The sequence below is a fragment of the Oenanthe melanoleuca genome, chromosome 5 (genome assembly GCF_029582105.1).
Source record: "Oenanthe melanoleuca isolate GR-GAL-2019-014 chromosome 5, OMel1.0, whole genome shotgun sequence".
NCBI classification, from domain to species: Eukaryota; Metazoa; Chordata; class Aves; order Passeriformes; family Muscicapidae; genus Oenanthe; species Oenanthe melanoleuca.
The window spans coordinates 46,347,399-46,419,487 of record NC_079339.1 but is presented as its reverse complement, the minus strand read 5'-3'; the positions used below and the strand labels follow the sequence as shown (position 1 = coordinate 46,419,487).

Below are 72,089 nucleotides of genomic sequence, written 5' to 3'. Positions count from 1 at the left end.
ATCACTAGAAAGGAGCAGAATTCCATCTCTTTGAAAATATGGGATTTTTGCCACTGCCTCAAATGGGGGAGGCTGACTTATAAAAAACTGGTTTTCACCATGGGCTGTGCCATCCATGGGATGAATGCTGTAGCTCCTAGTGAGCTGCATGTGCTGCTGCCTTCATTTGGCCCCTTTATTCAGAAATATTTATGTACATATAGTCTCACCAGCCAGTATCCTTTCCCATGGATCTCTCTCTGACCTGCCTGTTGCTGTGTTCAGCACTTGCAGGGCTGGGACAGATGAGGTGAGGTATGGATGAGAGCTGACATAATTTGCTTCTCTTTCCCCTTGGTCTGCTGGACTCTCCTGAGGACTGATCAAAGCAGCACTGAAGGAGCCTCCTGTCTCTCAAAGTTCCTCAACCTCCAAAAGCTAATTTTCTGGATAGTTTTGCTCACAGAATGGCATCAGGTTTAAATGTTGAAGAGGAAAACGTGATGTTTTCATGCTTTCAGACACAGCTGGTTAATTCAGTGATAGGGAAGTAATATTATCCCCTGTAATAGAAGAAACAGCAAAGGCAGAGACATTTCAAGAGAACTGTTCAGGGAGAATCAGAGCCCCAGTTGATTCTGGGACTCCAGCCTGTCCTTGGGTTTGATGCTCTGCTCAGGCAGCCAAGCCAGGCTTCCAGTCCCAGGGGAAGAAAATCCCAGGGAAAATCAGGGATTTTCCCACAGTGGAATCAGGGGGTTTCACAGGGTGGATAACACAATAACATGCTTGCCATGCCTGCTTGTATGTGGGTGCTGAAAGTAATAACAGGCAGAGAATCACCGTCCTGTCTGTTTCTGCTCACCTTGTTGAGTTGTTGTAAAACAGATAAACAAAAAAGGCTCTCTACCATCCTCTTCCCTCAATGTATGTTTTGAGATGAAGTTTTTATGGTCACCTGCCTAGAGTGTCAATTGAAAAACATGCAGACAGTGAGTGGTAGAACTGGGGAAGCAAGGGAGAGCAACTCCCTTGATGGGAAGAGTAGCCCCCTACCCCCTGTTGCCAAAAGCATGGGCAGAAATTGCCTGAGAAGTGGTTTGGCAGCCTCTAGCCAGAACCTGAATGTTAGAAATCTGTGCTAGAACCACCTTGGCTGCTAAAAGCACTCAAAGGATCTCCAAAAATTGCCAGAGGTAAGTCAAGAAGAACAGAGAATTATGAAAATTTCCTGGGACAGAAAAGATGAAACTTCAGTGCACCCAAGGCATCTTTCCATGGGGAGCCTCCCATCTGCTTCAGGGGAAGACAGAGATAACACCAACCAGATCTGCACTCCCTCTCAGGATAGAGGCTCCTGCCCATGCCCACCTTCCCACCAGGATGATACACCCAAGGTGTGGTGGCCAGTGTGTCCCAGCTCTCTTGCTCTCAGGAGCCCTGTTACACTCACCTAAATACTGTATTCAAAAGCTTCCCCCAGATTAAGTAAAAAACAAATAATGAAAAAATTGGTCTTCTCACTGTGAATTGCCTTTCTGCTTTAAATAGATCTTGTGCTAAAAGACAGAAAGGCTTGTGTATTTATTTCCAAGATTATTAAATTACATATAGAATATGCTTCCTGAGTATTAGCAGAGTTTATAACTGAATTCATCCTATCCATGCTCTGGTTACATCTAATGAGGATAATTATTACATGGCTTAACTATAATTCAGTATTGACTCTTTCACGCATGAAAAGCTTTTGTTGGCAAGCACCAGTGGAGCGCTTCAACAAAAGAATCTTTAGCTTGTGTAAACATTGTTATTTCAAGGTCTCACCCTAACGTGCTTTAGGCTAAGTACTTTCTCCTCAATTGAGTTAATATAGCCAAAATGATATAAGGATGGGATTAGATACTGGCTTGCACTACAAGGAAAAAAATGAAAGTTTTACAGGGAAAAATGCGGTTAATTCCATCCTGTCAGCAGTGGATATTAAAGATTATTAGTTGGCACACTCAATTATGTGTGAATCACAATAGTGGTACTGTTACTTTTTCATTCAATTTTACAGGGGTAGGTAAAAGCTGTAGGTTTAGTATCATCTTCAGGGATTATCTGTTCCCTGCAGTGATTTGAGGTTATATTAAAATGTTCAACAGGTTCAGAGGAAACATCTCTGTCTAATGAAATGTTCCACTTTTACATGATCTTAGAGACTGGATATAAATGAACAAATCTGCCTGATGGGACTTCAGCTCTAGCTACAATTTATGAATATATTTCTTTAGGCAGTAACTAGTTATTCTATTATGTGACTGTTAAAATGATAAACCAACTAATATAGCTCTCTTTTTGCTGCTTCCCTCTGCTGGATAGAGCCAGTAGTGCTTAGCTGTATGTCAGGCTCATTAACACCAACAACCTGGAAAGCCTTCTCTACCTCCTTGAGATACTGGCTTTTCACAATAAATCTGAATCTTGTTCTGACTCTCATGATAAATTTATCAGCCTGCAGGTTAAACAACAGTCACAGAATCCAGGATAATATAAAATTTTTGGCTCAGTTAAATGGCCCCAGTCTGAGGCTTTGGTGCTGGAAGCTCTTCCATCAAGATGGGAAGGTGAGCTGGGCTGGAATGGGATGCTGGGCATGCCAGAGTCCCTGACCCTGGCCCTAGGGCAGCTGACAGCAGGACAAGGAGGTGTACCGTGCAAGAAATAAAATTAATCATGGGATATAATATTGAAATTGTTGGGTTTTAAACAAAAGAAGCCTCTGGCAAGTTGTTTGTGCTTTGCTTGTCTTCAGAGATTCTGTAGCCAGGGGCAGCTGCTGTGATATGCACTGTGACTGCCTGGCCTCCCTCCCAAGACCAGCAACAATGCCAGCTGAGCTACAGCATATAGTTTAGGAAAAAAGATCCAAACCCAACCTTCTAATCTTGGTTTTCAGTTTCCAGTGTTAGAAGGCCTCCCACAGCACAGTGACATTCCCGTATCCGTTTTCCCTCGCAGAGTTTGCATCCCCTCACAAGGTGAATGTGACTCATTTTGAGATTTAAATGTCAGGATTCATCTTATACAGTTTTCCTCTCCAAAACTGACAAAGCCTGTCATCATGTGTGTGTGGCCTGTGTGGGTAGTTGACAGAAGTAGCTCAGACAGCTTTGTGCTGTCTGGGTGCCCAGGCACAGGATTTTACAACCTCTCATTCAGTTGCCCCACCACTATCCATTCCAGAGGAGGACTAGCCCTTCAGAGCCAGTGGTGGAGATGATGTTTGCCTGAATATCCACAAAGTTCCCCAAATCCCTCCAGAGTTTCCATTTCCCAGGCTCACAAATGAGACCTATGCACTTTGAGTTTGGATGTCTGACTTTTCAAGCTGACTGTACTGAAACATGTCATTTAGCTATATTTACCCAGAAATTGAAACTATTGCTATAGATTTTTTTTTTCCAGAAATGTTGCTGCTAGGGTTCACAGTCTGTGCAAAAAATTCCAAACCAACCTTATTGTACATTTCTGTCACATGTCTTCCTTTAACCAATAGTTTATTAGTGCTGGAGTCATCTTCAGCAGCTGCTTCTACTACTAGTACTCATGCCCAAGTGGGAGTCTAGATCCTCTGGAAAAGAGAGTATTTCTCTAATTCTATTAAATGCATTAAGTTCACTCAATTTCATCTCAATAACCTCTTAGTAACTGGACATCCATAGAGTCCTGTTCTAAGTTTAATTCTCTGTTTTCAAGGATTGTCTGGCTCTATCTCTTGGTGGGGTAATCACGCTTCTTAAAAATTTTAATGTAGCATTTCCTCGATAGCTTGTTTGGAAAACTAATATCAAGACTGAAGTCTGAAGATGGTTAGAAAGGAGGGAGCTTTTTCTTTTTGGTTTAACATCCTCAAAGTGTTTTTGCCTTGCTATCTCCCCAGACACTGGCAGATCTCCATCTTGTTGTCAATCCTCTGTTCAGGGCACTATTTTGGATACAGGGACATCACCACTGACATCCTGCAGAGGGGACACAGACCACAGCAGGGCAGCTTGTCCCCAGGCTGTGAAAGGAGCAAGTGAAGGGTTTTGGGCAAATGGACCTCCATTCTTTGTGTCATGTTCACACTGTGAATCAGGGTAAACATGGATCAGGTTCATGATGCTGTTGCATAGACTAAATGGATAAGAGCATATACCTGAAATTTTAATTTAAAATTTTAAAAAGTGGCCAAAAGCCCCCACCCCCACCATCTCCTGGGTAGCTCTAAGCATGAATTTAACTGTCTGGTTAACTGTCCCAGCACTGAGCATAGTGTTTCAGTTTTCAGAAAGGCTGTGCTTGCTTATCAGGCAGGATAATCAAGGGCTTCCATGTCCCAACAAGGGCTTTTGCAAAAATAAGGCTCTGAGAAGGGAGGTTTTCTCAGCAGGTGTGGGATATTGCTTTCTGTTGGCACAACAGTTTTGACTTGGCTAAAATGTATATTTACTTTATGTAACTCTGAGTGTAGTAAGAATGCTAGCAAAAATCACTTGGAAAAGGAAAAAAGGAAACATTAAACCTTAACTCTGCATTCTCAATTAAATGATTACTCCTTCAGGATGAAATTGTTCTTGATTCTTACTGTAAACTTTTGAATTTCTTACATAAATAGCATGATTATATTTACATAAATAGTTGCACCCTGGAGTACTACAATCCTATTGTACACAAAAATCCCATTAAAATTTCCTGAGAGAAGAATACAGCTTGAGCAATAGTGTGTTGTGCATAAAACTAGTTGTCCTCACTTTTTTCTTTATTCAGAACCAAGCTGTGTCTTTTAGATGCAGGCACCCAAGGGCAGAATTTGCTGAAGGATATAAATAAGTCCTTTAGGTAAAATTTCGGAAATAATGTACAACTGATTGATTCAGCTTGATTGCTGAAGTAAAATAATGAAAACAAAACAAAGAAAAAAAAGGAAAATCATAGAATCATAGAATCATAGAATTTGCTGAGTTAGAAAGAACCATCAGGATCATGGAGTCCAGCTCCTGGTCCTGCACAGGGGCCTGGAGTCAAGAGTCACACCTTGTGTCTGAAAGCATTGCCCAAAAGCTTCTTGGACTCATACAGGCTTGGGTAATGAGGATTTGACTCAAAAAACTCAACCCTTTCTAATTCCCTTTGTATGAACATGTGTCTGACTGCACATATCCCACTACTTTTTCTTCAAAGCAAGAGAAAAAAGAGTTTTAATAGGAAGCAAATGTATTCTTTGCTTTCAATTTTTTCTTTTAAAAACTCTACTGAGCCTAATACCCATGAAAATATTGTTTTGAAAAAAGAAATCAGAATGTTTAGTAAGTACAAAAATTAGCTGTGTCTACTACATAATCCATTTTCACATTAAAAAACCTCAAATCAAAAGACCCTAAGCAAACCAAAATAGGAAGACCACCCTGAAATCTTGTTCCAGTTTTACCTGAACCTCTGATAATTTTTGTTTTGCTAAAATTACAAATTAGACAATCAGTATCCAACTGAGAAACATAATCTAAACATGCAGGAAATTACCTTCCTGGTACTGTCAGGTGGGTACTCAGGAAAGATGCCTCTGGGTAGGTTCAGTGGTGATGGAGAGTGCTCAAAAGACACCTGAATAATTCTGCAATATTTTGAAACCAAGCAATGGTGTGCACAAGAAGAAAAAATAAATGAAGCAAGGATGGTAAGAAATATTTGTGATCTGAAATGCAGGGAACAAAATGTGCTGTATCAATAACAAAAGCAGGTGAGTGGAGCTGGTGTCCCATGCTACTGCAGCCTGGACACACCATCCAAATCATTTTGTTGGGAGATGACAAATCTTTGATTTTGAGAGCAATGGCTAGTGACATTATATTTTGTATTTCCTGACACAGCATGAATCTGAGAATGTTTCTTACTTCATATGGGAATGATTTCAGGATGCTAGCGACATAACATTCAGGGAATGAACAGTCTAAAATTTCTATAAACACCAGAATCAAGGCATTTATGAGTTTTAGTAAAAATTTTATTGAAGTCTGGTCATGTTGGCATATTGTGCATTTTAAATGTAAATTAGATTACTGGCAGTAGATTCAATTTAGTGGTAAAATGTAAAGAAAACAGTTGGGCTACAGATGAAACAATAATGTAGCTGTTCTTTAGTTAAGAGAACAGTGAAATCCAGAAACAAATGGTGTTTGGGAATATTTATGGTAGAGGAAATATGCTGCATACAATTAACTTTGCCAATTATAGGCAGCACAGTAGTTTTTGTTCAGCTTTGAAGAGCAGTTTCTGATAGTGAACATATGATGGGGTGAGTGGATGGCTCAGAGGGCTCCCAGTGGGAGCAGAAAGCCTTTCACCCTTAGCTCACTTGCTGAAATGCAGTCCAGGCTGTGAGTGAGCAATGCTGACTTTGTGGGTACAGCCTGTTAGACATGACAGCAGTCTCCTCTCCTCCTCCTTCTCAGTTACTCCATTTCAGGTGCAAAGCCTGTGTGACCCAAAAGGGCCATAGGAATTGGCACTGTGGTGGCAGCTCTAGGGAAAACCCACTGCTGGAATGTTGGCATTTGGCTCCTTCTTACCAAGGTGTTCCCTGGTGGTGGAGGCACTCAAACTCTGCCTTGCCCTGTAGTCACAATGTGCTGGCTCTTGTCAGGCTTACCATCAGGCATCTCTAAAATGTTGTTGGATGCTGCTGGGACCAGGGAAAAAGCAGCCTTGAAGCCTTGAGTTTCTCAGGCTTTACAAAGAAAATAAAATTATAACAATGATTATGCACCTGCAGGGTGTGTGAGAGCTGTGTGAGTGTCTCATGATGTTTTGCAGAAAGCATGTTTTCAAAGAGGTGTTGCCTTCTTGGACCAATGAGTATTTTCTATTCTGCTTTTCATGTACTACCCTATATATATGTGTAGTGTTTCTTTGGATAAAGCTCTCTCTCTTTTGCTTCTCCTTTGCACAAAGAACTATGTTGCATTATCCTTTTTGCTGCTTTCCTATAGCATAAAATGCAGCATTCAAAAGCTTTCAAATTTCCTGAAAAACCCACAGCATTTAAATCAAAAATTCAGAAAAATATTTACTTACTTGTATGAGTACATAAAAGAAAAAAAGAAATTTAGATCTGGGGACCCAGAAAGCTGTTTCATTAAGCCACCAGTAAGCTCCAGAATATGCTGGAAAGAAAATTTCACCTCAATGGAGCAATGGTTCTGAGGAGTGATGGATTTTCATGTACAGAAATCACTGCAGCTCACAACTGGCTAGACTGGTGCAGAGCTGTGAAAGTTACAATACTGTTATTTAATTAAGCCAAATCTGTTCTGGATATATAGTAATTAAAATAGATAAATTATTTACACACACTTAGGACATGCCCTATTGCCTCAGAATAACTTCTGTTGTTAATTATGAAAAGGCAGATTAACAAGGGAGTGAAATAGGTGAGAATTCACCCTCCCATAACATCCAGTTTGCTCAGGTTAAAGGCTCCAAGGCATTGTCCTGCTGGTGACAGACATGGAGGCTAAAATCCTGTTCTGTGGTGAGCTTTGCTTCGGGTGCTACTGCCGCAGTGGCATAAGTTAAGGGTTTCTCAGAAACAAACATGGGTCAAGAAACAGCACTTGGGGCTGGCCTAGGGTGCTGCTGGCAGCTGGTGTGTGGGAAGGAGAAGCAGGGAAAATAACCTAGGAAAAGAGTCAAAAATATTCAGAGCTTTGGCAGCCAAAACGAGTGTCAGGGTCAGGTCTGTGAGAAGCAGGAAAATGGACAAGGTTTTCAGCAAAGTGCTAGCTGGGTCTGGGAGCTGGCTCCTGAACTGCTGGCCTCCCAAAACATGGTGCTCTACAGATTCCTCAGGCTGGCCAAGGAAACACCTGACAGCTGCCACCTCCTTCTTATGGAAAAACCCACAAGTCCATAACATTTGTTTGGCTATTTGGGTCTGAAAGTGAGATGCTATTTTGTCTACTTGACAGCTTTTTGTCTAATTTTTCATAAACCCTCTGGGGTACTGCCCATTTTTCATGTGTTGACAGCAGCTAGAACAAACTCTGCTGAAGCTTTTGTGTAGCAAACTATTCTGCAGAAAGTTAAAAAGATGAGTAAATTTTCCAGCTGTTTGCAAGTTGGACTGGAGGGTTTGCAGTTGCACCTTGAAGAGGCATTGATCAGGTACTGCCTGATAGAACATTGAATTGTGATTGGAATAAGAGTAATTGCACATCACACTGAGCCTATGAAATCCAGTGTGACCATCATAAAAGCTCAGAAGACCACATAAATAAATATGGTTCAGAAGACCATAATAAATTTATTGGCAAAGTCATCTAGCTGCTGCCAGCCCCCAGCCTTGAAGGACGTGTCTGCAGTCTGTCCCTGTGCTCTGCTGGGATGTCACAAGCTGGAGTAAAGGCTGGCCAGACTGACACCAACCAGGACTTTGCCAGTGGCTTTATCATGAAGGCAAAAGTTTGTGTCTGTTGTAGATGCTTAACTGCTTTTTATTCCCAAATGTCATTTAAAAGGCATGAGGGGGGAAGAGCCTGAGGAGTGCTACAACAAAAATCTACAGCACAAAGAGAGCAAGAAACAGTGCATAATTAAGAGACTCTCTGAAAGGCTTCCCTTTCACTTCATAGCCACTAGGAGCAGATTACATCTTTCAACTGTTGAAGCAATTACTTTTTATATCATCTGATTTTATAATGGGAAGTTGTGCTATTGTTTTTTTAATTATTATTTAACTGGAAGGCAGTGTAAGAAATCTTTCAAGAAAGAGCATCTCCTCTTAAGTTTATTTGTTATAAGGTTCAGAGTTCATTAGTGGGAGAACAGTTTCTTCATCAGAATGAGTAGCAAATAGTTGAAAGAAGAAAAGATGAAAACTTCAAATGAAGCAGAAAGTTTTAAAACAAATACTATTTGTCTGCACTGCTTTTAAGAGCTATTCTTTCATGTCCCTCACTGTAATTTAGCACTGTGTTGCAAAACTTCAGATTATCTTCAGCTTTCACTAGGATTTTGAATTATTGCCAGTTACTCTTCCTTATTATTAATAGTTATATATTTAAGAGAAAAATGTGTGCTTTTTGACCTTGATCAGGGTAGTGAAACAGATATGTCATGAGAAAAGTAGCACAGCTGATTGGCTGAAACTGGTTTTGCTTTTGGATTCCTTTTGGTCCCCTTCCCAGGCAGTCCTGCTGCTCTGCACTTCCCTGGGTGGCTGCAGCCTCTGCATATCTGTGGTGCCACAGCTTGTGAATGGTTAATTTGTGGGGAAAGCCTTTCAGCTTGGCCATGACCCTTTTGTTCCCTCCAGCTCCCAGCTCTGTACTTATTGGTCAGCACAACTTTCCTTGCTTTCCATCATGCACCAATTGGATTTGTTTTGCCAAGAGTCTCCAGTATCTCCTTCAAGAGGGAGGTTCAGTTTGGTGATTAAACCCTAGAGGTTTGGGAGGCTGAATTCAATGTTTTGCTCTCCCATTTTTTCCTGTGTGCCTTTGGCTAAATCAGAGGAGGAGGAGAAGGATGAGGAGGAGGAGGAAGAGGAGGAAGAATTAATCTCTTCTGGCTTCAGCTGTTATGAATTAGGTGTCTAATCTGAGTTTGTGCTCCCTCTGTAGTCAAGGGAGAGAGACAGGCACCTCCAGGGCTAGACTCATCCCCTTCCAATGTGTCTGCTCTCTCAATAGGTAGATCAGCAACTAACTGAGACTCTCACCCTTCTTTTTCAGATGCCTAAAATAAATCAAATTAGTCCCACACATAGTCTCTGTTTTCTGGCTGTTACACAAAAGTGGAATCCATTAAGTCCATTTAAAACAATGCAATGCTATGGCAATGGAAATTGCTCAAAAAACCAAAGCCAATTTGGAAAGCACTGACTGATTTTTAGACCAGATCCTTTATAAATACTTGAAAACTAAAGGCATAGAGAGGTGCCTCTTGATCTTTTAACATCTCCTAACTCCTATAAAACTCATAGGAATTTTTGAAAATCTCACTAAATGCCCATCTGTGCTTTTAGGTGTATAAACCCTTATAAACCCCTGTCCCAGTCTCATTAGGAAGAGCACTATCCTAAAATGCATCCAGGCCTCCAAGCAGCATTTTCCCTGGCTTCTGCCCCTCATTCCTCCAGACACCCCTGCTTCCATGCTCTGTGGGTCTTGTCCCTGGCAGCAGAGGCAGTCTGGGATGAGGACTCTATGTGACACAGAACACTCCAGTTCTCCCCTGCTGGTGGATAATTCACGAGGATGAGAGCTGGGCTGGGGAGAGAATCAGTGAATCATAACTGCCTCTCCACTTCTGCTGAACTCTGTGGAAACTTGGCATGGTGGGGAATCTCAGACATAGACCATATTTTATCACTTGGAGTTGACAGTTCAGCTGTGACCATGGACCTGGCAAGTTATAGACACAATATACAAGATGTAAACATAATTTCTCCTTTCTTTTGGGTTGCCTGGCATCTCTCATTCCCTTTTGAGCATTTCCATCAAGACCAGCATGATAAGAGTTAATGCATGGTCTGGAAATTAATGTGCATAAGTGTGGTGGGACCCTTCCTCCTTTTTGGTTGTCCCTTTCCTTTCCTTTATGTGAACAGACTCGTTTGCCATCCCCAAGAGTGTAAGAGGCAAAGGTGAGCAGAGAGGTGACAAAAAGGGAAAATAATCCCTTTGCCCACCCCTAGTGGAAATTCTGTTAGCTACAACATGGCAGCTGAGACAGAGCAACTTAACCCAACCAAATCTCTTTTATTATGTTCCTGTGTTTATTTTTCCTCTGCATTTATGACTTAGCATGTTGGTTTTGGTGTGGAAAGGACTCTAAAGCTGTAGATATGTGTTGTAATTATACAAATTCCTCTGCATGGAGTCTGTTAAAAAGGTTGATCTATTTTTATGAGGACACACACAAATACTCATTTTGATGGACCTCATTGGCATTTATTGCAGGCCTGCCACTACTAAAATTTAAAGCCAACCTCGTAAATTTTATGGAAACTACATACTGCAATTATTAGCCCGAAGACCTCCTGTCTGGCAGGAATGAGTCAGAATTTGCTTTCCACGTACACTGTGGTTTACACCTGAAAGAGATTAGTTGGGACCACCAGTAGCTTGAAAACCTAATCTCCAGTATTTTGTTTCCAGTTTAACTCTGAAAGATACTCCAGGTGTTCTCATTAATTAGTCATTGTAAGTCACTGTGTCACTATTGTGCATGGAATAGCTATTTTCCTTGGGCACTTTTTCTGCAGGAGTGTTTTAAATTAAAAGTTAGTTTATACACTTTTTAATGTTTAGAAACAATTCTTGTGACTGGTGAAAATGAACAAAAACAAACTCTAACAAATCAGTTTAGAAGGCCAAACTCTTGAACTTGAGTGTTTCCTGTAATGGTGGAACTTTACAGAGCTTATCTGAGCACATTGTTAGCATAGTGGAGGATCCAGCTGAATATCATAAGCAGATCCTGCCATTTTTTCCTGCAGAAAAATTCCCACTTTCAGGAATTTTCCATAAATCTTAAAGACCACGCAGTAGGTAATATTGTTGTCCTTGTGTCATTGCCTTATTTTATAGTCACAGACATTGAGGGACAGAGATTAAGTGGATTAAATTTACTAGTACAACAAATCAGTAGGAAAAAGTGAGAATAAATATAGAAGGATGATAAGGTTTAACATATGCAAAGTATAAATATTAGCTTGTGTGTCGTGTGGCTCTATATGGTCCTGCAGATAAACTTTGCTAAAACTTTATTCACTGCTTGGGGCTGATAAGAGAGAAGTTTTGTTGCAAAGGACAAGTCAGCTGACAACAGGCAAAAAACATTGTTAGAGAGAACTTGTGAGGGATCTAAAACCATGAGTTATGTTAATTAGGTAGCCTATTATGATGAGATTTTAGAACAAAAAAAATATTAATGTGAAGTGTTCTCATCCGTCATTTTCAAAAATGTCTTTGCTCTTGGTCAGATTATTTGAATCCAAGCCAAAAGAAAGAGCTCAAAAGAAAAGGGTTTGAGTTGCCCAGAGAAGTGAAGGGGAAGTTGCTCTGTTGGGAGGGTAACCACTGAGTATTGGTTGAATTACTGTAGGAAAGGAAAATAGCAATATCTTACCACTGTGAAGGGGAAGAGTAACTCAGCAAAGCACTAGCTCTTGTAGCCTTCTAGAAAACAGAATTGCTAAGGAGCTCATCTATGGAGCACAGGAATTCCAGGATGACTGGCTGCAGTCATGATGTTGTAATTTCACAGGAGGAGATGCAGACATCCAGAGCTGGTCTTTAGAGTAAGTGAGATAATAAAAAAAAAGCTTTGAAAATACATCTTCAGAGTCCCAGGCAAAGGGCAGGTCTATGAATCACAGAGAAAGCATCTCAGATTAACTGAAATCATTGCTAAGGGAAAAGGGCTTAAAGTAAAAAGCTAAACTGAAGATGAGCCTTTGAGAAAACATTATTTACTGGTGTCAACAGATGCATAACTATAGAATTGTTAAGATTGAAAAAGACCTCTAAGACCATCTAGGACAGCCATTAACCCAGCACTGCCAGGTCCACCACTAAACCCTGTTCCTAAGCACCACATCCACACATTTTTGGAACACTTTCAGAGCTGGCCAATCCAACACTTCATAGCCCATTTGCCCTATTGCATAAAATGATATAATTTCTCTTTTCTTCTCCTGCAGGAGTGAGACTTGCTTGTTTTTGCTCTGTGGTCTCTTGCAGATGGGGTGGAACTAAAGGAATCTGGTGTCCCCTAGCCACAAAGCACATTAACTCATCCATGCTGGTTGACCCTGTGGCCCAGCCCATCACTTCATGATGTTATTCTGCCCTGTTAGGTCAGTGGGTGCAGGCAGCAAGGAGTTTTATCCCTCTTTAAGCTCTATCTATTTTTATATGTCACTGCACCAAATACTTGAGACACACACTTGAGATTTTCCTCACTGCCATAAGAGCTATGAACATTCTATTGCATACTGCTGAGTTTTTCACTTAGCAAATGACAATTCAGACATGGCACCAGACTCATTAAACTTCCTGAAACAGATAAGCAGAGGTGTTGCCCTTTACAATTGAAATGCAAGAAGACTTTGCAAGAAAAGCCTTTCTCATATTTAAATAGCAAAGCATATTGCTGATTCCATATACTGTTGCTTGAAAGAGGGGGATGCTTTCTACTGATCTATGGAGAGATATTGTGATGACTTATAATGTCCAGTGAGTGATATTTGCTTATTCTCCTGATGTTAGGATGAATATTTAAAAGTGTCTTTGACACATAGGCAGGACTTTTCTTTGTATGAATTCTTCTAAGTGGTTTCAGAGTTTCTGTTTCACCTTGAAGAGTTTCAGTTTGAGACCTCATAAACATTTCTTCAACAAAGAAAGGGACAAGAAATCTGTAATCAGCTTTCTTCCAATGTAACAAATTTAACAGGCATCCTGGCTCTAGCTGAATATGCCACTGCTGCTTGTGACAAGAAGCAAGTGCATTGTGCTTTTTCTCAGATATCAGAAGTAGCTGTATCTAAACGGAATGTTGTCTCTTTAGCTTGTAAATAGTCAAGGTATTAAAATGTGCAAAATGCAAATGGATTTGCACTGTAATATGCCTTAATTTGATTTGACATTAGATTTCAGCTCCTCATCTTTTCATGATAGCTATTGAAAAGGTGTAATTTTATTTTGAAGTCTTAAATTTTACCTTTGCTGTATTCCAATACAGGGAAATTGTGGTGGGAAAAGTTATAGTGCAGAGTTGTGGACACATGCAAATTAAGTTTTGACTTTGATTATATTTTTTGCACTTACTATTTGAGATGTGCACTCATTCTATTTTTCTTTTCAGTGAATATTTATCCTGATGGCTATCACTAAATAATTGCTTGGTGTCTAAAGCTCTTTTCACATGACGGGCAATTCAGAACCTTGATCAAGGTCAATTGTTAAGGTGTCGAAATCTGAAAATTTAATCATCACCAAGAGTAAAATGATATTCAGAATTATGGCTCTAAGAAAAGCCACGATTTACCAAGAAAAGAGTTTTTTATATCCAGTGATCATAGTAATTTCTAAAGTGGAGCATCTTAGAATCTGCTTTGCTTATTCACTTGAGAAAATGGCTGGCTGTTCATTCACTCAGAAAATTCTGGACAGCTAGTCAGAAAAAAAGAGAAAATCCAGTCTGATCAACAGTAACTCAGGTTTTGTCTACAACTCTCAGAAACTTGATGCCTTGACCAGAGTTCAGTGTGGCTCATACAATCGCAATGTACTGCAAGTCCTTGCCCTAAAATTGACCCCAACTAAATGAAGAATTCACAGTCACTTTTGGTAAGGTTGGTGTGAAATGATGCTGGCCAATCTGTGGTCTTCCACAGAGCCAGATTTTCCTCCTAGATCCAGCAGTTGCTCACCTGGGACTTCAACAGCCTCTCATGATGCCAATAACTCCTGTCCACCAGATAATTTCAGTTCACCAGATAATCTCACAGTTTCTGAACCCAACTGTGCCATGGCTCAAGATTTTTAGTGGCTTCTTGCTCAGACTAAATCGGTGTGGGAGAATCCTGTTACCTACAGCAATGAATTCAGTTCTGGGGCCACAGGGACTTGTCAGCTGCTTGACAGGGCTCTGGCTCTGGGTGGGAGCTGCAGATCATCTGGTGCCACTGTGCTGCTCTGGGAGCAGGGCTGCCTCTCTTGGGACGTGGGGCTCCCTCAAGAGCAGTCACTGCAAGAGGCACAGGTCAGTGTCCCACTACAAAATGATGCATTTGATGGTTTACCTAGGAGCTCAAAAGCATCTCAGACCTCACACACTGCAGTTGTAAAGATGCAAATCCAGTGCTCCATCCAGTGGAAACCAAAGGACTGGCATATCTAGAGGTTATATATAATTTCAGCAATAAAAACAACAATTTGGTAGGCTGGGTAGTCCAGAGCAATCCCCACCATGTTCCTGACACAATCTCTGCTTCTTAGTGAGTGCATCACAAGCTCTTCAGATGTAATTTTCTTTGTTAATTTTTCTCAAATTTTAATGGACCTTATTCCTGAAGGACATATCAGGAGCTTACTTGGGGAATGTCAGATCCTTTGTTACTCAGTGGACACTGAGTCTTCCCTCACAGCTTTCCAAGTCTCCTGAGAAGATGCCTCTGATGCTTTTGATATCTCAGAGAAGGCAGAACAGCAGTGTCATGATGGCAACTGCACTGCTGATTAAGTTCCCAGCATGTGCTGCCTCTGGAATTAGCAAGCAAATCCAAAGACTCCACACACACCAAGGTGCAGCAGTGCCAGACCATTATCTATTTGTTCCTGGTGCCTAAGGACCTGCTTCTGCACACATTTTCTGGGCACTCTTCATGGGAGATCTTTATTGAAGGTAATGCCAGAACAATTTTGCTAACACCTGTCAGTCAAAGGTGATTACAAACCAGATATCTCAGATAATATGCATAGTCTTGGTAACATACAAAACAATCCATTTGCAAAACCTAGCATTGTGAATTACTACAAAGGTTTGAAGAATAAAGTTAGTAGGTTTCTGCTGATGGAACTAATCAATTAGTAGATCTGAGCACAGTTTTGCATATATATATCTGTTAATCACACCTTGGACTGCACTGAAGGTTGCACAATAAACTCAGTAGTAACACTTAAAGCAAATACCATCATGATGTTTCCAAAGGAGAAAAAAATATGGAAATTTATTTGTTCTAATGGTATAGAATTAAAAACAAAAACCTCAACAAATGTCTATCTTGAGGATGAAAAAGAGATTTTCTGAATTATAATCACTTCTGATCTATATCCCCACTCAAAGTAGGGCTAATTTTTTGCTCAGGTTTTTATTGAGCTCTCCAGGTATGCGGATTCCTCAATCTCTCTGGCAAACAGTTTTGTAAGGAATTATTTTCTTGTAGCCAACTCAAATTTCTCTTTTTGCAACATCTTTACTGTCTTTTGGCCTCTTCTGTGCACCTCAGAGAAGGATCTTTCTCCATCTCCTTTACAACCATTAAGCTAAAGAAAACAATTGTATTTCCTATAAGCCTTCTTTTCTCTGGTTAAATAAATCCATTTCTTTAATATCTCCTTGTACATCATGTCTTTCATCTCCCTAATAAGTTTGCTGGCCCTCCACTGGACCAGTCCAATTGTTTCTCATAGTGAGGGGCATCAAGCTGGACACAGCACCCTCTGTTTGATCACACTCGTGCCTTAGGGACAAGAATAATCACACCCACTGAGCTGCACACTGCCCTCACAAACACAGCCCAGCAGGTGCTCATCATTCCTTGCCCAAAGAGTGCCCCTTGCCACAAATGCACCACTTGGGATCTTTTCCTTCCTGCAAAATCCCATTAAATATGTGTCAATGGGAGAGGGGAGAAAAGGGAAGGACAGGAAAGTACAATTTTTCAAAGTACAGCTTCCTTTAAGGACACAAAGGCAATGTTAGTAAGGAAGGCTGGATGCCCTTCTGAAGGCTTCAGATTTCTTGTCTATGCAGAAGTATTTTATCTCTGATTGCAAATTTGGGCTTAAAAATATAGTAAATACTAAATCACTTGACTTGCCCAAAATCACAAAGTAAATTTATCCAGCTGAGAGCCCAAATTGCCTTGTTCAGCTTTCAGTTCAGACTTACTGCCAGTCTTAATCTAAAAATAATTCAGATCAGACTATTCAAAATGTTTCTGTGACTGTTTTTTCTTATTGTCCTACTACTGAAATGCTGGTATGAATACTTTTACTTGGAACATAGAAACACACCAACAGCCATGAAAGACTTCCTTCTGAAAAAAAGTGTTTCATTTTCTTTTAGGTTATTTGTTTTTTCCCTTTGGTAGGCATTCAGCCATTTTTACTAGGTCTCTTCTTGTCATGTTAAATTAAATTCATAAAAATGTCAGAACATGAGTGACCAAAATAATTTTCTCATCTGCACTGTGGTTCTACTGGGAACTTTCCCCTAGATGATGCTATTTGAACCTGACTATTGACAATAAATTTATTGCCTGTAGAGCTCCAAATGTGTGATGTCTTTTCCTTCCTTCCTGGCTTAATGCTTGCAACTTTTTCCCTTTCTGGGAAAATATTGCCACCCACAAAGCACTTTTCTTCTTTTAAAAGTAATGCTGTCCTTCTACCATAGAAGGGTCACATAAGGTAGGACCTCAGGGTGAAAAGTCAGATCAAAGCCATAGCAAGATGGAGCAAGAATCTTATTTCAGAAAAAGAGTCTATTTCTCTTTCTCAATATTGGATATATAATTATATATATAATTAGTTTTTAGCAACTGAAGTTTGCTGTCATGGCTATGTAAATTGCTCTGGCATGAAGAAAACAGCCAGGTAACTCTCAGCCTACCAGTGTAAGTATCAAATGTAGAGGTATTAATATGAAAAAATTCATTTAGCATGGACTATGTTGTGTTTTACAAGAATTGTATTCTGAAAGCAAGATTACAGCAGACTTCCAACATTCATCATTTTATTACAAGTCTCATGGAGTTTGGTGTTTTCCATAAAGTGCCAGCTCCTGGAGACATCTCATTACCTGTGATTCTCAGCTTTCATTGCAAAGCAATGCCTGTAGATCTTGTAGTTCCAGAGAAAATGTTGCAAGTTGGAACCCTAAAGACTTAAAGCCAAGGTAAAGGCCAAATATTTTTAAATTCAGTTTTTAAGTTAAAATTAATTGTCTTAGGTTCTGACCAAGAACTTCTGAGTATTGAGGTTGACAGTAGACCTGCCATGAAGTTTCTGGATAAAAAATGTTTAATAAATTTAAATATATTTAATAGTTATGGGTATTTTTATATATGTGCACACTTATAACTACAAAACACAAATGTTTAGATCTTTCTGTTTGCTGCTCCATATTTAAGTCATATACTACTGACTTCACAGGTAGAAGTATCCACAAAACCAGAAGGGAACATGGTATTTTTATGGTCAATATAGATTTAAGCCTTGTATATTTTTATGTCTAGCAATATAAAATATAGAAATACTAGCAGAATTTTGCATAAAATCATTTTGGTAATTGACTCCTAATCTGTGCTTGCTGTTTTTTATTTTTAAAATAGAAAAAATCATTTGCCATGCACCATGATGGGAAAATCTTTCAATTTTGGCTGTGTGTGCAGAGTGTGTAGGAATGGCTAAGGAATAGGTCAGGAGGGGTGATGGATATAATAGATTCACTTGAAGGATTCTTTGAAATGTGTTAATTCCTATTCAGTAAAATGTGATCACAATCATTTGATTTATGAAAAGGTTTACCAAAAAAAAAAAAAAATTAAAACTCTTGTTATTGGTTTCTGCAGGACTTGTTTTCTGTTCTCCAATATGAAAATAAATCAATACTGTGTATCCAAGATGGTTTGTCATCCAGGAGGAATAACAACCAGCAAGAGGCACACAAAAGCACATGCTTGCAAATGATAAACATGCAGGAATGTGTTTGTCTTCAAATACTAAAACAGTTCAGAAATAACTTTTGATTGAAAAATCCATAAATTGCTACAGTGTGTTATTTCAACATTTATTCAACTGTGTATGTTTATATTATACCAATCAATATTTAACTCAGCTCATGATCCTGCCACATTCTATTTATACTCACGTATCTATATCAGATAAAGGTTTTACAACTATGTGGTGAATTCCAGTCATGCAGTTCTGATTTTTTTTATTTGCTTGAAGAACTAAGCAAGTGAACGGGATGCACTGTAATAATACTAATACTAATACTAATACTAATACTAATACTAATACTAATACTAATAATAATAATAATAATAATAATAATAATAATAATAATAAACTTAAGAATAATTTCTTGCTAGAAATAGGAAAATTCAAATATCTGAGTAGAATTTGTTTCAAACAAAGCTTATCTCTTTTTTTTCTACTGTTTTTTCATACCAATATAATTATAGCTTGCTTTTAAAATTGGAATTGTAGTATAGGCAATGCCAAACCAAACAGAGCTGGCTACAGGGTTTTGATCATTTTGGCTGGTACACACAAAGGTCTCCCTACTGTATTTATTACAATAGCTCCTGAGAGGAAGTCAGAAATGCCATGTTCTTTTTACTCATCAAGTTTCACAAACATCAATTAAGAAGGCTTTTGATTCCCATCACCCTTCTTCCTCCTTCCCCCATAAGTTTTGTATCCTAAATAAAATGGTCAAAGGGAATATTGTAGGAGAATACTTCCTCATATGTATATCTCTATATACACACACATATACACAAATTCATAGGCATGTACATAAAAACTCACAGATACACACACACACATGTTTTCCATTTCCCCTTATTTTGTTTTGCACTCTTAATTTATTAATATACTGGATTTTGCTCCATTGAACTAAAATTTCCAACTAAATTTCCAAGAAGTTAATCCCATTAAGTTTTTTATTGTATTTGAAATGGATTTGCCAAGGAAACAGTATTGCTGCAATTTATAAATGCACTGCAGCACCTCTAGGAGACAACTGTCTCCATGCTTGGACAGGATATATTATATGGAAATTGAGAGAGAATTTGTAAGATTTATTTTCCACTATTGAAAGCTTTCAAGAACTTAATCTGAAAAAGTGATTATTTCTTTTCTGCCTGTGTCCAGTAGACAGTGTTATAATTTTTTAATAAAGATCATATAGCCTTGGAAAAGCATTTAACAAGCTTCATTGGGATATTACATTGCAAGCAAAGTCCTGCTATGAAAATTTCTTAAATGTGGAAAATAATTTGAAATTTTGGACAAGGCATGGCTTACTTATTTGATTTTTTTATGAAGTTACAAAATAGATGTTGTCCCCAAATACCCTGATCTGCAATGATTAAACTTAGTCTTGTGTGGAGGCCTGGCACAAATCCTCTGCATCATAGCTTAATGATTTATTTTGCTTCACCCTGAATTTGTTCCTGTTGAAGTCCAAATGTCTTCCAGGGGAGTTGGTTTGGACCATGTCATCTGTGTGTGATAAAAAATAAATAAGTCTGCTTTGAATAAATGGGGCTGGGTCCAGGCTATGACAGGGCATGGCAGTGTGAGTACGATGTTAAATACATTTTTGTTGTTGGACAGGGTAGCTAGAAGACACCCTGAGTTAGGACTCAGCCTCACTGCCTGCCACCAGAGCACTGGAAAACGAGGCAGAAGGCAGCCTGGCCACTCCAGGGGAAATGCTTCTCATTTCCACCCATTTGGGTAGAAAGTGTGGGGTGGCTGCAGGGGGGGGCAGGAGGGAGGGGAAGAGGAGGCAGATGAAACCCCAGAGTTGCTGTGGCTGCAGGGCAGAGCAGATCCCACCTGGGTGAGCACATGGGTCATTGGGAGAGCTGTGTGGCCCCTCCAGGAGAGCCAGGGGCTGTTTAAGGGACCCTCAGGGTGGATCCAAACTGAGGTTTCCAGATCCCCTCCCTGGGCTCCAACTGGGCTGTGTGCAATGCACTGATTTGCCATCAGGAATAGGTTTCTTCATTCCCTGTCCCTTGAGCTGGATTATGTCATCATGCCAGGGCATTAACCTAGGGCTTGTACGTCTAAATATATTTGATTTTGGGTTTTCTTCTCTTCTAATATTACAGCTTTGCCTGTAGTTTATAAATACTCCATTTAAGGAGCTATTTAGCAGTAACAACATTCCTGAGCTCAATCCAAGAATTGAGCTAATTATGGCTCCCCTTCAAAAATCTATTTCCACTCCCCTCCCAAGGCCTTCTCTCCCCTGTGGTCAAACAGCCTGAAGATAATAAAGTGCAAAAAACTCCTACCTAAATAAACAGAGGAATTAATTGGATACACTGTCGCTGACAGATTAGTAAATCCCAGCCTTGCATTACTTATTTATGTGAGTCATCCTGCTGTGTGGAAATATTTGTGTAATACCCTGATTTAGAAGAATTATATCCAAAACCCACAAAACAGGAGGTTTTTTTTCAACATCTTCCCTAAATGGGATAAGGAAGAGTAACAAGTAATCTGTTTTAACTGCTCATTAACTGACTAATGCAACTGGTGACAAATACAAAAGAGAAAGTTTCTGCTCTTGCAGCTTCATAACCATTGCATTAATTTTTCATTTTTTTTCCTTCAAGAAAAATCATGTCTTACAGTATCCTTGGAAAAAAAGCCTTCTGTTTATAGGCAGTGCAATCCACATTCTTGGTATATGGAACACCAAATGTCCGGGGATAGCCAGCATCCTGGCAGAGTGCCATGCATCTTATTATGTGGTAGGAGAGCCAAATTTCCTCCTGCACAGTATGTCTATAAATAAATTGCTTCTTCCCAAGCAATTGAATAGAAGCATTTTTCCAACCAGCATGCAAATACAGGATTTTCTTACTGCAGTAGCCAATTTATATTAGTTTAAGGTCAGAATTATTTTAACAATTATATTAAAAATGCCTTCTCCTGAGCTTGCACAGAGATGTAAAAAAAATGCAATGAAAATTTTTCTTTAAATGACATTTCTTCACTTTAAGGATCTAGCATGAAGAAGTCATCCTTCAACTGTCTGCAATTAATGTGTTATATATACATTTCAGCAGGGCTGTTAAAAGTTGACACTGCAGCCTTGAAACTGCATTTGCATTCAGCCTGTAGCTTCTTTGGGGTTTATTTACACAGTGCCTAGAAAAAATAATCTCTTTATTTATATTGGTGGCTCTAAGTAGATATTAGAAAATAAATTGATATTTTGTGATTTTTGATCTAAAATCTGGATGTCAGCAAGCTGTCATTCAGCTCCTCATCTCTCACTCTTATTCAGAACATATGGTTGTATTTTTGTGGGCTTGACTAATAAGGTTATTGAAGCAATGCAGGGAGGAGGTTAGGAAATTTTCATCTGGCTGCTTTGGTGACTTAAATTTATTGTAACAATCAGTCTTAGGAGGTGTCTCTGCTTTTCAATCAGATTGGCTTTGTGCCACATCACCTCTTTCAGAAGTGAGAACCAAAAGGAACTACAGGGTACCACCCTGTTGAGCTTCAAATATTGACAGAATTAGAGCACTCCAATATGCAAAGTGTATCTTATTGTGTGACTTCCTTTTATTACACATGGAATGTCTTAGGAACCACGGGGAGACAAGGACTTTCTTTTGTTCCTTCCAAATTTCAACTCATCACCTAGAGTAATTAGGTAGTGTATTCACAACTTTTCAGCTTTTTAAATGTTCTTTTGAGAATGAATGATTTCAAGCTACCTTTTGCCTTCCTCTCTTGTAACCAAATTTACATGGTTTTTCCCTTTAACTTCCTTCCTCTTCCATTATGAAAACTTTTTATACACTTAAATAGTATCTCCCATTCAGAACTACTTCCAGAAGGAAATGTTTGCTGCAGTGGCAAAGAATGATGAAGAGGTTTTTTATCAGAACTAGAAAGTAGATTCCTTTAGAGTCAGTATTAAAAACAAGAGCTGGGAAAAATGCTGACTATATTATTAAGCAGTGTAAGGAGTTAATATATTTCTTATGAGTACTTCCTCATGAAAACCAGTATTCTTTCATGAATTTTGATCTAGTGTGTGCAGCATCATTTCTCTGTAGCTTCACTGTGCCTCCCACTTTGAATGGGAGCCAGAAAGGTGTCATAGATAGAATTAGTGGGCCATCCTTTCTTGAGACAAAGTATGTTCTTAAATAATAAATGATCCTGGCAAGTTGTTTATTACCAGCAGTTAATGATCTGTTTATTAGTTAAAGTCTGTGGCTGTTAACACTCTAACAAATCAGTTCACTCTGTTAAACATCAATTTTGAGTACATTATTGGTATTAACCATACAACGAACTAAAACTGTTGCAGACAGTTGATTTTATTGCTGTGGCAGAATTGTATAATAGGAGGCAAAGGTGTTCAGTAGGGTACTGCTGTAGATAGATTGGGTTACATTTGTTTGTATTGGTTAGCAACTTGTTCTTATTCACACTGAATGTGTATTCTCTTTTCCCAAATGTCTCTCCAGCAGCTTAAATTCTTACACGCTCTAATTTCCATGTTTTTAAGGATTACTTTTGTGTCTGTGCATATAGTTTGGAAAAAAAAAAAAATTGGTGGCTTAAAAATTAACTTCTGGAAGGTGTGTGGCATGAATGTGGCTTTAAAAAAGTAAAAAGAAGCTCAGAAATCAAATAGTGCTAACACTGCTTGTTTGCCTGAGCAATTGGCACTGGATCAACTGGTTTTCCAGACTGGTTGCAGCTACTGGGGGGAACAGACAGAGACAGAGTTTGAAGATTCTGGTGTTGGCTCTGCATTAAGCTCTGTTTCATTGACATCATGTTAAAATCCCACAAGCATCTTCAAAAAAATAAGAAGACCTGGGATATTAGGTGATCTTGATGAGAATACTTGGTCTTGAGTGGAATTGTGCTCTACAAGGTTTTGGCTCTGCCTAGTCCCAAACCATAAAATACATGGACTGCAATTTTGCATCTGATCAGGAAACAAAGCTGTAAAAGTAGGTTCACTCCTAGGGCTCAAGTAGTGGTAATGAGTCTGGCAAGGCTGGATAAATAGGTGTGAGAATTACATTCCAACCCACAAATTCAAGAGTTCAGATCTGTTCTTTCAATCTTGGCCCACTTCTCATCAAAGGTAGCTCTGAATACTTTCAGCATTTAGAAGTAATCCACTGATACATTGGCAGAGAGTAACCCCCAAAAGCTTTTCTCTAAAATGCATAAAAAATACTTTTCCCCAATTTGCTTCATGACTAAACTATTTTTAGTGTTGTTTCTATGCTAGGTTAATCAAACTGATCCAAAACCTTTTATGGGCTCAGTATTCTTTCTCTCCTTTCTGGAGGGATTGGTTCAAATTTGATATGAATCTTGCTTAATTCAGTTGAATTTAGCTAAAATCAACATAGTTAAACCAGCAATCAGGGTTTCACAGTGCTTAGCCGGTGCAAAGGCTATCTCAAAATAGCATTTAAAATTAAATCACACTAACATTATATTGATAATCTACAACTTGCTTGGGGTAGAAAAATTTACTGGGGAACGTGTTGTACCACCACAACTGTAGCTGTGGTCTAAAAGGTCAGTACAGAACAAGAATTCAGTAACAAAAGTGACACTTTGGACCCTGAACAGGAGGATGTCTAGCATAGCTTTCTGTAATGGTATTAAAGTATTCAGCTCTTTCCATGTTTGCCAACCAATTTTAATGCCCTGTTGAAGGAGGAATAGGAGGACCTGTGGTTTACACCCAGTGTCAACAGCAAGGCAATTTCCCTAAGAGTAAGTACGGCTTTCCTGAGAGTTTTAATTACCCTCGAGGTCCTGTGGTTTTCATCCAGACTTGCAATTAGCCAGTTATCCCACAGGAAGGTATTTGCAATGTAATCTGAATTAAAACCTAATCCAGCTCCTGTTAAAACCAAAGGTAATGTAGGTTTGCTGAAATTCTCTCTCTCAGTTTGTTGCCAGTGTAGCTTGTTCAGGGGCTTGAGCTGCTGCAGCTTCCCTGTCACTCAGGGGTCACCTACCCTGAGCAGTCCTAGAAAACAAAGCAAGGGGAGAAGGGGACAGCTCAGCTCTCCCCTTGGCTAGGAAGTGGCAGAAACTTTCCCATTTGCCTCTGGGAACACCAAATCACATTTTAATCTTGCAAAAAAAAGAGCAGATTTTAGAGACCAGTGCTATAGAAATGATCGTATCTGAAGCAGTAGCCCTTGAGGATTACTGCCTGCATGTGCAAGTTTCTGCAGTTGGCTTTCTGAGTTTGTGTGCTTTATAAGCACAGCATGGTTACACAAAGTGAGACATATCCAAGGAAATCTGTGGTGGTTGCTGTTTGAGTGGATTGTTAGTGCTGTAAGTCTGACTGCACTGATGCTTTTTGCCTGAAACGTAGTGATCGCTATAAGTGTTTGTGTGTGTTTATATATTCAAGTCCTGTGTAGGATGGCATGAATACTAAATTGTTTTCCTTTCCTGAGCACCTTTTACTTTCCCTTACTCTGCCCTGTTTATACAGTGCCACAGAGCAATGGGTGGTTTTAACAGAAAAATCTCTGAGTTGTTTCTGGTAGCATATATTTTTTCTTATCACTCTGCAAAATGCAGCCAAGTGCCAAAACAATAGACCCTTCCTGTACTTTTACTTTCCTTCAATCTGTAAGAGCAAGGCTCCATTTAAAACCTTCTAAATGAATGTTGTGAGTGACACATCAGAGAAAAGCGTGTGTTTTACCAGTCAGGATTGAGGGTGTTTGAAATCAGCCCTCAGTTTCAAGTGACAGATAGACAGCAGCCAGACTAACAGAGCAGAGGCAGGCTGAGAGGGAAGTTGTATAGGCTGGGCAGGTCAATGGGACTCAAGCAATCCACAAGAAAGAAAATACAAAAATTATGCAATTTTGTGTCCAATGGTTATTTTTCAATATAAACAGTATCCATATTATTGCAGTCACTCTCAGCACAGAATTTATCTACATGCAGTAAGCAGGCAGAAAATTCAAATGCATTTTCAGAATTAAAGGGGTTACATTTGCAATTGTTAGATTTTCTCATCTGGATTTCAATGGAGAGACAGGACCAGCTCAATGATTTCAGAATAAGTGTGTTGGTGGAATTGCTGTGCACAGTCTAACTCCTGGATTGCTTAAGAGTGAAAGTCTCAATTTTCCTCCTTGAACCTTGTTTGAGACTGCACAACATGCAACATAACCAAGTGTGGAACACAGTCCAGAAAATTTAAGATTCAGTCTGAGATTGTTTGTGTATCACTCCCTCTTTGAGGACAGGGCAAGCAAATGGCATGTCAAATAAATGCTTTTGTTAACCACAGCCAGTTCTGAAGTCAAGGCACTCTGTGCACCAGAAAGTCAGATTTCTTTCAACATAGCTCTTTCCAGAACTTGATGTTCATGTTTGAATCATTTTAGAATTAGGAATCCAGTTTTTTGGGCCAGAGTATAGACTAGGGAATATTTGTACAAAATGTTTAAAGCTATTCTCTGGTTTCCCTGGATCCTGCTAATGTTTCAACATGGGCCAGTCTCCTTTTGCTGAAATAGGGCAGGCTGAGGTTAGGAAAACCTAAAATTAGTGGGATTTAAACTCTAATGGCTAGACTAAAGCATTAGTCATCTGGTGACTGATGCCTTAAGATCTTTCTTTGTAAAGAAAATATTTTTCAATCAAAAGAAACCAAAACAGTGCACTACCTGCCTGGGCAGACTGAGACTATGTCTCTCTATTGGAAAATTGGTTGGGATACAAAGGTTCTGACAGTTACTCCAAACTTTTAAAAGTTTTGTCATACATATGTTACAAAATGAATATACAGAGGAACTTCATGTGACACTTGTCATGGGTTTTGCAATATTTAAAGATATACAAGTAGATTGCCTTTCAGATAGAGCACCAAATTAGTGATGAAAATGGGTAGATGTTGCTGTCACTAGCTGCTGTTTCAAATCCCTTTATGCCCTATTTAAAACAGCAAATTTTGTAACCAACATGAAATTCAAAGGTTTGGAAAGGAAAACTTTTGTATTGATAGTTATTGTGAGAACGGTTGCTGGGCTAAAATTTGGTGTTCTGGAGTCTCAGTAAGACTTTTGCTCCCAAGTGAGATGCCTTTTCATATTTTTGGGTCACTGCTGATCACAAAGTGTCAAAGGCCCACAGCTTACTTTAAAGGAAGCCTGCTCTGTGATCTGTGGAGTCTCCCTAGGAGCATGCAGAAAGGTGGGGAAAACATCTGCAACTCACTGTCCTCTTCAAGCTGTGCAGAAGCTCACAGTACACATGGTGAGACAGCTGAAAGGCTCAAAATACCCTCAGTAAAAAACCTTTTCCATGAGAAAATTCAGAGAAAATCAGAGTGCTCTATAAATTCACATTCATTATGCACTGACTCCTTGGTTAGATCTTTTCTAAAATATGTTACATCCACTGGGTTTTCTCAACATGGTAGCAAATGCATGTTTATTACCCTGAGGCTAAAGCACAGTGAATAATTCCTCCAAGAAATACAGATATCCATCCATCCATCCATCCATCCATCCATCCATCCATCCATCCATCCATCCAAGTTTTGAGCACATTTAATCCTCAAGCCAGTTGCTAATGTATGTTGATATATCCACTGCAAGAGGCAGAATGGGATAAGAGCCATTATTCCCTCTCCCTGAAGATCTTTACCAATGGCAAAAGTCATGTAAGGATTCATCCTCACTCCCAAAATCATGTTGTGCCACATCAGCACATAATTAGAGAGGATGTCATCGATAAAACTTCTGAAAAAGGAAATATCCCTGACTTTTGGCTCCTCTGTCATGTTCTCTGCTCAGTTTCTAGTCCAGAATTTTATCTAACTACACAGCATGCTGACCTCTTAAAACAGGCATCAAGCCCAGACTATGATCCTGCATATCTTACTAAAACTTTGGAACAAATCCACCAAAAAACCTCTGAATTTACATTTTCACAAAAGAACAGTGCTCTCTACAAAAACAAAAGTTTGAAGACTGGGCTGTGAGAAAGCAATGCATTGGAATTAGAAAGAAAATAGAAACCCAAAGGTAAAGTGTCAGGAGACAGCTGCAAATGGATAAATACTGACATAATAGTCCTGGTTCATAAGAACAGAACACATACTTGTTTCTCCAAAATACTATATAATCCCAAATTATTTTTAAAACCCTGTCTCATTAGATAAGATTCAAAATATAAAAAGTACAATGGTGTAAATTTTCAACTAGAGGCAAACATGTATCACTGGGCTTCAAAAATCTAGTCCTGGTTAGTTTGGAATTACATGGTCAGTTAGGAAGAAAATAACCATAAATTAATCTAGACTTCAAGTTAATTGTATGGAAATTTAGCTTTTTCTGGAGGCTTTAAGAAAGGTATCAAAACACTTAAATATACCGATATTGTAAATTAAATTCTCTTTAGAAATACTAAAAAGAAACAAATCCAGACTTTATAATATCATATAAACACAACTTTTTCAACTTTTTAGTTCTGTCATTTAGTGGTTTGTATCTTCTGTTCAATTCTACAAATGATCTTTGCTGGAAATTGGTTTTGGCCTAAATTAGAGAACAAATGAGGATGTGGTTTACTGACAGTGTGGTAGAGACATAGATTAAAGTTAAGAACATTAATAGTTAAATATAATAACTGTTCCACTTCAGTTGCTGCACTTGATGTTTGTTTTTTTTAGCCTAATGAAAGTACTGGTCACTGAAACAGATTATAGTGATATTTATTTCAATGATATTATCAAAACATCATCTAAACAAGATAGTATTTCTGTAATTCCTTCTGGCATATTTGCCTTGCCTACTTCAAATCTATTACCCTTCATTATATATTTCTTCACTATAGATTTGTTGGTTTTATTTTTGTGCTTTTGACCTTCATTACTAGTATTACTTCCTGGATTTATAAAAAGGAAAGCTATATGTATTCATTATATGTATCTGGCACACTTCCCTAAAAAAAAGTCTACTAGGTTTCAGTCATATAGTGTTTGGAAATGATAATGTGACTTTTAGCTGGAAGATACTCTCTATTTCACTTCTGATTCAAAATCACTGGCAAGTACCAAGCAGACTTCCATAGGTGTGGGATTGGGCTCCAGTTCTAGTTCCACCATGGTAAACACTGTTAGATTAGACTACAGTAATATTCACAAATCCTAAATCTCAAAAAACCATGGGAGTCTGAAAACATTTCATGTGCATGGTACAAAAAAAAAAAAAAAATGCACTAGCTGTCTATTGTACAGCTGATTTATTTATTTTTAAAGCTGACTTTATTGCTCTAACACCCTTGCAAAGACTTTTGAGGTTCTTTGCACTACAAAAAAAGAGCTACTTTGGGTGTAACCTCCAGGGCCTTTTCAGAGAGAGGAGAGGTTGTGGTGGCATTATGTGTGTACAGTTTACATTATAGAGAAGATCTTTAGCCAATGTAATAATACTTGGGTGGAATGATAAATGCTGACCACACACAAATTATGTTGATTTGTAGCTGTGTGTGCTCAGGATCTGTTGTGGTTTAAAACCCAGTTTGTACATGATGATCCAAAATTTTAGTTCAGATATTGGAAAAAAGTAAATGAGCAGCAGAAGTCTTAGTTTGGTTTATGTTTATCAACCAGGAAAATGGTCCTTTGGATTGTTTGGTTTGGGGTTTTTTTTCAAATTACTCCACTTACAATAGTACAAACCCAGGCACAGAAAGTGATCTAATAACATAATGAGAACAGCTTGTGCACAGTGTTTGTAGGGAACAGTACCCACATCTCCCTCTCCTCCATTATGTGTGGCTGTATGTATAATATGGGGAATTAGAGTTAGCTCATCCTTACAGAGAAAAATTAAAGTACTAATAGGTCAGACTAAAGCCATCTTGTCTTGAAGCTGGTAAGCACACTGCTCCAGTATGTTCCATTTCCAGAAGAAATTTTGGTTGCTCACTGTTCTGTGATTGAGAAGCATTTTGTAAACCTGGGTCAGTCATGTGTGTGCAATAGACCTGCTATACCAGCCTCTCCAGCACATCCCTTAGAATGATTTTTTTCTTAATGTAGATGCCCAGATCAACCCACTTTGCTGATCTTAAATGGGCTTGATCACAGTATCTTAAACTATCTCACTCAAACTGCTTTTGATGGAAAACAGAACTCCCAAGTAGCAGGGCATCCTCATGTTGACTCCTGCAATTGCAGCCAAGCACCCACAGTGTTTTCCCACTGACCCCTTGCAAAGATGCACTATTTCAAAAGATTCTTCTTTGCAGCAATCTGCTCAGTTTAGATGCAGGTTTCTCTGTTAAGAGGAAAAGTCTTTTTCTTGCTGAGTCATTAATGTCATATGTCCTCATTTGCCAAGTATGCTGTTAGTTGGAATACATTGGAATACATATGAAACCTTCAAAAAAATCTCTTTGGCCTTTGTTCAAATTCATGGAAACCTGCAAGAGTTCTACTTTCTTCACTAGCTTATATCAAATCAGACTGAATCCATACCAGCTTTGAAATTGCTATAGTGTTTGAATTGTCTATAACAGAATTTGTCTATGTTGACTCATTACAATTCTGAAAAAAATCACCCTTGACCACTAACAAAGGGGGTAGTGTATCTTGAGAACTCTGTGTATGACTAACTGACATATACAATAAATACAAATGTTACTAAAGCAACAGATTGAAATTATATCATTCATTTAAACCTTTTTCCAACTTCAGCTTAGTCCCTGCTAAAGCACACAGGAAATAAACATATTGAGCTGTCTGGCACCAGGCAACTATCCAGGTCCTGTTCTGTCTAGCACTGTGCTAGGCTTATCCATCTAATCAACATTAGAAGGTTTATTTATGTGAGACAGCTATATTAGTAGTAATAAATGAATTTATTCAGTAGCTTGGTGGATTTATACATGTACAAAATCATATTCGTTTAAGGAGACTTAAAACTGAGTGACTCCACTACTTTTATGGACTGTATCTGAAGCCCTTGGCACATTCTAGTCTCCTCTTCACAAAAAAAAAAAAAAAAAACCAAAAAAAAAAAACAAAAAAAAAAAACAAAAAAACAAAAAAAAAACAAAAAAACACCAAAAAAAAAACCAAAAAAACAAAAAAAAAACAAAAAAACAACCTCCCCCCCTCCCCGCCCCCCAAAAAAACCCCCAAACCCAAAATAAAAACCAAAACACACCACCAAAGCAAAACACTAATTGAAATCAATGGAATGTTTACTGGAGCAAAATCTGCAAAAGACTTAAGAACTGGTGAAATTCAACTGAACATGAAGCTAAGTGGCATTTGAAAGGGTTGTGGTATATTTATATACATTGTATGCAATATTCCATGTATAAATGTCTGTTTCAATTTTTACAGCCCAAGATAGTCTGTAGAAGAGAAACACCTGACAGAATTCAGAAGGGATATCTGGGTTTTCTTCATCACACCTATTTGTACTTTAGACAGACTTGGTTTCAAGGCATTAATTTGACATGCGAGTCAGGTCTGTGCTACGTTGAAGACTGTTTTCACTGATTGCTCTGTTGTTTTTTAGAAAACAAGACGGAGAATTCTCTTAGTGCTAAGGTTTATCCATTTCAATCAGACAGTGAGTGGCACATTCTCACCTCATTCGCAGTTTTTAATTCCAACTGCTTTTGAAATGTCCCTTCTCCTTCCCCCCTTTATGCTGCCACTTGAAAGTTGAAATGCAGCAAGAATGTAACGTTAGGTGCCAGTTTTCTGAATTACAGGGTGACTGCTTTAGCTGATCCCAAAAAGCAAGTGTCTTTTTATACCGCATAAAAGCCTGAAATGTTTACATATCAAAAGGCTATAGGCCAATTTCTGTCAAAATTATACATGAAGTTAAGCAGTACAAGCAATTTATTTAAACACTAGTCATTGTAGAAAAATTCAAAACCATATGCTCTTTTAGCAGTTTTTCACAAATGCATTTGACCCATGACTTGGCAAGACATGCATGCTTCATAATTTACTCTAAATTTCAAATCCCCTTGACATTTAAATAAAAGATCTTCATTAATAAAGTTTATATGAATGAAAACTTTAGAAGCTGATATTGTTAGCGGGAAGTTTTCAGAAAAAAAAAACCAACCGCGTTTCTTCCTCGTTTTCAAATGACTGACTCTCCTAATCAGTTCAAGATAAGTTTATTCTGGGAACAAATTACCTTAATTTCGCATTGTATGACTTTTATACTTTTTTTTTCCTGATCAAGCAATGATGCAATCAATTTGAAACAAACGTGGGGAACGCTGCAGGGTGATGGCATTTGTAAGTGAGAGATGTGCCGCGAAAAGCCTTTTCAGAGAGAGTTTCGCAGCCGGTCGTGCCCCAAAGCCCTGATTCCCCACTCTCGTGGGGCTCCTTCTGCCCGGGCTCCCCCCGGCCCGCAGCCCCGGTGCAGCTCCGGGAGCCAGGCCGGTCAAGCATTCTGCCGGGAAGGCGGTGGGTGCGTTTTGCATCCCCGGAATTATTCTTCAATATATTAAAATAAAAGAAAGAGTCCGATTTCTCAACAAGCGCACTTCCATAGACTTGTGTACGGTGATTGCTTTGCATGAAATCGTGTTTGGGTAATAATATTGAAAATCAGCGCCGTGTTTACCGTGTTTCATACCTAACAGCTTGCTCTGCCCAGTGCTATGCTCCTCTTTAGATCCCTCTTTCAACCCATGCTGTGACCACCCTCCCGTAACAAACAATTGCTTAGCAACACTATGCAGCACAATTTGCTTGTGTTTCATTTGTTATTACAATTTCACCCCGACATTGTGTGACAACTGATTGTTTGTTTAACACAATTTTCCGTTTGCCAGGTTAGCGAAGGGCGCATGGGAAATGAGAAACTCCGAGAGCAGGTTTTGCGAAGCGGGTATCAAAACCGGGGGTTTCACGGCAAAACGACTCAGATTAAAACAAAACAAAAGAAAAGAAACCTCCACCACTGGGGGGGACAAGTTATTTGGAAAATATAATTTCTAAATTAGGAATAAAGGTAAGCGTTGTAGCATGGTGGATCATCCGTCAGGGGAGCAAAGAATTCTTTGGGAAGCCGAGCGCCCGCACGGCCCGAGCGGTGCGTGCTCCGCCAGCGCCGCGGCTCCGTCCGTGCCCACCCGTGTCCCGCGGGGCTGCTTCGCGGAGGTGAAGCCCTGACGCGAGTGATGCTAAAAACCGAGGAGTCGGCCCCGGTGTCCCAGCTGTGCCCGCAGGAGCGGCTCCGCCGGCCCGGTTCGCTCCCCGAGGGAAGGCGGTCCGGGCTGAGCGCTGTGCCCGCCGCCCGTCCCGAGCCCCGGGCACCAGGGATGCTCCTCCCCGGAGGCAGAGCGGGCCGTGCCCCGCTGCCGGCCTGGCCCAGGCCTGGCTGTGCCCGGGAGCCCGCCCGGAGCCCCGCAGGCCGCCCGCGGATGCTGCAGCCGCGCATTGCTGCGCAGCGCTCAGGACGTGAACCAGCATCCCGATGGCGGCATTAGGCGGGCGCTGCTCTGCATGCAGGGAATTACTGACCAAAAAACCCCCACAAACCGAAACTCCCTCTCCTAGCCCACCCGCAAACAAACAAACAAAAATTAAAGAAAACTCTCAAAACGTCAATAGAAAAAAAAATCCAAAATCTAACAAAATGCCCGCCGAACCCTCTGTCAAATAGTTTCACTTTCCACCAAATTTGAAAAACTTGCTCGAAGTTCAGGTCTAAATGCCAAAGGCGTAAAGAAATAGTTAGGCAGATGAATGAAAGTAAAACCCGATGCTGCTAATTAATCACATTGCGATGTATCAATAAGGAGAGAATTTAATTTTGTCATTCCTTTTTTTAACGTTTATACGAGTCTTTCGCTATAAATAGGTTTCACATCATTCTCAGGTGTGGGTTTTAAATCCTGGAATATCGAGGAAAGGAAGGATAAAGATAAAGTGCGAGTAAGCGCTAACGAGGATATTCTTTGTTGAGGAAAAATAATGTGTTCCTCGTAAACGGACTCTAATGGCTTGTTTTCATTTCATGCGTACAATTTCCTACCTTCTTTGATGGAGAGTTGATGGGGTAAATAGTCTAATCTTATTCAGTTCACCTCCTGTGGATTCCCAGGGACAGTCGTGACAGACGAAGTATTCTGCAAATCACAAGAGCCAGCTACCAGGAGAGCCAAACCTCTTAATAGGAAGAGTTTTAGGGGTTTAAAATGTCTCCATTTAAAAATTCACGAAACATGCAAAATATAAAGTTATACTTATGATTGTAACTTTATGGCTTCGTTTTCTAGGCTAGATAATTAAAGATTAAAAAGAAAAGAAATAGGCACCAAGACAGATCAGAAGCAAATCGGAATACCTACCACACCCGGGGATTTGAGATGGCAGTGGTCTTTAATATTTGCATCTCTTGGCTTGTTTTAAAAATAAAAAGTGATACCTGTCTGAATCTGCTGAAAAGGGGAGGGAAATTAAAGAAAGAGGAGAGAGAGGAGTTCACAACATTCACGCGTCCTTGTTCCGCCAGGTGACCTAGGAAAATAATAATAAAGAAAAAAAGTTCAGTTACTCAGTGAAGACGTTGTTGCTTCACTGCATAAACTTTAAATCAGAGAAACACACACTCCTCAACGCTCTTTTAATCCTCCGAATCGGGAATGCAGGATTCAAATCCTGCTACAGAAACACTTGGAGTGGGGGGGGGGCGTTGCATGGTTATGTGGCAGTTTATTTTTTTTTTTTAAAGTGCTTCTCAACCAGTTCGAAGCATAAATAGTGAATCTGTGCTTTAGACAGAGGAAATCGCACCCACTAATGTGAACTAACACGACCAAAGTAGGCGCATAATAGACAAGACTAGGAGCTGCTAACTACTACTACACAATGGCATTAATAAGATTAACCTGGACAATTAGCCGGTGCAGCAGAGATCAAGCCTAAATCTGGGGCCTTTCTGAAAAGGCCACTAATGGAAAGGATTACGTTAATTTCATTAATTCTCAATACACAGACTCGGGCTGCTTTCACTCCTTTGTGTAACCCCCACCTCTTCCCCACCAAAAAAGGGGAGAAAAAAAAAATCAAATCTGGTTTTGTTTGTCATCTGCATATTACCAGGAACTAAATCCAGGATGACGTCGCCTGGGTATAAAAAAGGGAAGAGGTTCAGATGGATTATACTCCGAGCAGCCCTCTGGGTTGAGATCAGTAAACAGGCGAGAGTTGAGGGGGGAAAGTTCCAGGGGTGGATCCTGCGCACACGCACACACACCGCACACGCGCGCACAGACACACACGCACACTCTGCCCGCAAGCTGCCCTCGGAAAAGGCTCCGTTCTTTTCGCTCCGATCCCTTTTTAAAATTTATCCGAAAAGTTTCGATTTCGTGTCCTTCCAGCCTCTTCCCCCCCCCTCCCCAGCCACCACCTACCCTCCCTCCCGCCCTCCTCCCTCCCTCCCCCGGCCGGTCCCCGCCGCCCTGCCCCGCACGGTTTGGGGCATGCCTGTGAGCATGTTCAGCATCGACAATATCCTGGCGGCCAGACCTCGCTGCAAGGACTCGGTGCTGCTGCCCCCGAGCGCCGCGCCCGTCGTCTTCCCCAGCCTGCACGGGGACTCGCTCTACGGCAGCGCCTCCGACTACGGCGGATTTTACTCGCGGGCGGTGGCTCCCGCCTCGGCGCTGCCGCCGGCCGTCACCGGATCGCGGCTGGGCTACAACAACTACTACTACGGGCAGCTGCATGTGCCGGCGTCCCCCGTGGGCCCTTCGTGCTGCGGGGCCGTGCCGCCGCTGGGCGCCCAGCAGTGCTCCTGCGTTCCCCCCGCAGGTAAGGCGTGCGACGGGCCCGCTGTGTCCCGCAGCCGCGGGGCCGGAGCGGCTGGCGCGGAGCTGCGGCCGCAGATCGCGGGTGGGCGGCGAGAGGGGACTTTTCGGGATGGGACGGGGGTAGGGGAACAGACAACTCATGCAAAGCCTATCGTCGACTCGTCTGTCTGTCCGTAGGTTACGAGGGCACTGGGTCAGTCCTGATGTCCCCTGTTCCCCATCAGATGTTGCCCTACATGAACGTGGGCACTTTGTCCCGGACGGAGCTGCAGTTACTGAACCAGCTGCACTGCAGGCGAAAAAGACGGCACCGGACTATCTTCACTGACGAGCAGCTGGAAGCGCTGGAAAACCTCTTCCAGGAAACCAAATACCCAGACGTGGGCACCAGGGAACAGCTGGCCAGAAGGGTGCACTTAAGAGAGGAAAAAGTGGAGGTACTTTACTTTCTTTTTCCTTCTTCGACTCTCTCCCATTCGTACTCAAACGCGCTCGAACCGGATGTATCGCGGTGCGGCTCCAGCCCGGCTCTGCCAGCGGAGGGAGAGCGGCTGCTTTGCGGGCAGAGGGAAAGTTTTGTGTTATTTCCTTGGGGCGGCCGGCCGAGCTGTCGCAGGGCTGCGAGCCATTGTCGGCAGGCGGCTGTGCCTCCCGAAGGGCCCGCCGGCCCCAGCCGAGAGCTGAAGGCTTCCCCCGCCTCCCTCCTCCGGCCGAGCGCGCCCCGGCCCCGGCAGGGCTCCTGAGGGGCTGGGGTCAGCAGAGGGTTTGCATTGCTTTATTTTTTTTTTCCCCTCTAATAATTTATTTTCTTAACGTAACAGGTTTGGTTCAAAAACCGCCGGGCGAAGTGGAGGAGGCAAAAGCGATCGTCTTCGGAGGAATCAGAAAACGCACAAAAATGGAATAAAGCGTCTAAAACGTCGCCGGAGAAGAGACAAGAGGACGGGAAAAGTGACTTGGACTCTGACAGCTGATACTTCTAAGCGGGGGGGACATTTCCCGTGGACTGTCGGATACGCTCCAGAGGATGCTACTAATCTTGCACAAGATCTGCCTTGTTGGAGGGGGAAAATATCTGTATATAATGTACAATGCCCCGAGCCGATTCCGTGTAAATAAAATGTGTTGCGGAGGTGTTGCACAGGTAGACGGCGGCGCGTTTTTTCACCCTGCGCCGCGGGGAGAGGGAGAGGAGAGGGACAAGAGAGCCGGGATGCCGGTGGCAGCTCCCCGGGGAGCAGGGCCGGCCTTGCCGGCGCAGCCCTTGTTCGGCGGCGCGGACTCACAGTGTGACAGCGGCCCAGGCCGGGGAGCGATGGTGGATCTGGCACCCGGAGGGAAGGGCCTGAAGCCCTGCCGGGCAGCCCGGTGCAGGACAGCCCGGTACTGGGGACAGCCCGGTACTGGGGACAGCTCGGTATTGGGGCAGACCGGTACTGGGACAGCCCGGTACTGGGGACAGCCCGGTATTGGGGCAGACCGGTACTGGGACAGCCCGGTACTGGGGACAGCCCGGTACTGGGGACAGCCCGGTATTGGGGCAGACCGGTACTGGGACAGCCCGGTACTGGGGACAGCCCGGTATTGGGGCAGACCGGTACTGGGGACAGCCCGGTACCTGGGGACAGCCCAGTATTGGGGCAGACCGGTACTGGGGACAGCCCGGTACTGGGGACAGCCCGGTATTGGGGCAGACCGGTACTGGGACAGCCCGGTACTGGGATAGCCCGATACTGGGACAGCCCGGTACTGGGACAGCCCGGTACTGGGGACAGCCCGGTGCGGGGACAGCCCGGTACAGGACAGCCCGGTACTGGGGCAGCCCGGTACTGGGGACAGCCCGGTGCGGGGACAGCCCGGTGCAGAGACAGCCCGGTACAGGACAGTCCGGTACAGGACAGCCCGGTACTGGGGCAGCCCGGTACTGGGGAAAGCCCGGTACTGGGACAGCCCGATGCGGGACAGCCCGGTACGGGGACAGCCCGGTACTGGGGACAGCCCGGTACTGGGATAGCCCGGTACTGGGGACAGCCCGGTACTGGGACAGCCCGGTACTGGGGACAGCCCGGTACTGGGGACAGCCCGGTGCGGGACAGCCCGGTACTGGGGACAGCCCGGTACTGGGATAGCCCGGTACTGGGACAGCCCGGTGCGGGACAGCCCGGTGCGGGGACAGCCCGGTACAGGACAGCCCGGTACTGGGGACAGCCCGGTACTGGAGCAGCCCGGTACTGGAGCAGCCCGGTACCTGGGGCAGCCCGGTACCTGGGGATAGCCCGGTACTGGGACAGCCCGGTACTGGGGATAGCCCGGTGCGGGGACAGCCCGGTACTGGGACAGCCCGGCACTGGGACAGCCCGGTACTGGGGACAGCCCGGTACTGGGACAGCCCGGCACTGGGACAGCCCGGTACAGGACAGCCCGGTACTGGGACAGCCCGGTACCTGGGGCAGCCCGGTACTGGGGCAGTTCGGTGCGGGACAGCCCGGTGCGGGGACAGCGCGGTGCGAGCCCGAGGAGGCCGGGAGGGAGCTCCTCCCGGGTTTCCCCGGCGGTCCGGCCCCGCTGGCCCGGCCGAGCCCCGCCGCTCCTCCCGGGTTTCCCCGGCGGTCCGGCCCCGCTGGCCCCGAGCGCTTCTCCCGTCCCGGAGCGCTGCCGCTCCCCGCCCGCGGCTGCCCCCGCCCGAGACCGTGACCTTGGGAAACTCCACAGGAGAAGCAAACCCGCCCCACACTTGTTAGTCTGTCCCGAATCCCGGCGCTTTCCCCTGTCTCCCTGCGGTTGTGCCTTGTTGAGTTTTCGAAGCGTTTGTCTTTGACCCTGGTTTAGAAAAGCTATTTCTCTTCAGCGGTGTTTAAAGTTGTTGTTAATAAATTTTAGACATTATCCGATGAATTACACGTAAGGGGAGTACGAGCCCGTGTGTGCTGTTTTTTTGGGGTGTTTCAGAGGAAGCTGCTAATGGAAGTTTTCTCCCCTTTGAGGTAGCACCTCTGCAATTACGAAAGCAGTGACAGCCTGGTCTCGTTTTACTCTTCCCTCTACGAGGGCCTCGTAGTAGAGACGTCTATTCCCCTTTTAAAATTCACATTCGTTTTCCTTTTGCTTTTTTCCCTGTGACTCTCCAGCTCAGAGCTCATAATTTCGGCGAGGAACCACGGCGGTTTCCCCATGGTGTTGTGTTTAGGAAGACCCTTCTGCCTCCTTGCCTAAAAGACTGTTCATAAAGTTAAAACAAATAACCTGAAAGTGTAAAGCCAATTTGGATGATCTCTGTCCCGAAGACTTCATGCTGTGCCTTTCAGTCAAAGCTAAGTGGTAGTGAGCTGATTTTTCTTAATTATGGCCAATGCCTAACTCATCTGTGTCTCTTAATCTTAGTTTAGACAAATTGTTTTTTCAAATATACTCACCATTCCTTCCAGTGGCATGAGAAAGGGTCAACTGCTGTGTTGCCTGCCCTTATGCTTTTTCCTATTTTTTGTGATATATCCAGCTTTCTATGGGTATTGTAACACGGTGCCTACTGCAGGTGCTAGTGTGATAGAGACAGTCTTAGTACCTGTCTGCTCAGAAAACTTGTTAATGTTCCCACAGAGGTGTGGTATCTCTTTCTGAGCGATCTCCCACCACAACAAGATGTAGGAGCAGCTGCTGTGGAAGCATTTCAGTGTGGTGTTTTGTGAGCCAGTCCTTTAGGGGGCTAAGAGTTTCACTGCTCTCTTGAAGAGAAGAAATTTAGCCTCTTGTTCCTCAGCGCAGCGGAGGAGGAAGGGTAAAAGCAAATGGATTCTTCTTCTTCTTGGATACATGTAATGGTTTGGTTATATGGAGCTATTGCATTTTGGAGATTCTATTCCTATAGATGCATATTGGACCTCTGTAAACTATTGAATCACAACACAACAGCAGTAAAAAATTGGTTTTCAAATTGCTGAAAATTAGATTTGAAAAGAAGTGTTTTGTTATGTTAAATGGAGGAAGTCTCACTGAGTGGATTTTTAATGTCATCACCTCTGTATTTAGTCATTGTTATGTTTTAAAATGCATACTTAATTTGCAAATAAAAACCAGGTCTAAGGATAATATTGCCCAAGACTTTACAAATGCTTATATATTTGTGCTACTTCCATGTGTAACTATCCCTACTGCTCCAATAGGAACTTGGAAAGGTTTTGTTTTGTTTTGTAATTTTTTTGTGGAGTGGTAATTTTGGAATTCACTGTTAAAGATTTTAGCTTGCATAGTTGAATGTGGGAGTTACACTGGGTCTGGGTTTGTAAGAAGTGAGATTTAAAAAGTATTTTTGATTTCCAATAGGCACTACTTAAAGTTGCAGTGCATATCTTTAAGGAAACTTAGACTTTTCCAGAGGGAGAAATGGTTCCAATAGAGAACCATGGAAGCTCCAGCTCCCTGAACATTCCAGTTTATGGATTTATTGAGATTTGTTCTGTTGGAAGCATGGGATGTGATGCAAGACTCAAAACTTTGTATTCCAAAATACAGTTTCTATCCATGGAATTGTGATGAAATCACCTCTGATTTCTTTAAAATAACATTGTACCTTTATCTGTGTTAATTTTTGAGTTTTCTATAAGCTCTTTATTACAATAAGCTTGACCTTGCAGTCACAGGAATCTATTGTTATTACTACATGTAGGTGTAGATCTACTGAGGTTAATAATACGTATTCAAAATCTAATTGAAAAGTAATTTTAATCTTGACCTAAAAGCTTAACCTTACTTACTAGAAATGGTGTTTGTGCCATTAATAGTAGTAGCTGTCTCATTCTTTTTCTCACTGGTGTTTGTTGAAAACCTAAAGATTTAATTCTATCTTTTTAGCCTACAAATTGAGATTCTATGCAGTATGGAAGTCTGATAGAAAAAGTAGTGAGAAGATTGCATGAAAAGGATTAAGAAATTTGAAAACTAAATTACTGAGAACATGAGGGGATTATAATAAGATCTCTCATTCACTTGTGCTATTTTGTTGGCAGATTCCATTTCTAGATGTCTGTCTGGATTTTTATTTTAGGAGAATCCCTACATGCAAAAATGCAAAAGCCATGTAGCAGCTTTCATTATTTTCTCTTTCTGTTCATGCAGTAGGAGCAAGTCAAAGTAAGGAACCTGGATATGTGCTATGTTCCAGCAGGTTCAATTCTAACAAAGGGACTTTGAAGGAGTTGTTTGTTGTTCTGTTTGTTAGCACTTGCCTAAAAAGGAGACCAAAAGAGAATTAAAAAAAAAAAAAACTATTTTATTGTTTTTGTCTGTATCTCCTCCACTGCAATTTACAACCTTGTGTGTTGGGCAAACACATTCTCAGAAGATTGGATGGGGCTGAAATGTGTTGTGTTGCTCATGGTACTGAGGTACTGACTGGGCTTTACAACTTGAGTTCAGCTTCTTGCTGTCTTACTGATTCTCTATGGCATGTTGGACTTCTTTCTTTCTAAATTTCTGTCTGTAGGATGAATAATATTCCTCTCAGATGTCACAAGGGGGTTAGGTTGAGTGGGGGATTATAAAAAGAAAAGTAAGCTACTTTGGAGATCACTGCTGTAGTGCAGACTTATTCCAGATAATGCTGAGCATTATAGGAGTAATAACTAAATAATTATACAAAAGGAACATACACCAAATAAATCTCCCTGACACCAAGCTGGCTTAGGTCACAAAATTCTATTATAAAGGAAAGGTAGTGAGAGCAATGTGTACTAAGGGTCCAATGCAGAAGTTTTCTCCTGTATAGAGGCAGACTCAGTAATCTGATGTGCTATCTCCATTGTGCCATCTGCCTCCAGACAGAAGAAACTTATACTTCCATTGATACTCTATTTACCACATTTATTTCTGTAGTTCTTGTTTTAATGAGTAATGCTGGAAAGCAGAGGTCAGATTTTTTTTTTTTTTTTTTTTTTTTTTTTTTTTTTTTTTTTTTTTTTTTTTTTTTTTTTTTTTTTTTTTCTTGAAGTGAAGTGATTTATTATCAGCTGAGAATCTGGACTTTTTTTACCTTTCAGTTTTACTAATACTTGAGTGAGCTGTTTCTGAGCTTTACTATAATGGGATCCTGGGAATATAAACCATGAAAACTCTTTCTAACACGTGACTTGTGAAGCAAACATTTGGATTAGTGGAAGTTATAAAAAAAAATGCAACATTAAGGTGAGTTCATATTTTTTGTGCTCCTTCTGCATTTATTGGTTCTCTGGGATTAAACACTGTGGAGCAGAAAGGAACAAAAACCTAAAGGGTTTTTTGTTTTGTATTTTAACCTCTTAGGGTTTTATAACATTTATACTTTATGCTTTCCTACTTCAGAGACCTGGTGAGCCTGGACTCAACCTAGACAGAGAAGTTTAGTCAAATTGCTCTGTTTTTCTGGAGTTGCCACTGACTGGATTGGAGTCTATTACACAAAGGTAAAAATCACAGCTGCAAGATGTTGGATTGTAAGAAATTAATGCAACTTTAAAGTGGCATATCTCTGTAAAGTATCTGACAACTTTAAATACAGAAACCTGTGTCTGGAGAATTAAGATTTAAAATAAGAAAAAAAGAAACATACTTCTTGCACTTTTGTATTCAGGATAGAGTAGATATCTACAGAGAGACTACATCCCTCAAGACATAAGGCAAAACTAGAGGCACAGTAGAGTAGAACAATAATAGAGCAAGAGAAAGGCCAGAAAACTTGTGAAAGCATAGAATTACCTAGAGTTGAATGTTGAAATTTACTTCACCTTTGTCTTCTAAATGATGTCTGAATACTGGTGTTTGCATTGCTTTTCTACCCCTTGCAGGCATATCAAGGAAATTTGGAGTTTATTCCTCCAAGCACATCAAACACATGTGCAAGCCTGGAAGTTATAATCACTCCTTTTGCATCATATGCAGGAGAAGAGTCTTTCCCCAGAAACTCCAAGCATTGAAATCCCACCAGAGCTTAATTTACTTGTTTATATTACTGTGTTTAAGCACATTATTATTATTATTATTATTATTATTATTATTATTATTATTATTATTATTATTCTTGTTGTTGCCTTTCCAAGGCAATGTTTTCTACCCAATGATTGCAGAGTGCTTTCTTAGCAGCATGTGTTGGGCTTTCACCTTCACTATACCACGGAGAAAGGGACAATTTTGGTGATCTCTATCCCACTTATTCAAGATTCAATTGCCTTCTCCAGCAGGCTGCCTGCAGAGCTTCTTCTCCCCTTGCTGTCCAGGCTGGGTGCATCTGTGGACATGGCAGAGTCAGTATGTACTTTTCCTGGGAAAAAAAATGCCCACGGAATGGAGAGCCATATTCTGATGGTGTCAGCTCAGTGATTTGGTTTTACAGACTGAGCTGCAAATTACAGACCTGGAAGGAGCTGCTGAGCACAAGGATGAGAACACCTGAGGCTGGCATCCCTCTTGACTCAAAGGTGTTACAAATGTGGAACCTGAGCATTACTGTATTTATTTCCTTATCTGGAGATTTTGGCAAACTGCCAAAGAGCTTAGCTGTGAATTTTTAGAGAGATCCCAAAGTGGGAAACTACTGTTGCTCCATTTTGCTGTTGGAAGTGCTGAGGTTCCTCTTCCTTGGAGGGACACACAAGAAGTCTTTGACAGTGTGGGGAAGTAGAAGTGATGACATTTTTTCACTGGTGGATTTTAATACCATCACCATGTTTTCCTGTTATCCTGCTGGAAATTTGACTTTTCTGATTAAAATAAGGTTTTCATGGTTGATGTAATTACATATATAGTTTCATTTGGTTCATAAAGAAATTACATGTATTTTTGCCATGTCCATGAACCCAAATTGAAGGCTAAATTAATGGAAGATGAGTGAATAAAGGTACAATATGGTTTGGGTATATGAAAGTAGTATTTTTAAAAGCCACAAAATCAGAGACCTAACCTACTTTGTTTGCACACCCAAAAACTCTTGCTGAGAGTTGCATGTGCAAGGAATGCAGTGCCAGCAGAGAGCAAGTAACTTTCTTTGGAAATAGAAATGGAAAAGAGCTCTTTTTATGCCAAATTTTACCCCACAGTGGATAATTACAGCCAAGTTGTAAACCCCTTAAAAGCAATAAGGCACCAGTATAATGAAACACATAACTGAAATTTACTGTACTTGTGTAGATTGCAAGCTTACTTTTGAATATTTAGTGTTCAGCTTCTTAAATCTGTAGTGTTCACAGAGGGCTTATAAGTGCTAGAATTTTGATTAACTGTCTCAAATAAACTACTGCTATTGTTATCACTATAAATCTCCCTAACCTAAGAACCTCAAGGAAGCTGACATTTTCTGTGGAAACTGTAATGATTTAGAAGGGCATGAACCCAACACCCTTTATTTGGGGCTTCCTGTCATTATATAGAAAGGCTCAGGCTTCATTTACATCAGTTATTAGGTCTTATTTGTTTAATATTACTCTTTCATCAGTTTTATACTGTATTTATCAGGCACATTTTTAGAACATACTGTGTTTTTCTTTCAGCTGGCCCTAATGGTATAGAGAGCTCTTCACAGTGGAACTGACTCACCTGAGACTCCTTTAGCCTGGCTGAAATGATGATGTGGAAGCCTGACCCAAAACCTTTGTGAATTAATGAGGAACTTTTTTTCAGAGCTGATAATATTTCCCACTGACATCAGTGGATGTGGTTACTTTGCAAGGTGATCAGTGAAGAGAGGGCATTTATCCCTGGTCAAAAGGAACAGTGATTATGGGACAGAACCACACAGGAAGGGACCATTAGAAATCCCAGGGGAGCTTTCTCTCCTTGAAATTTTCTAACTGTCCTGCTCCAATTTGTTCAGCTGAAGTGGTCCTTCCCACCTTTGTACAGGTGCATTTTTAATGGCAGAAAAATGTTTCTGTCACTAAAGTCCCAGCAGTTAATACAGTTGTTGATGGAATAAACTTACCAGTGTATTTGGATTCATGTTAAAAGTTTTAGTGATGTATCTTTTAAAGTGAAAGCCATCTCCACTGAAATAATTACATAAATAAAACAGTCTTTAAATGAGCAGTAATATTGTTTGCAAATGTTTCCTTGATATAGAAGTAGGTGTTTTCCATGCAATGAGGCTTGACTAGGGAAAACATTAGTCTCCCAGAAACAGTTTTAAGCTTATCTTGATCAGCAAAAAGGCAAGATAAAAGTTTATTGATACCTATCACTCTTGGCCGTAAAGGAACATCTGATTTACCAGATGTTTAAGAAAACCCAGAACAGTGTTCCTGAATTGCAAAGCAGCTGTGTTTTTCTCTGCTCACATATTCCTTGGCACAGCTGCTTCAGATATCTGGGCATCTAAATTATTCTGACATCAGAAAAAAACACTGAAACAGGGACTGATTATGGCCATATTGCTTATGATGGTTTAATGCTTTGGCTGACTGATCACTGGAAAAACTGTCCAGTCACCAGGCACATTGCAGTTAGGAGGTAAGTAGAATTCATGTTGAGCACTAAGAGCTAGGACATTAGTGCTCTAGAGCCATTCTTTCTAATATCAGTCTCTTTGAAGTAGCTGTCTTAGGAACAGAAGCATTTTCCATTTCAGCTTCACAGTCTTTTTAGTTGCATGCGGAAAATTTTGGTACTGGCTAGATGGATCTCAGATGGCTACAAAATAAAAATAAAAATAAAAATAAAAATAAAAAAAATAAAAAATTATGTTAAAAGTAGTCTCAAAAAGTCTATTATTTTGTGTCTTTTGATTTTCTGTACATTTTTGCTGTTATTCTCTCAATTTCTGGTCTAGGTTGTCTTAAAAACCACTGGCTATTTTAATAGTGTTGGGTACTATTTTGGAGCTAATTGATACCAATATATTGATTTGCTTTTTAAAAATAATTTTTTGATCAGCACAAAGTAGAAACGCAGCTGTCATAGACAAGAATCTGAGAACATTTTTGGAGAAAGCAAATCTAGGGAGTACAGTCTAATCTTCACCTCTGGAAGCAGATCACATGAACTGGAAGCAGTTCTCTTCCAGTCTGCATTGCCAAGTGACCCTTGGCCCTGCATGAAGAAGAGAGAAGAGCAGGCAAGAGCCACATTTCCCTGCTTTTCCAAGTCAACTAGATGTAAATCAACACATCTATCAGGGGCCATGACTTGCTGAGAGGAATTGGCCCACAAATATAGCCAATAACTGCTTTTGAGGGTTTTAGCTGAGGATTAAAACCCTTTAAGGTTTGATTAAAATTATATTTGTACAACTGAAATGTTAAGATTTTTTTTTTTTAAAAATAGTGTGAGATACACTTCATGTTTATTTTTTGGAACAAAAAACTTGAAATTCATTGTTTGTAGACTATCATATGTTTTTGTTTGGGTTTATTTATTTTTACGAACTCTTACTGGCAGTTCTTCTGTTCTTGTTGCAGCATAAATTGTGAAGACAAGAATTTGAACATGTATATAACAAAAGAGCCATTTTAGAAACTCCACTTCTTTCTTGTAGCTCATGGTTGTGCAAGTGAGACAATCAAATGGTGGAATTCCACATAAGTGAATCATCTTTGGTTTGGAAGTGTCTTTTGTGCAGAAAAAAAATCAATGGAAAGTTATGATGCTTGACTTAAAGACCGTACTTGCAAGGACTGAGGCTCTTCTTAGTGTATTTCAGCAGGTTTGAACCCATACCTATGTCCTGATTTGGGGTAAGTTTTGGAGGAAACTGTCCACTGCAGACAGCACAGTCTGTGTGAAGGATGTGGGGGAGTAAGTGCAGTCTGTGATAACAAACTCTGCACCTCTTCTCTCCCCCTTCACCCCTGGAACAAGTCTTAAAGCTGCAGAGCTCAATATTCAACACCAAGAACGCAAACAATTAAAGATATGAACATCCTAAAGTCACCCCAAGACAACCTGGCAGATGCACAGTGAAATCCATTAACAGCAATGAAGTGTTTAAAATACTTGTGAGGCCCAGAGGAGGTTCTAGGCTGAAACCTCACTGAGATAGGTCAGCTAGAGACTGAAATGAAAAATATTGGTAGTATTTTCAGCACAAATTGAGACTGAGTAGCACAGTTTAGTGGATAGGAAACTAGCATGGGGGTAAGAGAAGAGAATTGATCTGTAGTTCTGCTGTTAGAAACTCTGAATGCTGACTGTCTCAGCTGGGCCAGATATGTTTCCATCTGATAGAGAAAAGTTTTAGGTTGGAAAATAAAAATATTTAGACAGATTTGTAATACTGGGTCAAAGAGATTCTTCAGAATGAAATGCTACACAACCCAATTTAAACTCTGTGCCCTCACCAGCTGTAGGCTGATAAGTTTGTAAATCAGAGGTCACTTTTCCCTCTGATGTATTATTTAAAATCAATTCTGAAGAAAGGATAAAACAATTTAGATATTATCAAGAAGGCAGCTGGGCAAGGATGAGATGCCAAGGAAAAATAGGTTGGCCCTCTATCATATATTTTGCATTTTTAGAGGAGGGACAGTGTACAGGCTGTAGAAGAAGACATTGAAAGAGTAAAGGGGGAATATAAATCCATGGATTTAGAATCCTATAAAGAAGCATATAAATCCATGGCTTTTTTCAAAGTGAGAGCTTTCAACTGTTTCTTTTCTGAACTGTTTCCAGTGAGTATTTTAAGAGAGGGATGGATCTGAAGGATTTATCACTTGTTCTAGCCTTGCAATGCAGAAAATTAGGAGTTTGACAACTTCATGATCTGTATCTGGGTGTGACATTTTTACTGTTTTTTAATGTGTATGTCTATATTTGCATCTACAAGGACAACAGTTTTTCTTTCAGTGTTGTCAGCATCCCACTGAGAGGCCTTCCAGTGCATAGTTACCAAATGTGCTTGTAATCACTAACAGCAAGATAAATGCTATTATTGCACATTGTAATTTCATTAATTTGATAAAATCTGTTTTGGCTTGTCACTTGCTCCCTATCAAAATAAATTACAAGGCTGTAATGCTCCACTGTGGTGAGTGGATAACCACTTCATGGCAGGTGTTGAGCTGAGCTGAAAATTATGGCAACCTCAAAGCTACTGTTTGGAGTGGTGGGGTTTAATCTATTAGTGCTTGTGATAGTGTGGAGGTTTTGCACCAGAATCAACAGTTTGTGTTGTCCAAGTAAGATGACCCTGACTGCAGGGATGGCTGACCAATGCTGACCAATGCTGCTGACCAATGTTCTCCCCACGCCCTCTCTCCTCCCAGAAAGGACACTGGCTAAGAGCAAAAGGCTTGTAAAGGGAATGAGTTCTTTGGACTGACTGCAGCACAACTCTGTGAAATGGATGGGATCTCACAGGGCTGGCTGCAAGGGACCTTCCAGTCACTCTGGAGCAGCTAGGTTCTTGATCCCAGCAGCTGGGATCTGGCCAAGGGTTGCAGCTTGCTGACCCTGCTCATGCCATTGCTGTCCTTTGCAGTAACAGCAGGAGATCAGCCCCATTCCATCTGGGGACTTCCTCATGCCAGAGAAATCCCTCAGGAAGCAATTAAGCTACAACAAGGTTCATAATAACTTGCATTTTAGCCTGTGATCTAACTTTGTAACTCATGATTAAAAGCTAGGTAGAATACTGCTGACTTTTTCCTAACAGTAAGGAGATTTACATGGTTAAGGTTTTATTCCTATGTCTTGAGACGTTATAAATATTGTAAACATTATAGATGAGATTTGTAAACACAAGTTATTTATGAAGCAAAACATAAATACATGCCTAGATTAGGTCAGCTGGTAAAAATAATCAGTACTCATTATTGCTATTTAATTTTATGGAGTGACTGAAATATCTTACAGAACAAACACAACAAAGAAATTTATTCTTGAAATGCTGCTGCTCGTTAGGGACTCAGTGTGGCACAGAACTGCATGTTCTCCTCACAGGGTATCTGAGGTGCCTCAGGTGTGGGCTTGCAGCATCTCCTTAGCACACCTTCTCTCATAATGTCTTGTACACATGATTAATATCAGTGAAAATTTTATCCATTCTTTGCATTTATGTGTATTCTGGTGGCCAGAAGGACAGTTTCAACCTGAAAAAGAATATATAATTTTTTATAGAATACAGAATATAGAATATATAATATTATAATATAGAATAGAATATAGAATATAGAATATAGAATATTTATAGAATACAGTTTTAGGAGAATTTTATTTTTATATATCTGCTACCAGCAGTTATTTACATGAGATATGGGGAAGTGATTGGGGAAGGGGGGGAGCAGAGGGTTGTATTGAAAAAAAAAGTCTTCATGTCTCCATTACAAGTATCTCCTAGTGGAAGGCAGACTGCCTATATCAGCTTTCACCAAGAGAGAGGAAAAATGGGAATACTCAGAGTGCTTTGTCCTTTCATTAGCAGCCCCATACAAGTGCAGTTGGAAGTTAGCACTGTGTCATGTTTCAGTCTGTTTCTGGTTTGCAGCCCTTTAGCCTGTGTACATTTCCAGCAATGTCATGGATTTTCTGCATGTCTTTACTTTTTGCTGCCTGTAGAGCCTTACCATCCTTTAAAAATTTTATTCAAAAATTATTTAACTTTTCCCTGTCTTTTTCACCAGCTATACCTGTTTGCTCTGAATCAGCTTATAAAGTTTTGTTCTTTGTGTACATCTATCGAGAGAAGAGAGGAGCTTGAAATTAAAAAAGTTATTTGTGATTTAGTGTGCATACCTCTGGTCAGATTAGCTACTATTTGAGCTTTTCTTATGTCCAGACAGCTGAAAATGAAATGACAGAATTAATAATGGCAAACTTCACCTCCTCTGAGAATTGGTCTGTATATGAGCATGTTCAGAATGGTTACTCTCACACTAATTAATAGGCATGACTTTCTATAGCTGCATTTTATTGTTGCATTTACATGCACGTTGCATGTGCTGGAAATCTCATGCTGAGCTCAGAGGAGAACACATCTTCTCTCAGTGGGACATTTTGGTTACATCAACAGTAGTTGCTCCTAAAAACAAGCTTAGAGGATGTTGGTTGTGGTTACAGAGCTCAGCTCATGTTCTGAGATATTCTTCCAAATTTTGCAATGTTCCAAATCCACATCTCTCTCTTCTCAGATAGTGGAGCTCCAGAAATGGGTATGATCTGGCCTAAAAGAACATGTTTGGCACAGTGCTTGCTCATTTAATTTCTTCTGTCCCAAACCACTTCAGTGAGGCTCAGTTTACTCATGAGACATATTCTATCCCTGTGGTGGAGAAATTCACCAACTTCTGATGTGGAGCAGACGGAGAAAGCCAAATGCCAAAATGTGTTTGTATAAATACATACACTGGTGTGGTGATCCCTTCGTAAACATCTGTACTTAAAAACCTTGTTGGATTTTGAAAGCTCCTTGGAGAACATGGGGAAGGATCTTTAACAGAACTCTAACTTGCAAGACAAACAAACATTCCAAGCAAAAATATTTTTTGGTATTTTTCGGGAAATTACATTGCTTGCCTTAACCCAGCATTTTAGGTGAGACAAGAAATTCAACCATATGCCATCCCAATAAAAATTACACAGGACAGGAATATGTATTTCAGTTGAGCTACCATAGACTCTTTTTAGAAGTTTTAGCTATATTTTAAAATTCAGCTATCTTGGGTTTATTATCTTACTTGATAATTAGGTCACAGTGTAAGTCTGAAGTGCTGTTTTTTTTTAAGTACTAAATATTTTCTCTGTACATCAGTGGGACTCAAAATCCCTTCATTTCCCTATATTAAATTGAATCATGGCATTACACTGTGCCACTCAGTGTGCTTTTCAGTCAGATTCTGCCCACATTTCAGCAAGGACAGTGGATGTCAGTGGTGCACCAGAACTGCTTCTTTCAAAAGATTCTTTCCATGGCAAAGGTATGCCATGGAAACAGGTGCACCCAGTTATGTTCAGTCTGTAAACTCAAAAACTGCAATAATGGTGTGTTTTGAGAGTTTTTCAAGAGCTAAGATGGAATTAGGTTTGTTTGGCAAGATGGTGTTAAAACTCAGCAGTGTCACATCAGTTACACATGCATATGTGTGTCAGCTCAGAGCTCTGTCAATAGGTCTCTGCTACACACTTACTGTCACTTTCTGCAGGTCCTGGAGACCTCTTGATTAAATTCGGACATACCAGGTTTAAGAGCTGAGGCAATGACAGCAAAATGGAAGGCATATCTGGCATGTATTCTTTTTTCACTATATGATCTCAAACCTAGAGGAGAATAGGGGAATATCACTGGAGTCAGTGGAGTTGAACTTGACAGTCATCAATTCTTTTCTCCTGTTTATATCCTTCCTCTCCAGAGGGCTCTTGCCAGCTTTAACATAGAAGTTCATTATGGAAGCATACTGTGAGTACATTATTTTTGTTTTACTTTTCATTTTTCTGTAAATGGCAAAAGGGCCATGACTGCTTTTAGCTTAACATGGGAAGACCCTAATCTAATGATTTTGAGAAACCTTAGGACCTGATCCATGGCTCTGGGGTTGTTTTCTGTTTATGTCACAGCAGCATTTGGTGGCTGCAGATCACAGCAGACAATATCAGGCTTCTGCAACAACAGTATGAAAGAAGCAGAAGATGAAATTTGGGCATGGAGCCTTCTGGTATGCTTTGCAACCTTTTCTTTCTCTCTAAAAAAAAAAGTGTCTTAAAAATGATCAGTGCAGTTTCAAATTGAGATGTTAGCCAAAAAAACAGCTTCTTTTGGGGGTGAAGGCAATTCCTCTATAGTCTAATGCTAAACTTTGTGCATGCTGTAGACAGAGTGAACTCCTGAGAATGTATTGCAATGAAGAAGGGTGCATGTCTTAATGGGTGCAAGGAAGTGCATTCATAAAGTGCAAGGAAGAACATTTCTACCTACATAACACAGACACAGGGCAAAAATTACACAGTCTCTCCTATGCACAATTCTGAGCCCATGTGTTTGGAGATATGGTAGAAGCCCATGTTAATAGTTGCTCATATGTAGTGTACATCTAAATCTGTACATCTACATAATTTCAGCTTGTCTGTGAGGGGAATCTGAAAAGAGAAATTCAACTTATAAAAAAAGTTCAACGAACTATTAGAGTAGGAAGGAAATGGAAATAATGGTTTTCTCTTTTTAACCTACATACACTTATAGAAGGTATGCTAGAACATAACTCTCCTATGCTCTATTAGAAATAGCAAAAATTGTCTTGTTAATTGAAAAAAAAACCACTGGGTTTGTATTGTGTGGGATGCAGGTCAGTGTAAAAGTCAAGTGAGTGATGTGCCTTGGAATGAACTGCAGTTTTGAAGGATAGGTCCTGCATGCTCATTTTTGGTTTTGGCATTTAATGCCTTCCTCTCCTTCAAATATGTGGGAGGAATCAAATGTCAAAATCTTCACTGTGTATGATATATAATTTCTCTCGTGTATTTCAGTGGGAGGAACATCAGACCCCAAAATGATTATGTGTGTACTCATAAAGAATACATCACTGCATATTTTAATGTCAGTTGTGGGAAATGCAGATGGGGTAAAATATTGTTGTCACCTTCCTCCTTCTGAGTTTCTGCTTGTGTTTTTCTATGTACCCTTGCAGGATGCCAACAACCCAGAACTTCAATTGAATGTCTGGAGCTTTGGTCCTGGCCAAAGCAGACCTCTAGTGATAAACATGTCCCAGGAGCTCAGAATCCCAGTCCAGACTTAGGTCAAAAGAATGAAACCTAGGGTTTGTGAATGGAGCTTTTTATACTTGAAACAACATGCAAGACATCTTGAAAATTTCCCATCATTCTCAGCAATAACATGTCTATTTTATAGTTGGAAAACATGGGGAGGGTAAAGGCCTAGTTAAACTTCACAACAAGTCAGTGGCAAAATTTATGGAAGCTCAGATCTCCACAGCTCTGTGATTCTTAAAAACAGCTGGGTTCGGCAATTTACAACCTTTCTGTGTTAACTACATTCTCAAATATGGCTTCAGTTTAAATTTTGGTGCTGTTTATAGAATGAATCCTGAAGTGACAAGAAATAAAGTAGAGGAAGGGTGTGGGAGATACTGTTGGACATGAGATGAATATTCTGCATGCCAGCAGCAGGGACTGCAGGGAGCCAGCAGCTCCTTTGCTGAGGTTTCTCAGGCTGGCTCTTGCACAGACCTTGAGGATGTTGTGTCTTCCAGCCAACGATGCTAGGGAGGTAGGGCACCAATTTGGACAGGCTCCTATGTCTGTTTGCACTGCTCCTGATGCTGAAGCATGCCCAGAGCAGCAGAATGGAGAGGGAAAGAGCATCCCTGCCCTTGTGGGCTCTGGATCTTACCCTGTGCCCTGTCTGGGGTTAGCTCCCTTCCATAGTGTGCTGCCTTGTGGTTGCTCTCTGTGTTTGGTCTTAGACACAAATATCCTTCATGGTTCCCTGAGACAGAGCCAGGCAGGACCAAAATCTGTCCTGTGCCTCCTTGCACCTTCTTTAAAACAGCAGCTCTGTTTTCAGCTTAAGTTTTGTGGAGGGGTCCAAAGCCTATTAGAAAGAAATGAAAGTCTTGCATCAACTTCAGGGGGGTTTGGATCAGGCCTTACATGTCTGTTCTTACTCCTAGTACAGTCTCTGGGATTTTTGCCAGGGATTCATTGGGAATGGTTTGACTTCACTGTGACCAGGACTGGGTCCAAGATGAGCATACACAAGGGGAATGAACAGTCTTTTCAAAAATTTTTAATTCCCTCTCAAGTCTCCACAGCAATGCAAAATGGTGTAAGGCAACACAAACAGCTACATATCCTAGGAACAGAGATGAGATTTCTAAGTACATGCAGTTTTATTGAATGTTATCAAGGCTCCCTAGTATTTAATTTGATTAAATGGAGCTCCCTGAATGTTCTTTCTCTAAAAGTGATTTACAAAGTGTTTTAACATGAAGAGTTTCCAAAAGCACTTGGATGTCAAAGAAGAGCTATTAATCTTTATATTAGCATTCTGAAAAACAGCATGTGTTCCTTGATTAGTTGATATTTGTTTGCATTCTTCTTTTCTACAGAGGATTATAACTTTGACCTTTTTAAACATACTGTAGCTCTTTAACATGTAGGAGTTAAATATTTTCATGTTTATAGACTGACGTTAATCTGGTTTTAGTGTAAATAAGGACTGAAGCCCACAAAGAATACTGAAAAACCTCAGATGTGAGATCTAATAATCTTTATCTCATGAAACACATTAGTGAGCAAGCTAGCATGCCATATGTATGACCATCTTGGACAAGCCACACTGGGGCCATCTCTGGCCAGGTCTTGCCTGTCCTGATCTAACTGATCTCAACAGGACTGATCGAGTGAGATGAAGGATTTCTGCCTCCTGCCTTTGCTGAAAACAATCTCAGACAGGATTGGCCCAGTGGGCAGATTGTAGGGTTGCCCTTGCAATGCAGATGTGTGTCTTTCATAATTTTAAATAAATGTGAAGTTCGCTCTCTAAGCAGAAAAGTAACAGACACTAATTTATGTGAGGTGTACTTCTCTTTCATGGTGGGTTTCAACTGTACCTTGAGTGTGAATTCCTTATTCATATTTCTGCTCTGTGTGTGTTTGCAATTAAAAAGTCCTGTAAGCTGACCCAGCATGAGACTGGTGACACTTCCAGCCTCTTGGGACAGAGAGTGGAAGTTATAAACAGCAGAGGTGATGTGCACTATCAAGCAGAGACAAAAACAAGTATCATAAAGATTCATAAAAAAGGGTATATTTGATGAAATTCCAGCAGAAAGTGCAAGACCATGTCACAGAAATTAATATCTAAGTTAGTACAGTACATGCACTTGCTCCAAAATAAATTAAAAAGTACCAGTCTCTGTTGCCATGGTTAGGACTGTTGATACGTCATTTTGACATTTTCAGTGTCATTAGTTTGGCTCTTTTTTCAGGGAGAATCCTCAAATTAAACATTGTTTTGGATTGTTTAATAGTACTTCTGCTTAGACAAAAACAGAAGAAAAAAGAAGCCACTCAGTTAAAGATCTGCTGCCTGTTATAATTCTGACATCATGTGAAAGAAGACATCAGGGACCCTTTGCCTATTTTACTAATCAATATTGTGGGTCTTTCCCATTATTCATTAATTTGGATTCTGGAGGGCCCAGACATAATGGAGGCCTTAGAACAATAATTGTATCTTCAGGTGCAGCTGACCACTGGATGCTGGCAGCCCCTTGCAGAATTCCTCAAGGCCACCAGAGCTGCAGCTGCAAACTGGCAGTATCAGCAGCCAGGCTGGCAGAGGATGAGATCAGGCCACTGGAAATATCCCTTTCTTTGCGTATGCAAAGGAACTCTGCCAAGTATTTTGCATTTTTAAGTGTGCTTCCTTGGTTATGCTTCAGGTTTTTGCTGTCTAAGTGTATTTCCCTTTCTCTCCTTTTGTCTGCCTGGCTCTGTTTCTTAGTATGTGATTTTCTTTGGTTACTCTAAATTCTTCTTTAAATTCTGTTTGTCACTACTCTGCTGTGTCCTAACTTCTGGCTTCTGGCCATCTCATCTCCTGTATACTCTTCTGACCTTGTGTTTCATATACCTAAGCCATAATGTATTTCTTAACCTTCCTGCCTTCCCCCCTTCATCCTCAAATATTAGATATGCTAAATCTGCATACTAATTTATACATGCACATAAATCAGGAAGATAGATGATTAGTAGAGTGTGGAACTTGAAAATAAATAACATATGTTTTTATGCTTTTCCCACCCTTGTAGGGAAATTTAGGTGGTTTGTGTTAGCACACTAGCTTATATTTGGTTAAAATAAGCACTTTACCTAACCCATCGACCCTAGTCCCAATCCCTACTCCCTGAAGGATTTGGTTTGGCTTGGCAAATATAGTATAAGGGGTAATCTGCTCCCCTCTGCCAGCAGACTGCTGCCTGAGTCTGATAGTCATCTACTTAACTGGCTTTCATGAAGTGCAGAAATGCATGTTGGGCTGGGCCTGCTAATGGTGCATAGAGTTTTTCCTCTAGTAAGCCCTAACACATTTTTAACAAAGTTTGAAGATTGTTGTTTTTTGCAGAGCATTCGTGCAGACAGCTAAGTAATGGTGGGTGAATTCCCACATCCTCAAATTTAGGCTGGAATTTTCTACACCCAAACCCCTTTGCTTTGGCTGCAAGGCAGTAATACAGCACATTACAACTGGTCCAGTAGAGTCTGGAAAACTTTTGGTATGCTGCCACAAATCCCACAGCCTTTTGGCTGACCCATCCCTGCCTATGCACAGCAGGGATAGCCAGCTTTTGTATAGGAGCCCCTGTATTCCCAAGGAGGTATTTTGGGCAGACCAGATACAGCCACGTTTATGCACTTGAGTTTCAGAAACTTTCCAGACTCCATCTGCACACTGCTTCCCTTTCTCCCCCCTCTCCAAGCAGCACCAAGCAGCCATGTGGCTGGCTGCTGGAGGTGGATGCAGTGGTGCTGTGGGCCACCTTTTGCCACTGGGCTGCCACCTGGCATTCTTGATCTGCATGAGCTGCTCTTGCAGGGTGCTCACAGCTGTGTAGTGCAAAAGCTTTTTCTCACATCTAGCCTTACTCGAGTGTGACAAAAAGCCTGATGCCATATGGGATATTCATTCACACTAGGAATTTAGTACTATGTCTTGCCTGTCACTTAATTAGCTGTTATTTATTTTAATAGAATGCATAATGCAAGGAATTATTTTTGTTTAAGGGACTTAAGTTGACTTAAAGCCATAGGGAAGAGGGAAAATCCCCACATCTACAAGAAGTAATAAAGTGCTTTTGTTTTTCTAAAATTATTACTATTTGAAGTCCAGTGTGCCAGATCTGGAATATTGCAGTAAAGGTTGCACTGGGACTTCACAGTTATTTACTAGGTGATTATTTAGAGTCACTTTCTTTTAGTCAGTTGTAACATTTTACATTTTGGGGGCTTGACTGGGATATGGTATCACACTTGGTTCTAGCTGTGTTGCAGTAATTTCTGTGTGACATGGAGCCAGAAAGACCTATAAAAGCAGCTGTTGTTTTCATTAAAACCATTACAAAGGTCTGTTTGTGGTGTCCCCAAAAATAATTCTGATAATTGGTTGTTAATTTTAATTACTCACCAGTCGAATATCTTGATAGGAGAAACAGGTATACATGTCCAGTTAAACAAAATAAACACATATTCAGTAATAACTGGACATTTGGGTAACATGTTAAATGTAATAATACTGTGCAGTGATGATTAATTTATAATCTTCATCAAATCAGTGGAAGCAGGATATAGCTAAAATGATGTCATTGTTTAGACAGCCCCTTTTAATGACTTATTTATATACACATGTTCAGTGTTACAAGGTGGTGAGTCCACACTTGTTAGCATTGGGCAAGCTGCATGAGCCACTTGTGAAGCTGTTTTTCAGGCAGAAGGTGCACAGTGCCTGCAAGTTCTTGTTTCACTCTGACCTCCAGGCCCCCAGCTCAACCAGAACCGGAGCAGAAGTAAGATACCAACACCTTCCCATGCTGTCAGGAGCAGCAGGCACAGGGTGCATGGCTGTCATGTTAAATAGAAGTAAAATACAGCCAGAAAATTTTGCTGTCTCCCTGGGGGCACAGTGTAGATGCAAGAAGCAAGTGGACAAGAGATTGCAGCAGCATCTTGCCACCATCCACTGTGGGGTGCTGTACTCAAGGCTCAGGAGACATTAAAAGAACACTGCTGAAGGGAGCAAGGTTGTAGGAGCATTTAGTTAGTAAAATACTTTGGGAACACTGGGATTTTCTAATATGACCAGCACTGTTCTCAGCACAGTGCCAAAACACAGCCCCATAATAGCCACTGTGAAGAAAATTAAGTCTACCCCAGCCAAAACCAGCACACTGGATAAACCAAGTATTTTTTCACTTCTCTTCACCTTTGCCTTGTGTTGTTTGAAGAGTCCTGTCATTCATTCTCACATCACTGAAAGGAGGAGCATATGCTTTGTTTGAGTTAGCACTGAATCATGGGTGGTGGGTAAGGACCATCCCATGTGCCCCTGTTTGGCCCTTTTTGGGTGGAATTAATCTCACCAGGGTACCACATCCTCAGCCTGCAGACAAGGAAATTTCTGATGGTCAGGTGGTGAGAAGTAAGAAAATGAGTGTACCACATTGCTACAGCATACATAAATGTTCACAAATTTATCATAATATGAACATGCAGGAGAAGAAATGTAGAACTACTTTGGCTCTTTGAACAGCACGTGCAGGGAGGTTAGGTTGAGGATGAAGTTTCTTTTTTTCCTCCAATTCATACCTGTATGCAACACACATTGTTGGAAAAAAGTAGAAGTATGATTAATTTACTGTTATGGGCAGGCAGATTAGTCAGGTTATGGAATGGCTGTGACAAGGAGATTGATAGAACAATTTTCTCATGAGCTGGTTTCAGTTTTCCTAAGCATTTTGTTTTGTATCAACTCATTACAACTGTGCTTTGCAGTCAGCAGTTGTTCTTCTCCACATACTCTTATGCATTCTGGTTAAAACTTTTTAATCTTCTTTTAGCCTTGACTGGGATATTCCAGACCTGTCCCATTCCTCCATACAAATGAGTAGTAATTATGTGAGCTGACCACAAGGAAGGTCAGAATTTATTTCCTATTCTGTACTAAAAAGACAAGTAAACAAAAAGCACATGAAAAATCTAAACAGTAACTTTCTCCTCCTTGATTCTGTTGTACATCTTTGTCCTTTGAAGTCTAGACAAATAGGCTGTGGCAGAAAGACATGAAGATATTTTTGATAATAAAATTTACTAACTGAGGGGATTGTAAGAAACCTGACTTCCTAACAATAAAGAGTGTGATAGCAGTTCCTTCAATATGCTGATTTGGTTTCAGTCCAAAATGTTCTAATCATAAGCAAGGTGATTTGTCAGTTAAGAAAGGCACAAACTCTTTAGAATGATCTAACCTCAATATTTTCCTATACCTGACACTGTTAATAAGGGATAATAATTTGTCCCATGTTCTACTTGAGTGGTGAATTGGAGTGAGTACAGTGGTAAATATGTGTATAGAAGTTAAAGCCTGTCTATTTGACCATCTTGGCCTAGAGACTGCCTAATCCAGGTGGAAATACAAGATGCTGGAGTAATATATTTGCCTACTTCCTCTAATTGCTGAAAGTCAAACCTCACTTTTTACAGAAAAATTAGTGAAGTGGTTCTCACTCTAAAGCTTTGGTTTTACATAGTCTTTTATATATTGATTTTATAAGTTCTAACTGTTTATTAAAATGTGATGGAAAAACAGTCATGTCAAGAAATGTGAGCTCTTCACATTTTTATTTTTTAAATTTTTTTTTTTTCTAGATACCTGTCCTTTGCAAATATTGTGCATGGTGCAACTTTCATAAGAGTGACCTGAACATGGCTTTGGGTTGCAGACAGTGCAGTCATGCTCTTCTAGGATAAATGAGGTGTCACTGCAAAATACCAGCATCAACAACCAGGGGCAGTTTTAACCATGTCTGGGGTCTACTGCATGGTCAAGAGTTATTTATATGAATATTCTCACAGAGCACTGCAAACAGTGGAGGTTACTGCTGACAGATAATTGGGCCTGTCACTGCTGTACATTAATCTAAGCACACCTCTTTATCCATCCATATCTAACACACAAACTACAAGATCCTCTCAATTCAGATCACTTGTAACCACTGTGCACCTCCATACTTCCAGTAACAGCATTTTTTTCTGTTATGAAGTCATATTTAAAATGTGATGATTCAATACAAGCAGATAGGTTTTTAGCTCAGTGTGCAGAGATTTAAGTGCCGTTTCTTATTGATGCTAATGCAAGTCAGGTGGCTAATACCCTGTACAGCTCACTGAAGATGCCCCAAGATGCCTTGTAAATTGCTTTTCATTGAAAGCACATTCAAAATTCACTTTTCTGTATATGGTTTTTGCTACAGTAGTCTTACTATAGATATTAAGTTTGTCACTGAAGAGGAATCATAAAGTCAAACAGGGCTTTTAAAGAAAATCTCATGCAATAAAATTTTAAACTCTAGTTGATCTCTTGAACTGCAGCATTTCTCTGCTGAAGGTCATGACTGGTGTGCATTACAGTTGGCTCTACTTTGTCCTTACATTTTGGCACAACCCAGCTTTACCTGCATTTGCAGCCAGAGTATTACAGGATCAGATTTGGTTTCTATCATTAAAAAACCAAAACAACTTCATGCAGAGATAAATTACCTCCCAGATTAGAATGCTTAATTAGAAAAAAGTTTGTTTCTTCTGGCTAGACAGTTCCATAGAAGTTCCCTACCTCTGGTATAATTTCTGTTTCTGATAAATTTAGTTCTATAGCTTTCTTGGGGCTGTGTTGATAGCTGCTAGATGCAAAAGGATTGTTAATTTGCAGACTAGTAATCCAGTGCTGCTGTTTGAAGATGAACAACTAACTTGACTGTGCATCTTTTTGTGATTCCTTCTACTCCTTCCACAGGAAAGCTAAAGAGGAAAGCAACAATTTCCTGGGCACACCTGACTCTTGTGATGCTCAAGGGCTGGTATTGGATAAAAAAATCTAATAACCCTAATAACAATAAAGTTTCTTTAGGTGCCTTTTTACAGATGAGATTAGAACAGGCAGTTCTGTGGTGGATACTGTGCAACTTGTAGAAATTGCTGGATTTGGAAAGAAGACCCTGCTTTTTGAGCATCTCAAGCCCAGTGTCCTTGACTGTTCTGAAAAATAGGGTTCTGCTTGTGTCAGTTGCTAAGAGTATTGGATTGCTAACCTATGATTCCCTATTTTTAGTGAAGATAGCAGTAACAGTACAGGACTCTGTACTGTCCTAACCATCTGCATCACACCTGAGTTAACAGAGCCACACAGAGTTTTGAGGGGAGTACCCTGGTGTGATTTCTGGTACTGAATTTTATGATGTGAAGTTCTGGAGGGGAAAGGAGAAAGAAGCAAATGTGGATTTCAGTTATGGAGTTAAATCTGCAGATGATGGAACTCTGCTCCTTTGAGGCTCTCTGGATTGTGCTTGTTTGCCAGGTCCATATATCAGTGCTCAGCCAAGTTGTGAGTGAGCTCATCAAAAAATCCTTGGTGAACTCAACCATCAGGCCAGAAGTTCTTGAGACTAGTGAGGCTGTGCATCTCTTCCATCTGGCTTCTCCAATTCCATCACTTCTGTTTTTCTGACTTCTCTTTTCTGACAGAGAATGAACTACCTTTGAGTCCTTACATTTTCCTGTCTAATTTTTCCTTTTCAGTCAAGAACTGTTTTAAAGACAAGAGAACATCTACTCAGCTGAACTCTGAGTCTGCTCTTTCAAAGGATCATAAAGAGACCCTGAAAAGTTACCTATCTGGATGTCCTTGCTCAAGTAGGGCTCAGCAATATCTCAGTAATATTAAAGTTCTGGAGCTATTTTGCATTACTGACCAAGTACTAAAAGCCAAAAATTTTCAAAGGGAAAGGGATTTAAAGTCTAATTTGACTGGAGCTCACCTATTGATTTTTTCTCCCCACAGAAGATGTACTAGAGCTGCTCTCTTAAATGCCTTCAACTATTTGCTTGAAAGATGAGTATATCTTGATGCCTATTAAATAAATTTCTGTGGTAAACTGTGATGGAGAGGGAAGAAACAAATGAGTGAAGACTTGGAGAATTAATGAATAGCCTCACTGGCCTAGAGGTATGAAGCTCTGAATCAGCAAATGAAGAAATGCACAGTGTTGGTCAGTACCTGTTCACAGGAATTGCTCGCACATGGGTCAGATGTCCACCTTCTCCCCAACTCTTTGTTTCTGAAGATGCCACTGTGGATTAATTATCTTCTATGCATTTCAAGACTCAGCCTTAACTGTCTTGGCTAACAATTTTTATGTCTATTGTGTAAACTTATGGGTTAGCTGAGTTCAGCAGGGTAGTGGGATAAGAAAGACTCATTCTCTTTTCACATTTAAAGGATATTTCTACTTAACTGTCCATCTAAAGCCATATTTTATTGTTATACAGCTGTGCAAAAAGAAAGATTCAGGGGACCTATTCCAAGAAGAGAACTTAGCAAGCAAAATATATATTTAAGTGTTAAAAAAAAAACAAAAAACAAACAACTAAAAAACTACAGCAGACTTCAGTTGGATGCAGAAATAAATATTGTCTATGTGTTTTATAAACTGTAGGTAATGGTTTTGCCCCAATGGGCACTTCAGAAGACTGGAGCAAATTAATAGCTGTATCAATTAAGTGGTTTTGGTTTTGTTTTTTTTTTACTGATTCTGTGACTGTCTCCTTTTTGTGGAGAAAAGGAAGCTTTGTTTTGGAAGACCAAGTTGCACAGAGTAAAACCCTACATATTCATATTTTAATAAAGGCATTCTTCTCATGCTTAGAGCTTGTTTAAACCCATCATTGAAGTCTGGATTTGTCAGACTGATGCTGGAATGGAAACTGGAAATAAGCTTTGGCCATGATGTAACCAAAGACCACTGATCTCAGGAAAAAAAATTCCTCTCTTCTATATTTGGGCCCACTGTGAGCCAATACATATATACAATATTAATGAGACTTTTCCTGCTAACTGGGGGATTTATAAGTGGTAACAGTGTACTTGGCCTGTGTCTATCAGAATAGTAGAGATCTCTACTGGCTAGAAGAAAAATATGTTGTTTTTTTTCTTTTCAGCCCTACCTAAGACAAAGCAGCTCACACTAATGTATTCCCATATTATTTTTTCTGTGTAACCATTTCAATGTGGTTCCCCTCCTTCCAAATGAACTTTGTTTTCATACATGCTTGACATTGACAACATATTGGCAGTTATAGGTTTAATTCCATGTGACCTCCACTACATGGCTTGCTGGGTTTTCTGCCCAAAAGGAGCTTCCTCTGGAAGAGATGCTCCAGTGCAGAGATTAGAGAGAGCATCAGGTGGGGTTGTGTGGTTTGCACCTTGGGTGGCTGTTGAATGGAGACAGAATAGCCTTTCAACAAGGAATATAGTTTTCTTCCTTGTCATTCCAGGCCTATTTATTAGATATGCAATCTTTATCTTTGAGTGTAAACATTGCCAAAAATGGGGACTTCAGACCTCCTAAGCTGTTTGCTGTCTGGTCTTTGCCCATACTTCATGCAGTGCACATACTGCACAATAATAATTTGTAACCAGCAATCAGGGACAGGGAAAGGTACCATGCATGTTCCCACTGCTCAGTAGAACAGGCTTTAAATAGCTAAAATACAACACCACAACTACAACTGCTGTTGTGAAATTTTTCCTTTCCAGAATGCCATTCAAAATCTTGCTGGCTCACAAACACCTGAATTCCACTGTGGTTTGTCATTAACACTGTCTGGGGAAAAAAAATCCCAAGGGCTGCAAGTGTCTGAAAAGCCCAGTCCTATGACTATGCTAATGGTGAGATTTTAGTTGGTTCCTAACACTACAAGAGAGGATGCTGCTGAGCTGTAATTACTATGAGAACCAGGGCTCCGAATTTCCTGAATATTGTGGCTTTCACTTCTCAATGATATTATGGTATTAGTGTGGTTTTTTTGCCCTGAATGTTGAATGTGCAGACAACTGGTCTTTTTTTACACTGGTGGAAATAGTCAACTAACTATAATTAGTAACATTCAGCCCACTCTCCCAAATACCAGCGCTTGCTTGGGGCTCAGATTGTCGAGGTTTATTGCAGGCAGTCCAAGACCAGAGAGTTCAATTAGAAAATTAGCTTATATGTTATTTTACCATATTAGAGAGTTGATTTCCTTCCAATTTGAAACAGATGATACATTGTTATAAAGGGTTGGGGTTGCATTTAATATTTGCCTGTAAAAGAGGTAAGACATACAAGACTTTTCCGCTACATTGGGTTAGGGCTTTAAAAATAATATATTTTTTTACAAGCCTAACTGCAGATTTTATTCCTTTGAGTCACGTGTGCTTGGTGGAAACCACGTACTTTCAGTGCTTCTTAAAGCATAAAAAGTGCAATAAAATTTTTTAAAAAGAATTTATACTATGTTTAGTTTTGTAAGGGAAAAAAAATTAGTAAGTTTAATCTAATGTCATTAAATGTTGTGGTTTTCAGGTAATTTGTAATCCAGAAACCTTTAGTATATTTGGCTAAATGGTAACAGAAAAGTAAGTTATAAGGAACACTGAAAAATTACTGGGATTACAGTTGGGGCTAAATATTGACTATTAAAATGTTTGTACTTCAAATAACGTGGTGTGACTGTTGGCTCACCAGATATCTAAGCTGAACCTCTACCTTTCTAAATGCTTAAATAATGAATTAAATGGACCTCCCACCTAGGTGACCTTGCTTTTGTTACCAGGAAGGAGTGGATGAAGGAAAAGGAGCCCTTGGGCAGGAACACAGAGATGGAGGTTCGGTAGGAGCTGCTTAGGACAGTGCACCAACCATCCAAAACCTTCTGAGAGCAGTCACAACAAGCCCTAAACAGCTTCTGGACTGCAGTGTGTTTGCCACACAGCTCCCTTTTTCTGCAGCAAGTCAGCATTTCCACAGGGGCTCATGCAAGCAGCAACCATGGATCTGATGCACATGCTTGGATATTTTTTTCTGGATGTGTGTCTCAGCTTTTGCTGCTCTTCCACAATGTGGCATGTCAGCCAGCATAAACAATGCTGGGAGTCACTAAGAATATAAATAAGCTGCTTGTTGATGGTTGGCTGTAGGAAGCAATGACACCCACAGGGGTCCCAGTGGATGCTTAGAGGGTGTGGTGAGAAAAGATAAAGCTTTTTCTCCAGGCTTAAATGTGTATAAGGCCAGTTGTGCTAATAAAGTAGCTGAGTGGATGAGCTATTTGAGGGAGAGGGCTGACAGTGTTATCTTCTGGAGACAGAATAAAAAGATATTTCAAATAGGAGGCAGATGAATAGTCATGACCTTCAGTGGAACCCTTCCAGCAGAGTTTGTTTGAATCTTTTTCTTCATTAGTGTTTCCCAAAGGTGAAGTCAGTAACAGAGCACCTCATGATAACTGAGCATACAGCACTTGGTGGCATATTATGGAAATAAAAATAACTTTGTATCTAAACCATTCTCCTTCTTATCTCCCATAACAGCAATATCTGTCCGCGAATTTTATTTTACTTGGGGAGTTCAGGTTACCACATTTCCAGCACTTTCTACCAGTTCTATCCAAAACCAATCCTGATTTTTTTACAAGTCAATAAATGGATGGAGTACTTTTAATAAGAAACCCTGAGAAGTCAGAAAAACTGGAAAAGGAGATCAGGGAAAATGATGAATCTGTTGAGAATATGATGTTGCAAATCCAAAGAAGAAAATAAATCTTGATGCCACCTTTTGGAAAACATTCACAGTCAGATGGAATTCTGAGTAATGTCCTCTGCAGGAGTTACTCAAGTTCAGTTTGGTGTTTTCCACTTCTGATAGATGCTGGAAGGGGGCAGCTTTAAGTAACAGGCTTGAAGTATGCACTGTTACTAATCCAAGGAGTTACATATGCACATTAAAATTAAAAAAAAAATCAGGTACCACAGCTTTGTATCCAGGAGGGAAAAATTAAATGATTTTCTATGATATTAGAATGGCAGAACTGAAACAATTTGGGTTTTGTTTGTTTTGTTTTGTTTTGTTTTCCTATCAAGAAAAGAATAGTTAAAAAGGGGAATGGTGTTTCCCTAAGTACTCATATAGCCATTAATTTTAGGGGTTTTTTTTGTTAGGTTCATGTTTTCCAGAAAGAAAGCAGCAGTGCCTAATAGTAAATGTTATAACCAGAGAACAAATCTTGAACTTTAGCAACTGAACCATTTCACTGAATAGCACTTAATATATCATATCAGAAAGGAGAACAAATTTTATTCTGTGAATTTCTTTCTTTCAGAAGGGATCCAGTCATCCCTTACATATGGGAGCCCCCCAGAAATAACACACCCATCATTAGAAGAGCTAAGATGAAATTACTGAGAGCTTGATGAAATCCCATGCTCTCTTTTTTGTTTGCAGTAATGGGGGTGACTGAAGAGGAGGAGACAAGACTTTTCTCTGCAGAGGAATATGTGGGGAATGAATCCAGCTGTCCCAAAGCAAATTGTAATGGAGACACTTGGTAAAATTTCTAATCCTTATTTCCCTATTTTCTATTACCTGCAATCCCCACAAATGAAACTCAGATAAATTCTCCAGGAGAGAAAACAGAGCTATAAACTGCTCACCAGTGGGATCTGCAGAACATTCAGTGCTGCCAGCTTCAGGCATGGTTGTTCCTCCAGAGAACATGGGATTTCCTTGTTATCTTATGGGCGGCTGCTTTATCTTCCTCTGGCACCTTGCACTCAGTCTGACTCTTCTCTCATGACAAAACCTGTCATCTTAGGGGTCTGGAGCTGGGTAAGTGCAGTGCTGTGAAAATCTGCATGAGACTTCAAGCAAATAACACATTTCCTTTTCCCCCTCATTTTAGTTTTTCTAAGGCAGTTGCATGTGGTCAGCCTGGGACCAGAGGGTGCTGTGCTGAGATGGAAAAGTTTGGCTGAAGCAACATGCCATTGTGTTTGTGTCACTGTCCAACAAGCAGCAAAGTCATCTGAGAGCTCCAGGGCTCTTAGAGCAGCAGATTTTGTCTGAGAAGCCAGCCTGTATTCTGTTCTGTGTTCTGTGCCTCAGCAGGCCTGGTGTGCAAAGCTATGGAATGTGGGTTGTGCACCCTTGTGTATTTTGTATCAGCCTGCAGAAAAGTCAGAGCCTTGGCCAGGCTATTCCACCCCATAACTGAAGGAGCAGCTCCACTAAAACTTCTGCTGATGTCATGCCCACTGGAATTCACACCTTAGATCAACACAGGTTAATTTTTTTTTCTTTTTTCTTTTTTCTTTTTTTTTTTTTCCTTTTTGTTTCTTTTTTTTTCTTTTTGTTTTTTGATGCAGCTAGGTGTAGAGCACAGAGGAGGTGACATGATTTGCAGCACAAAGTGTGCAATATATTTATTGTACTTTCCATTCTTCATCCAATATAGTGTGTCTTCCACCAGCATTTAGCACATCTGCTCTGCAATTTTCTGGGTTTTCAAGAACAAAATGACAGCAATAACTTTAGATCTATGAGTAATGTTTCTTTAGCACCATTTAAAAGAGGGAGATAATATTTAATATTTGTTTTTAAATTTGAAGAAGGGAAAGATCTTTTTTTTAATAGGTGGGACCACCCTCCCAGTATAGAGCTTGTTGACAGGTATCACACAGGGTAAGAGATATTCAATAAGGGAGGGAGAGAAAGATCACAATTTCTACTAAAATTAATTCAACCTGGTGTGACTTGCCATAAGATAGATTTAAGATGTTGTAAAACTGTTTTAATGCCATCTAAGATTCTAAGAGTTAGCAACTGGAATCTGTATTCCATTCAGAAGTGAAGGCTGAGGGGGCAATCTGTGTTTTTATGGGTTTTCCCAAGGGAGGGTGCCCAGAGGATTCATCCAGGCTTTCCTTGGTGCTGCCCAGCAATGGGACAAGAGGCACTGGGCAGAAACTTGAACTCAGGAATTCCACTAGAACATGAGGAAGAACTCCTTCATGGTGCAGAGACCAAACACTGGAACAGCTTGCTCAGAGAGAATGAGGAGTTTCCCTCCCTGGAGATATTCAGGAATCACCTGGACACAATCCCAACTAATCACCTGGACACAATCCCAACTAATCACCTGGACACAATCCCAGTTCTCCAGGGGAGCCTGCTTGAGCAGGGAGGTTGGACAAGGTGACCCCCAGTGGGCCCTTCCAAACTCAACCACCCTGTGATTCTCTGAGATCTCAGTAAATATTTTTGGCACAGAGTTATCCTTGTGCCAATTAAATCACAGCTCTGTTTTCAGTAAGTGTGGGAGTTAGCTGGTTAATTGTGAGCTACTGAAAAGAAAAAATGTAGTACAGCTTTGTTGCATTTTCTTTGTAGGCTGAAAAGAAAAATGAATATTTCTCCAGAGCATATTTCCTAGTATATAATGAACCAAATGTTGAACAGATGTACTTAAAAGTGTGGAAAAATCAAATGAAAGGCACATTTAGAATTTATAGAGTTGAAAACCAAAAAAATAAAAAAGCAATGGAAATAAGAATGTTGATGAACAGAAACTATGTTGTTAATACAGAAATTCTTACTGTAAGTTTAAAAAAAGTTGGCTTCTAGGTCCCCAAACTGCAATCTGGAATTATATAAATTGTGGTTAAAAAATGATGCAACATTTCTTCTGAAAAAGAAAATTTAGCTCTAAAATATGTTTTTATATTCATTTTTAATTGACAATGACTAGTGCAGCTTCATGAAATTGTACTTCTTCCAAGAATCATGAAACTCATAGAGGTCAGAGAGCTACAAAACACTGACTATTTTCCCCTCACATTTTGAAATCATGCAATTAAGACTACAGATGACCAGAAAAACAAGCCAGATTTTTTATTCAGTAGCAGTGCTTTGTCACAGCTGCTGCTGCAAGGAATCAGTGGGTGAAAGACTGAAGTGTAGTCTCTTCACCCAGGTAGGGGAGCATAACAGTGCACCATTTATTTCAGTAAGACAGCTGCATATTTCTAAAATGAGCTGTGGCCTTCATTCAGAAAAAACACCCCTGTTCTGGAAAGCAGCCTCTTTAGAGGATCACAGTTACAACAGCTCTACTGCAGAAAGCATTTGAGCCTGGGACTTTGGGAATTAAACACATGCTTAAGTGCTTTTCCTTAATAGGGATACATTCAGACATGTGAATTGGGGCTTGCATAGACCAGTAAACAAGGGAATTTTCAAACAGTTATCAGCCATCTGTATTAAGTAATGCACATAATAAGTGGAACTTTTGAGATTTATATCAGCTGATACTGTGTCTTGTACTGAGGAAGAGATTTTGACGTAAAGTTCTTCATTAAAACAATTCTGCAATCCAGAAATGTACATTGCACTTAGGTGAAAAACTGCTAAATATTACTAAGTATTATGTCTTCCATCTCATGCTTTTCAGACAATTAAATCAAGAGGCAAAAAGATTTGAGAGGTGAGAACTGGAGCAGGCTTCAGAAATTATTTGAGTCCTGGCTTGTCCCATTGGTTCTTGCCCATTAGACCAATCACTTGTGAGCAATCCAAGTTTAGGCACCCAAGTAAGTGGCTTGATGTTTTGCAGAATGCTGAGGAACTTTGGTAAACTGCTATTACTTTGATTGATTTACCAATATGATGATAATAGCAAATATTGCCAGTAAGAATTTACAGGTTTAGACTTTGTCTTCTATTCTCTGGGTTTGGTAAGTCCTCAGTGGACCTTCAGAGTGTGTTGCAGCAGAAAAGTAAATATCAGAATTTTAGACTCTGACAAAATGAACTTGGGAGAAGATATCCTGTGTCTAGGGAAGCCCAGGTTGTCACTGTGGTGGTGCTTCTGACAGAAATTGCACTGCACTTCTCAGACGTTGTGTAGCTTCCCATCTGAGCACTGTAGAGACAGAAAAAGTGGCTCTCTGTTTATTCCTTAGTCCCTGGCATCTTTCTCCAGTACTTGGAACTGGTCCTTAGAGGCCAGCAGCTCCAGGGCTTTACTGAGATGACACCTGGTTTCAGTCTGTTTACTTCTGACTGTGCTGATTCTTGCTATCAAGGATATCTGCAAAACTTTCCTTCAGGAGGAAACAATGAGTTAACATTCAGAGTGGTAGGACTACATCCCTAAGAGGCTCTGAACCCTCCCTGGAAAGGGAGTGACATTGCATCTGCACAATGCTAAGCTGTGCTGTCCTCTCAGGGCTGTACCTGCATGATGGCCCTGCTGAATGGTGGTACTGGCAGGTCCCCAAGCTGGACAGATGAACTGAATGAAAATCCTGCCTGTAATCCAGCTGGGAGGGAGGCAGGCAGCCCAGCCCAGCCCAGCCATCATCAGCTTGCAGACTGAGCTGTCCCTGAAGCTGGGAAGCAGGAAGGAAATGTGTGGGAAGAGGAAGGTGCTGGGAGAGGGACACATTTTAAGTTGTGGTGGGTATTGTGTCTCTTTTCTTCACTGGAACAGTCAAGAGAAATGGTGGGAAAGATGCTCCTGGGGATATTGCATCAGAGAGTTTGCTTCCAGAAAGCTCAGAGGATAACTGCAGGGGAGACCAGCAGTGCCTGTTGGAGAGCACTGGGCTGCCATGCACATATCTGAGCCTCTTCACAACTATTAAAGTAACTGCACTGGCAGGAGTAGAATAGAGGTGAGAACTGAGCCCCCGTCTACATTTCTCTCACTAAAAAATTACAGATTTTTTTGTCTGTCTCCAGGCAGCATGTGTAATACTCACTATGTGTCAAAGCTAATTTTCCTAACGGAGGGTTTTTTGAAGACAAAATGTTTTTAATCTTTACCATCATAACTGGTAGTCATTTGCTTACTCAAATAATGGATTAGCTGGTCAATCTAAAAGCTATATTGTGCTGTCAAAGGGATTTTGTTTGAAAATTGAGGATATAATGTGGTCTACTGGGGAGACACATGGGGGATTTTTGAAGGCTACAGAATTTAAAAGGCTCACTGCCTCTCTTCCTTCGTTTATTTATGTACTTATTTTTCAAATGTCAGCATTGGTGGTTGCTATTTTCCCACGAATTTTGAAGGGCATTTCTTTCAGAGAGGTGTGTCAGTTTAATTAATTCTAAAAACACATACTTACAAAACCAGGTAACATACTATACCTGGGTATTAACCTCAGACAATGTTCAGAAATCGGGATGGGTTATATATTAAAATTATAGAAAGAAAATTAATCAGAGGATGTTTATAAACATGTTGAGTTTGAAGCACAATAAGTGATGTACTTCTGCTAGGAGGAGAATGGGAGTCCACATGCTCAACATCATTTTCAGAATGGTATTTATTCTTCTGTTAGCATTTACCTTCATCTCCTAACTGGATCACAGTGTGAATTGCAGTCATGACTGCATCTCTTTCATGATCTTTGCTTTCCGTTTGTCTTTTGAATCATGAAATCTTACAAATTCAGTTACTCTTCAGATGCCTTTTTTTTTTAATTAGCCAAATAAAGAACAAATAAAACAACAAATTTCTACTCATTGCTGGTTCTGACTCCAAGGTAAAAAGGTGCAAATAGGCTTGCATGTGAAGTTTCAGAATGTACTGCATCTTTCTGAATTTTAAAAAAAAACAAACAGACTCAAGATCTGTATTTCATCCTTCACTCAGGAAAATGCAAAAGATGAAACCCGCAAATAGAAACAGAGAATAGCATATTCAATAAAAAAAAAATATAAAAAAAAAAATAAAAAGTCTTGTTGCTTAGCATTCAAGCTGTTTGCAGCTAATTCTAATTTCTGTAGTAGTAGTATCACTCTGCAAACAGCTCACCTCTTAATTCAGGCAAAAAATCTTACATTTGGAAGTCAATAACCACAGGCTTTCAATCAGGAGCCCAGAGAAATGGGAAATTGAATACTCTTCCCTCTGAAGGATCAAGAATTTGTATCAAGTGTACTGATTGACCTGCAGAGCATGATGTGGGGCAACAAGTGGAATCCTTAGCTCCAGATTTCACACTTCACATGGACTCATTACTCATTTATGCAATAATTCCAAGTTTGTTTGGTTTTACATTTTTAGTAGCAGACACAATTTAAAAAGCTCAATGTGATATGACTGTCAGTCCCGTACAACCTCATCAAAATGTTCACATTCACAAGCATTTCAAAAAGTGTAGAGCACAAGATCCTTCCTTTTGATGATTGAAGTTATGTCAGTCTGTTCAAATAAGGTTTGACATCAATTTGTTCAGCAATTTAGAACTTCTCCTAAAATGCCATTTAAAAGTATCATAAATTTGGGGTTATATGCCACATTTGTTTTAAAAAGCACTTATGCCAAATCATTGATGCTTATTTAAAGCAATTATAACTTCATCAATTTGCAAAGTACTAGATTGACTTGGGGCACATGAAACTATTTATACTATAATATTTTATGTTAAAGAAGTATCCTGCCAGTTATGAAGTCACTTGGACAAGTCTTTGCTGTATCCAATACTGTTTGTCTATAAAATGGGATAAAAAAGTTGATGAGTGGTTGTTAGGTTCATTGTCATTTATTTGGAGCAAGGATTGCTGTCTTGTGAAAGAAATACAAAGTGCTTGAAATAGATATTATGACATTCTGGCATGGGAAGTCCCAGTATGTGTCACTCCTGTTTCTTCCCAACAGCAGAACACAAGTGCACCTCTTCAAAATGTCTCTATGGCACAACCAGGTATCAGCCAATTTTTAGTGGAAATAAAGCAATGAAAATGGATTGCAGAATTTAGATGTTTTTTACATTATATAAAAAAATCATTATAATAAATGGAATTTCATATGTTAAAATGCAAAATTAACTGCTCTACCTTGTCATTTTGAGATGTGTACTAAACAGTTTTCTTCCATCTGCAGGGTGAACCTCATAAAAGTGTCTTATTTTCCTTCTCTTTAATTCCATTGCCAGCTGATCATTGGCATCAGTACTGTGTCTGCAGGGTGAGTCTCACCACTCTTTTTATTGCCTTTGTGTACATAAAAGTCCATTTGGTATTATGGGAATGTATGTACTGGACAAGAGAGTAATAATGAAAAGATCTGCCAGATAGATCAGAGAGGTAAAATTAGTTCTTAAATTGCAGATATATATATTTTTTTTTT

At 40.3% G+C, this 72,089-nt stretch overlaps 2 protein-coding genes across 2 annotated transcripts; one reads left to right on the top strand and one right to left on the bottom strand.

Annotated features, from left to right (window-relative positions):
* Window positions 1-34,271: 34,271 nt before the first annotated feature.
* On the top strand, window positions 34,272-36,534 carry GSC (goosecoid homeobox). Its single transcript, XM_056492358.1, has 3 exons — window positions 34,272-35,394; window positions 35,571-35,830; window positions 36,215-36,534. Exons 1-3 carry the CDS (start codon window positions 34,695-34,697, stop codon window positions 36,365-36,367), a joined length of 1,113 nt encoding a protein of 370 aa, XP_056348333.1. The 5' UTR covers window positions 34,272-34,694; the 3' UTR covers window positions 36,368-36,534.
* Window positions 36,535-36,557: 23 nt separating this feature from the next.
* LOC130254100 (basic proline-rich protein-like) lies at window positions 36,558-56,523 on the bottom strand. The gene is made up of 2 exons (XM_056493324.1): window positions 56,488-56,523; window positions 36,558-38,213 (listed from the first exon to the last, which is right to left on the bottom strand). The coding sequence occupies exons 1-2, from the start codon at window positions 56,521-56,523 to the stop codon at window positions 36,558-36,560; spliced, it is 1,692 nt and encodes a 563-aa protein (XP_056349299.1).
* Window positions 56,524-72,089: the final 15,566 nt, after the last annotated feature.

What these genes read in the sequence shown, in the direction of transcription:
- GSC (XM_056492358.1), top strand. Translation starts at nt 34,695, where the DNA reads ATGACGTCGCCTGGGTATAAAAAAGGGAAGAGGTTCAGATGGATTATA. An exon ending in CTCCTGCGTTCCCCCCGCAG is followed by an intron (nt 35,395 to 35,570) that starts GTAAGGCGTGCG and finishes GTCTGTCCGTAG; the next exon opens with GTTACGAGGGCACTGGGTCA. An exon ending in TAAGAGAGGAAAAAGTGGAG is followed by an intron (nt 35,831 to 36,214) that starts GTACTTTACTTT and finishes TTAACGTAACAG; the next exon opens with GTTTGGTTCAAAAACCGCCG.
- LOC130254100 (XM_056493324.1), bottom strand. Translation starts at nt 56,523, where the DNA reads ATGTATACCTGTTTCTCCTATCAAGATATTCGACTG. An exon ending in CCTATCAAGATATTCGACTG is followed by an intron (nt 38,214 to 56,487) that starts GTGAGTAATTAA and finishes TTTCTAAACCAG; the next exon opens with GGTCAAAGACAAACGCTTCG.